This window comes from Indicator indicator, chromosome 35 (genome assembly GCF_027791375.1).
Source record: "Indicator indicator isolate 239-I01 chromosome 35, UM_Iind_1.1, whole genome shotgun sequence".
Classification (NCBI taxonomy): Eukaryota; Metazoa; Chordata; class Aves; order Piciformes; family Indicatoridae; genus Indicator; species Indicator indicator.
In genome coordinates this window covers 529,561-597,428 of record NC_072044.1, presented here as the reverse complement: position 1 = coordinate 597,428, position 67,868 = coordinate 529,561, and the positions used below count along the sequence as shown (strand labels likewise).

The window sequence follows — 67,868 nt, the reverse complement described above, 5'->3', positions numbered from 1 at the left end:
AAGGTACCGGACCCGAAGTCGATGAGCTTGAGCTCACCGGTGGCGAGGTCGACGATGATGTTCTCGTCCTTGATGTCGCGGTGCAGGACGCCGCAGTTGTTGCAGTGCCGCACGGCCTCCAGCACCTGCCGGAACAGCCCCCGGGCCAGCTCCTCGGATAGCGAGCCCCGCTCCGTGATGAAATCGAAGAGATCCTGAGATGACTCCGGACGCTCCAAGACCAGCACGAAGCTGTCGGGCAGCTCAAACCAGTCCAGGAGGTGGATGACGCCGCGGAAACTGGAGCCCACTCGGTTCAGCAGCACGATTTCCATCGGCACACGGGTGCCATTGGGCTGCGGGGAGAACCCACGGCGACGGTCAGCGTGCGCCGGGGGTCCGGGACCCCCTGCCCGGGATGCCTCCATGCTCCCTTGGTCCGAATTCACTGGCGCTTGGGCATCCTATCCCCGCCCAGGGGGTGCTGTAATGCCTCCCTCCTTAGCTCCACTGGTGCCTGGGCATCTCCCTGCCCAGGTAATGTCCCGGCACCCCCGTGCCCGATTCCACCGGTGCAAGGGCATCCCTTCGCCCAGGGAATGCCCCGATATCCCCTCTGCCTGTTTTCACGGGGCCTGGGCTTTTCTCTACCCAGGGAATACCCGGGTAAGCCCCTGCCTGGTTCCACCGGTGCCTGGGCATCCCCCACCCAGGAAATGTGCCTGTGTCCCCCCACCGGGCTCAGCCCCACCGTTGCTGGGCACGTCCCCAGCCAAGGGGAAGCTCCGGTGTCCCCCTTCTTAGGCCCGCCGCTGCTAGGCATGCCCCCGCCCGGAATGCTCCGTGTCCCCCCGTGACCCCACAGCCGCTCCCCCGCAGTGTCCCGGTTTCCACCCTCCCGGACCTCGGCTTATCCCTACCCTATGATGCCCCGGTTTCTCTCGGCGTCCCCGCTTACTCACCAGCTCGCCCCACTCGGAGATGCGTTCCCGGGCCACGTGTTTGATGGCCACCTGCAAGCCAAGAGGAGCGGCGGGGCTGAGCACGCCGCCGCCCGCCTCGCCGCCTCCCCCTCCTCCTCCTCCACCCCACAACCAGCCCCGCCACTTACCGGGGTGCTGTCTGAAAGGCGGATACCCGAATAAACCGTGCCGAAGCCGCCGCTCCCCAGCACCGGGCCCACACGGTATAGCTTCTCCAGCGGCTCCTTCTCCTTCCCTGCGGGCGAGAACCGGCGGTCAAGGCTTCGCCCAGAGCCGCAGCCGTCTCCCGAACCGACCCTGGCCGAGCCAAACCGGGCTGTACCTGGTTGTAGTTTAGGGCTGTGTAGCTCTCCACCGGTCCCGGAACGTAGATGGGCCAACGAAGAGAGCAGCATCCCGGCTCCCTCGCCCGATTTCGGGGCCGGTCCCGGCACCTCCCGAACCGGACCGGCCACCGGTGGCTCGGTTCCGGTGGTCGGGTTGCCGAGCGGCAGCGATCGGGCGGGGGAGCCCGGGGAGGAGGAGATGAGGAAGGCAGTAGCTTGCCGGCAGCTGGGCGGGGAGGGAGCGGCCGCGGCGCGGCTACTCCCCGCGCTGCTGAGCTCCCGTGTGTGGCGGCGTCGCCCGGCCGGCCCCGGGAGTAGCGGCGGCCGGGGGCGGGCCCAGGGGCGCCGGAGGGCGGAACCAGCTCGCCAGGCCCAACCGCGCCGCGCCGCCCAGCGGCACTACAGCCAATGGGGGCACAGCGGCACGGGGCAGAGCCCGCGGCGGGCCACGACGTGGCGGGAAGGAAAAGGCGCCAAAGGCAGGAGGGAGGCGGGGGGAGAGGTGCGGGGTTTCATCCCGCTGGGATTTGGGGCGAGAAAAGGGGATAACGGGGAGTGGCGAGCTGCTGGCTACCGTGCGGCCCCGCTGTCCCGTCCCGTTCCTGCCCGCAGTCCCAGCGCGTTCCCCGGTTGCTAAGGGCTCATAGAACGCGCGTTTGTTAACTGAGCGCAAGGTGGGCGCTGGGGGAGAGGCTCAGTCCTGGTCTGTCCCCCACCCCAGGATCGGATTCACTGCGATCATGGGCAATCTGCAAGCTCGTCGCGACCGGCTGGAGCATCCCCGCTGCCAGAACCGGTCCTGCACCTCCTCACCCTCGCACATCCACACCAAAATTCCCCTTAAGTTTGTTCGCTGTAGGAGTTGTTTTTGGTTTGTTTTTTTTTTCCCGCAATCTCCCAACTTCCCGGTGGTGTTCGGCATCCCCCGGATCCTGTCCTGCCCGTTCCCCCTGTTACTTCATCACGGGCAAACCGGTATCTGAACTTTTCCCTTTTCTAGTAAAAGTGGCTATTCCAGCTGCGGACTCTTGACTAACAACCCTTTTTTGTTCCTTTTTTACCCCTCCACCCCCTCTTTTCCGCAGAAGTCTTTGGCTGAGATGCCTTCCCGAGCTCCAGAGATAAGATAAATAATTTACTGGATGGAGGTCTCTGATTACTCACTCTATTAGCATTTGGAGCAAAGAGCTCCAGCCACCGGGAGCTGAATTATTCCAGACGAAGCCCATCTGGGCTCCCTCGCCCCAGTGCGACCGAGGAGTTCCCAGCATCCCACACATACTTGTGGCATGAATTGCTTGAAATCGAATGGGCTTTACTGGAAATGCTGGTGAGCTCCCGACTCTTTTAGTATTTCTTATATATATATATACCTATATAAAATAATAAACCACAATCAAAATGCCATCCCCAAATTCGGCTGCGGGGCCGCGGTTTGGCCAGGAAGGGCTCATCACCACCGTTGCCTCTTTTAGATTTACCCAGAACGTGGCACATCCTCTTTTAAGGGGCTGAAACCTACAAACTGAAAAGCTTACGCTGGGTTTTACCAGAAAGTGACATTTCTATTTGGAAGGAAAAAAAAATAAAAAGCAAAATCGTGGAGCCTTCCTCTTTTTTTTTTTTTTTTTTTTTTTTTTTTAATCTGTTATTGTTATTATTTGGGGTGATGCAAACTGCAGGTGGAGGAGAGGGGCAGGCAAGCACCTTTCTCCTGCCTTCTTTCCACCTGACGCCTGGGCATATTTGGGACAACTGGTTCTGCCAGTCCCTGCTCAGCCATGGGATGAGGTGACTCAGCATCTGGTCCCAAACTCATTATCAAATTCTTTGCCTGGATGTTGAAAGGTCCCGAAGGGGCTGCCCTGGAAACCCGGGCTCTTTATTGACAAACAAAGCTCACCCTGGGAGTGGCTGGGCTTTCCTGGGGGCTGCCTTCTCCTGACCTCCTTGGGAGGTGCTGCTTCTTCCTCACTCTGCCCAAACCTGCTAATTAACGTCAAAGGGAGCAGCAAAGTGTCTTGCAACCCCGATGATGTGGGGCCAAATCATCCTTCTGTGTAACCCTGCCCAGCTGCTAATTTCCCCGGGGGACTGAGTCAGCAGCCGCCTCTTCCTGCCTGCACTGAGGGCTTCTATCCCCTTGGGAAAAGGACCCATCTTGGAGATGATGGGGAGACATTTCTCCATGCTCTGGCCATGCAGAGCCCAGTTTTCCATCTGTGTCCATATATTTCCAGAATAACCTACCCAGACACATCCCTGTTCCCCAAAAGGCTCCAAACCAGGGCTGGGAGTCAACTTTCCCCCCACACCCATCCCACATATTCACCTTTCCCCTTGCCAGGTAAAGCCAGGCCACGGGGATGTGTCAGCCATTCAAGCTAACACGAAACAAAACCCATCCTGCCTGCTCCCTGCTTTGCCTTCATCACTACTTTTCCTCTGGGATGAAAGCCACCGAGGACGGCGCGTTCGGAAGAGCTTTTCACGCTCCTTGCACTTGCACGGGCACAGGGATGTCCAAGTGGAACTGTGGGTCCTGCCCCGGCCATGCAGCAACATCCCTGATGCAAGCTGCCCCTTTCCCACCCCTGGGTCCAACCCAGCCCTTGACATAAGCCCGCTAGGAGAAGTTTGCACCCCAGAGAAGATCACACGGGGCTTGTGAGGAGGAAAAACCCAAAGAGGGACCGTGCCTGGGGGAGAAGCAGGGTCCCAGGGTGGCCCATGGTGCTGGTGGCAGATCTGCGGGAGAAGAACTCTCAGCAGACATCAAAAGATCAGTTCTGAGCCCTGCAAACAATTCCAGCAGCTTTCGGGCTCTTCAGCGGCATTCCAGTCTAACCGGGGCTGCCTTGCATGATAATCAGGCTTAATTACTGCTTTATCGCTTGATTGCTGTGCTGGGCCCTTGGAGCTGCAGTGTTGCTTTCGCAGTTTACTTTTTGTGTTTCCTCCCCCTCGCCTTCCCCGCCAGCACAATTAGCAAATAGGTGACAATGGGGAGGGCCAGGGCTGTACCCGGGGAGGGGGAGAGGAGAGATTTGCTGCCCAGGAGTCCCTGGGGTGGAGGGGGAGTAGATTTGCAGCCCTGCGGAGGGTTAAAATTGAGGTTTCCATCGGTGCCCCGTAGAAGAAATAGCAAGGTCAATGCCAAGCCAGGAGCACATATCAGCCCCTGGAGCATCCCCTCCCTCCGGAGGGGACAGCATCCCCGGAGCGGGGAGGAGAGGGTTGTGGGGCCGGTATAGCCGTGACACAGAAAGGTTGTGGCTTTCCTACCACGAGCTTTGAGTCATTGCGTGACCTTGGCTGCGTCTGCCCGTGGCTCTGTTGCCTGCAGAACCGGCTGGCCCAGGGTGTGGGGTGAAGGGGTGGCACGGACCTGCTAGTCCTCAGGGAAAGCCTTCCCCCATCGGGACAGTGAAGATGCTCCCACCTACACCCAGTGAGCAATCCCTGGTCGTGCCAGCAAGGGTGCTGCCCTTGGCCATGCAGTGGGTGCTGAGGTTAGGACACCTCCAATGTGCCACCACCTGCTTAAAGAGAAGCTGTCCTGGTGCCTCATGGATGACTTTGGAACTGCAATAAAATGTGTGTGCGCTCCCCAGCATCTTGGTGGTGCAGGTGATGGGCATCACCGTGCAGGATGTGGCTAACCCTGGTGGGGTTTAGGGGGGTGGGCTGTGGAGGTGCTGGTCTGCTATATTGTGAATACTGGAAGCCAGCACAACCACATGGTGTGGGTTGTGGGGAAAAGCTGGGAGCTGCTTTCCCTCTCTCCTCACCCTCTGGGTGCCAGAGGTTCCCTCAGATCCAACTGAGACTCCAGTGTAGCAGGAAAGCACACAGCCCATCCTGGAGCTGAAGCCACCACCCAAGGACAGCAGGGAGCGAGGTCCTTGCTGATGTGGTGGAGCACCTCAAAACCCCTCTAAGCCAGAACCCAGTCCTGGGTCTTTGGTTGCCAATCCCCACCAGTTTAGGAAGGTGATGGGGCCTGCAAGTGAGGAAGAGAAGAGAAGGTCCTTACTGGTGTGCTGGAGCACCCTGAAACCCCTATAAAGCATCACCCAGTCCCAGGCTGTTGAGTGTTAACTCCTGACAGTTTAGGAAGGTGATAGGACTTGAATTGAGGCTTGGGAAGGGGATGAGATCTGTGAGCAGGGCAGGAGGTGAGAAAGGTCCTTGGACCTTGGCGGTATACTGGAGCACCCCAAAATCCTTCTAGGCCAGCACCCAGTCCTGGACCTTTGGGTGCCAATTCTCACCATTCTAGGAAGCTGCTGGGACCTGCAAGTGCCTCGGGAGATAAGAAAGGTCCTTGCTGGTGTGCTGAAGCACTCTGAAGCCCCTCCTGGGCCATTGGGTGCCCATTCCTGCCACCTTAGGAAGGTAATGAAATCCCTGAGCAGGGCATGGGAAGGTGATGGGACCTGTGAGCAGGGCAGAGGTTGAGAAAGGTCCTCACTGGTGTGCTGGAGCACCTCAAAACCCTGCTATGCCAGCATCCAGTCATAGGCCGTTGGGTGCCAACTCCTGCCAGTTTAAGGAGGCGATGGGATCCCTAAGCAGATCCTGGGAAGGTGATGGGACAGGCAAGGAGCTGCAGGGACTCATCCCACTTCCCAGGAAGGACAGGCATGGGGATTTCTTCTTCTTCATTTCCATTTTTCGTTGTCTGGTGGCTCGGAGCGCGGGCTGCGGGGCGAGGTGTGGCGGAGGCGGCAGCATGGCTAATCTGCCTTGTGAATGGAGCCGCACGGGGGGCGGCCGAGGGGATCGGGGAGGTGGAGGGAGCCACATATTTGGGATTCCTTCAGCTGGGTGGGCTCCTTCTCCCCAGACTCTCAGGATGTGGGAAATGGAAGATGAAAGGAGCTGCATTTCCAGCCTCTCGGGTTACAATGTCTAAAGCAGAAAAAAAAAAAAAAAAGAAAAAAAAAAAGGGGGTTGGGGAAGGGAGCCGAGGGTGGGGGGGAGGGATTGAGCTGGGATGTTACAGGGAAACCTGGGTTGGGAAATGGCCCGGCGAGGTTGGGGCAGGGAAAGGGGTGGCTGGGGCTGAGCCGCTCGTGTTTCACATCACGTCAGGGCTGAGGAATTTCCTCTGCTCTGGGGGTGCCTCGCAGAGAAAAAGGGGGAGGCTTTAAGGTTAGCTGGGGATGAAGAATAGCCAAGAGGCGAGGGATTAGAAGTGTAACCCAGGGGCGGCTGTTTACAAGCAAACCCTCTCGCAGAGCCAAGGGGAAAGAGGGAGGTGGTGGGGTGACGGTGGGGACCCCGGGCCACGTGTCACCTACATCCCATCCCCAGCGAGCAGAGGGAGGTGACTGTCCCCGTCCCTGGCTGGTTCTCTCCCTGAGAGCTCCTCTGCAGCCAAGCCTCTGCAGCAGGTCTCCTGCCCTTGTGGCGTGTCCTGGGGTGCCCAGCCTGGCTTCCCTGCCATGTCCTCCTGCGGCCCCAGGACCTTTCCCATGCTTACCGCTCCCCTGAGTTGCAGGTGCCCAGGTCATTCCCGTGCACAGGAAAATCTGCTTCTCCAACAGGGCTTGTGCCACCCATTGGGTACCCAGGAAAGGCACAGAGAGAGGAGGCAGCCAGACACGGGGCTCTGTGCGGAGAGTGTACCTGTGCCCAGGTACTGGACTTGTACCCTCATGAGTGATGGGAGCAGCCCCTGGACCTGGGCATCACCTGGCATTGTCCCACCACCTCCTGAGACAGGTTTTGTCCCCAAACACTTTATTTTCACTTCTCCTTTATCACTGTTGGGGGTGATGCAGGGTCAGGTTTGGGGAGGAGAGGAGGGAAATGCATTTCTCCTGTTATTCCCTATTGTCCTCCATCTTGGATACAACAGCTGGGAAGAGACCACTGGAGGGTGGAAGTGCAGCCCCCAGCCTGGGACAAGGAATGCTGCAGGATCCAACCTGGCTGCCCATCCTGGGCTTGGCTGGCATCACCCTGGACATATAACATATTTATACCCACAGCTCAGGGTGCCTAGGCACCCCCAGCCTGCCCTGGCATGACAGGTTCCTTTCTACAGAGCATTTGCATGAGAAAACAAAATCATCTTTTAAAGGTTATAAAAATTATTTTGGTGGCTGATGGGGGACCGGAGGGTGCCCACCTCTCCTCTTCCCTCTCCACCCTGCCAAAGCCCTGCCTATTCCCAGGTACATTCCTGGCATTGCTCTGGCCGGGAGTGCAGGGAGGGCGCTGACCCCCTGAGCATGGGAAAAATGTTTGTCTGCGTGCGGGAAAGGAGGTGCAAAGAGTGCGGGGTGAGGAGGTCAGCCGGGAAATCCCTTTCATCTTTTCCCGGGTCTTCAGCCGACACGCGGCCCGGGAGCGCCTGCAGGGAGCAGGAGAGAGGTTTTGTCTGTGCCTGGAAAAGGGGAGGCTCCTGGGGGGGGTGCTCTTGGGAGGCCGGATGCTGCTTCCAAGCTGAAAGAGGCTGAATTGCTGCGTGGGGTGAACGGTGCAGAGATGGGATGGACAGGTCACAGCAGTGACCCCCAGGGTAGATGATGGGCGATTGGGTTTGGCCTTCATCCCTTTGCATGGCTCAGTGGGATGCAGGGACCTCCCTCACCCCCACCCCAAGGTGTGCCCCATGATGTCCACAACATGCTAGTGGATCAGCCTCATTGGGGATATGGAGGTTCCTGGGGGACTCTGGGTGCTGGAGGAAGTTGGCTCAGCCTGGAGAAATCCCAATGGCAACCCAGCCTTGTTGGAAGGAGGGCAGCCTGCAGCCTGGGCTCTCCCCTTGCTGGGTGCAGAGGTTCAGTGGTGCAAAGGCTGCTGGAGCAGGTGCAGGCCTCTTGGCAAGAGCAGAATAAGACTCAGATCTCACCCTCCTTGTCTACTTAGCACAAAAGGAGATGGATGATGGAGGGGTGGTGAAAAGGAGGAGATGGGGAGAGCCCCAGGAGATGTGGGACTATTCCCTTCTCTGCCACAGCCCCCCTGCATGCCCTCATTCTGATCCCTCCATCTCTTTATCCCACCTGCACTACATTAAACCTCTTCTCATGGCTTGAACCCTGACATCTCCCTCCCAGCACCTCCGGGGAGCTCAGGGCTGTTGCTGCCATCCTCTGCCCTTGTTGGTCAAAGGAGGAGTCCCAGCACTGAGCCGGATCCAGTCTGGTTTCCAGGAATCCAGGGCTGGGGCAAACGGCCATGGGTGACAGCTGGTGCCTTGGGTGTCATCCACTTGTCCTGCTGTGCTTGGGTCCCGCTGCAGCCCTTTCCTGAGGCACCCACACCCCGATGGACCAGGGTCCTGCTGCCCTGTGAGACCCTGGCTCTCCCCAGGGGTTTCCATGGCCTGTGCCATGGGGCAAGGGCTTCTCCTGGCTTTGCAAAGCAGATGGTACAACACAGACTAACAAGATCAGAGATTAATCTGCACTTCGCTTCCAAATCACATAATCATCTAATTATTCTCAGTATCGGGGTGGAGCAGGCTCCAGGCACCAGTTCCTGCTCCTTCCTGGGCCACTCTGCACGGCAAGATGGTGGCAAGGGGTCAGCTCCTGCCCCGGTGCTGCTCCAGGATCTCATCTGTTTGGTGGCATTACCCAGTGTCCTGTCTGTTTGCCAGTCCCTGGGACTGTGTCCAGTGAGAAGTGTTGGGGTTGGACCCAGGCATGCAGGAGCAGCAGCTCCACATCACACCTCCTGCCTCGCCATATCCCAGTTCAACCTGGCACCAGCATCACCTGCCTTGTGCCAGGGCAGCCTGGCATGAAACACATCCCCAAGCACCTTCCCACACCCTCAGCATAGCCCAGGAGCAAACCCAGCCCAGTGACTCCCAGTCCTCACCAGCAAGACACACTGGGGTGGAACTGGGACGTTGCCAGCCTGTGCTCCCGCTCCATGCCCAGTACAAGAGCTGAGTGGCATCCACCTCAGCCCTGGCACCTCCACCAGCTTTTATGGGAGAGGAACCCGGGGGCAAATCTCGTGGCCCCAAACTGAGGTGGCCCCAAATTCCTGTGTGGCCGCTGGCACGGCGCCGTTATCGGCAGGCCGGTGGTGTTTGCTGGAATAGGGCGGCACAGGGCTGCCTGACCCCACACTTCCTTCCTTTCCTGGAAGCCGCCGGCTCCGAGCGTGACGCTGGTGCCCTGATAACCGCCGCTGCTTGCACAACGCGGGGCCGGGGCCGCCTTTGCTCCCTGCGCTGCCACCGCCTGGCCCTGCGGGTACCTGCTTGTCCTGACTCAGTTTCCCTCCCCCTGCCCCTCCACAGCGGTAGAAACACAGCCCCAGACTCCCCGTCGTGGAGTTTCCCTCTCTGGAGATATCCAAAACCTTTCTGGATGTGTTCCTGTGTGATCTGCCCTGGGTGACCCTGCTCTGCCAGGGGGGTTGGACTGGATGAGCTTTTGAGGTCCCTTCCAACCCCTAACATTCTGTGATTCTGTGGCACTCAGGGAATCCTGGAGTTGCCTGGCTGGAAAAGGCTTTGAGGTCTTGAGTCCAACCATAGCCTAACATCTCCCTGTACACAGCTCTCAGACCATGTCCCTAAGCTCATCCAAATGTCTCTTCCACACCTCCAGGGATGGTGACTCCACCACTTCCATGGGCAGCCTGGGCCAGTGCCCAGTGACCCTTTTGGTGAAGAAACCTTTCCTGGTCTCCAACCTACACCTGCCCTGGTGCCACTTGAGGCTCTTTCTTTTCCTCCTATCACTTGTTACCTGGAGAAGAGGCCAACCCCCACCTGGCTCCAACCTTCTTACTTGGGAGTTGTAGAGAGCCAGAAGGTCTCTCCTCAGCCTCCTTTTCTCCCAGCTGAACGATCCCAGTTCCCTCAGCCACTCCTCATGGCACCTGTGTTCAAGACCCCTTCAAACCCCTTGTGCTGGCAAGAAGAGGGAGAGCATGGATGTGTTCCACTGCAAGGTGTAATGAGGTGTGTCAGGTCTCAGCCTCGTTTCCCCCTCATCCAGCCACCTGAGTAGCAAAGGCCGTGCTGGCAGATCCCCTTCACAAAGTCTGGAGTAGGGGACTGAGAAGAAACTGTGTCCTTCATCTTCTTAGCAGCACCTAAGGGGAGGCTGGTGGGGACCAGGGACTGAACCATGGGGCTGAGCTTGTGGCCAGGCACTCCCTGATCCTCTTTTCCTGTGGGGTAGATGTAGGACCTCAGTACAAGTGGTGGGATGGGATGGGATGGGATGGGATGGGATGGGATGGGATGGGATGGGAGCAGGCTGAGGACTCTTTGGTCTCCCTCATGCCCAGAGCTGGTGGCTCCTGTTCGCATGGAGGACCTGAGCAGCCCCAGGTGTGTTTGAAGTCGTGGGCAGGGGAAGTGGCAGGCAGGGTAGTGGCCGGGCAGGTATCTGGCACGGTCACCTCCCTGTGTGGTGGCAGGTCCCTGCACGTCACAGAAGCCAGTGCTGCAGGTCAGGGAGGGACGTGTGGGGCAGGTGAGCCCTGCCAAAGGGTAAACTGAGCAATGAGGATGCCATGACCTGCCCAAACCCTGCTGCAAAGGGACCCAGCAGCCCTACCTGCTGCATGAACAGCAGTTTGCAGCTCTTGGACTGGCATTGACTGGGTTTGGCCCTGGGGACCTGGAAGGGGCAGGATGCTCACATCCCCCAAAACCCTGCTGGGTTCCCTTCTGTTGTCCACAGCACTGTCCTTTGCATGGTCCAAGGCATCCCCAGGGGATGGCCATCCCCCTGGGACATGCAGCTCAGGGTCAGTGGCAAGGCTGGGGTGCCAGGGTCCTCCCTTTGAGGCTGATGCAGGGCGAAGTGGGGCTCTTCACCTTATCTGGGCCATGCAAGGAGGAAGTTTGCAGGGTGGATTCCAGCAGGCAGGTAAACAGCAGCCAGATGGGACCCAGATACCTTCCCGGAGACAGCCGCCGAGCCGGGTTTGCACAGCCCGGACGCCTATTTGCTCTAGGGAGGGTTTTTCCCTCTGCTGGACGTCAGCAGTGGTGCTGGGACGTCACCCCAAGCAGCCTTAGCAGGTTCCTTCGTCACCCTCCTGGCCAGGTGCCTGCATCCGGGGTGCATGTGCAGACTGGGAGGTTGTGCTGCTCCCTGTGCCACCGACCTGGGTACCATGGCCTCATCTCCCATAGCCAGGGATCAGTGTGATGCCCAAGTCTCCTCCACCATGACCAAAAGGGCTTGGGGAGCCTTGAGTACCCCAGCAGAATGCACCATTCTGGCCCCACCAGACCCCTTTTCTGTGTGACAAGGTTGCTGCTGTGTCCCCCATCTTGGTTGGATTCAGTGGTCAGACAGGGCCAGGCTGCTGGCAGTGGATGCCAGGCATGCCCTGGCACATGTGTGGGTGCACCTTGCACCCAGCCCTGGTCAGCAGTGCCAGCAGGATGCTCCCAGTCCTGGTTGCAAGATCCTTTCTTGGCTCATCCCAGTTGCCTGGCTCACTCTTCTCCCTCCACGCCCCAAAAAGCCTATGCCCTTCCCTGCTCTGAGGGGGAAACTGAGGCACAGGCATGTACAGGATTGATGCAGGGAGATGGAGGGGGGCCACCAGACTCAACCCAGCACCAGGACTGCCTGCACCAAGCATCACCAAGCACCAGACCACAGCACCCTCTATCCCAGGCTGCTGCTGCTTTACCCCAAGCCCCAGGGGCTGTCTGCATCTCTCCCATCCCGTGGTGTTGCTGGGGCTTTTCTTCTCCCAGTTCTCCACTTCTGCCCCAATCCCTTCCCCATCCCCGAGCTGGGATGGCTCCAGGGCATGGTGCCCACTGCAGCATCACCCACATTTCCCTGGACTTTGCATGGTGATGAATAATGCAAAGCCCAGAGGGCTCCTCACTGCCACGAGTCAGCACTGCTGGGATGCTGCTGCCTTCTGCTGCCAGGGCACGGAGGGGAAATGCCAGGTCAGGACCCCGCCGGCTGCTCTCCGAGGGTGTTTACTGTGAAGCTGTAAATTCGTCTGCTTTAATTGGAAGCTGGTACTGTGGGTTTGCCTGAATCCACCCTCCTCCTCCTCCTCCATTAGATAACGTCTCAGTGAAACCACTTTGCAAGCTCACGGCATTCCTGCCTGCTGAGCACCGGGGCGGCCGCCGGCCGCGGTCACGGCCACGATGGCTGCTCCTGGGCTGCATGTGGGACGTTTCACTTTCACTGGCTCTGCGCCTCTGCACTCATCCTGCCCTGCTCCAGGTCCTGGTCCTGGCTGGGAAGGGATGCCTGTGACACCAACCCCAGATGACAATGAGAGAAGATGGGAGGGGGTGGTGGGATGCAGTGCAGGGTTGTGCTGGGGGGAGCACCCTGAGGGTCCCCAGCAGGGGATCCAAAGGTTTCAAGCTGAAAAGATAAAGGGAAGGGTTCTGGATGAAGGGAGACCTGAGCAGCAAAGGGGGTGAGGTGTCCTCAAAAAGAGCTGGAAAGGAGGAGCAATGGGAGTACTCTTGCATCCACACATGGAGGCATTGGAGGGCTTGGCACCACGTCCCCTTGTCCCAGCACAGGGAAACCGAGGCACAGAGTTGGGCAAGGCCTGGGGAGGGCTGAGTGCCACAGCTGCATCTGGGGTGTTCGTCGGGGGCATGTTCCTCTTTGGGGTTCTGTAGAACAGGTGGAGAAGGGAGAAACCTTCAAAGGTCCCTTCCAACCCAAAACATTCTCTGGTGCTATGAAACCCTTAGGTCTCAGAGGGGCCACTTTGCCAGCACCAATACCCACAGGGGCTCTGTCACCCATCCCCATCCTCACCCAGGGCCATCCCAGGGGGACCCTGTAGCCTCCTCTGAGCCTGACCAAGGATCCCTGGCATCTGGTGCAGAGGGAAGTTTGCTTTGCCAGTGGAGTTCAGGCAGAGGGCAGGGGCAGCCAGGGCTGTTGGGGTGTCCTGCAGCTGCTGCTGACCCACCAGGAATGTGTGAGTCACAGGCAAAGCATCCCCCAGCCACTAGCCCCTCACTGTCCTCCTGGCTGGTGACAGTGACTCAAGGCTGCCAGCCCTGCACCCTGGCTTTTGGGGTGAGCAGGGGTTCATGGTGCCCCCAGACACCCCTGTTACACCCCACAGAGCTGCCCAGGCAAGATGCAGTCCCCACCCAGGGTGTGGACCCAGTGGAGATGTGGTGCTGCGGAGGTGGCCATCACCCCAGCGTCTGGGCATGGGATGGGATGGGATGGGATGGGCAGGCCAGGCACAGTCCCCAGCTTCAGGGAAGCCAGACATGAACTCAGCCTCTCCGAGCAGAGAGCGATGACGTGATGCTGGGAGGTCACCCAGGGCTGGGAAGCTGTCCCAGCCCAGCACTTGGGGCTCTCCTGCTTGGCCACTTCCATCCCCTCTGGCCAGTGGGAGGGAAAGGGGAGTGATGCTCCCTGAGGCAGCTCCTGCTCCAGCCCTTCCCCCCGGGAAGCTGGCTGTTTGGGCCTTATCAGCTCACCACAGCTTCGTGCCCAGCTTGGAGAGAAAGGTTTTTCTCCCAGTGGTGCCTTATCGAGGTGCTGAGCCCCGGCCGCTGCTTTGTTCCAGGTTGCACTGCAAAATTGAAGAGGAAAATGGCATTTGGGGGAAGAATTGTGAATTCCTGGAAGATTATCTGAGCCTGGCAGCTGCCCCTGGCACAGGGTGGTGGGAGGTGGCATGGGGCCAGGACCCTGTTGAGAGCGAGGCATGGAGTGGGAATCCCAGGAGAGGACCAACCCCAGAGCATCCCTCCAGAGGTGAGCACCCAGAGCCTGCCCAGCCCTGCCCTCCATGGCTGGATTCATCTGGAGTGGGGCAGAACATCTTTGCAGGTATCTCAGGCCTGGGCTTCTTTGGGCCACTGGGAGGATACTGGGAGGACACTGGCTGCAGGTGGGAAGGGCTGCAGGGAGGAGCTGCAGTGCTGAGGCTCCAGCGCTGGAGAGCAGCTGCTGCTGTGATGAACGCCGGCCTTAGGGGAGGGCCAGGTGTGGGACAGCTGTTGCCACCTCCTGCATGTCCCCAGGGCCAGGGCAGGAGACCCAGGCGGTGACAGGCTGGGCAGCAGCTGGGTGTGGATGGATCCTCTAGGGATGGTGGTGGTGTCACAGGGACATGTGGTCCCACCCCAGCAGCCAGAGCTCATCTCCCCTGGACAGGGAAACTCAAATTTGCTTCAAGGTCACTTCACCATCTCATCCCTCCTGCCCCAGGCCACTGCTCATCTTCCCTGAGCAAAGACACTTGTGACACCTAATGGCAGTTACTGTTCTCTCCCAAGAAGGCTCAGCCTGCCATGGGGCTGCAGATGGAGGGATGCTTTGGTACCCAGCCTGAGTTGGTACTGCTGAGCCCAGATGGAGCTGCCAGGGGGTTTAGGAGATGGAGATACCAGCCCTGGGAAGGACAAGGCCTGGAGCTGTTTTTTCTCCCCATTCCTTATGGAAACACAGGCTGTGACTCCACTCATTGTCCACTCACCACCTCCCAGGGACTTCTGGACCTTCTGATCACCTCCAGCCCCAAACCAAGCAGTGCCTGCAGAGCTGAGAAGAACCTGGCAGGTGTACAGGCAGGAGAAACTCTGCTCTTCAGTCCTCCACCAACATGAAGGGAGAGGCAGGAGCCTGCCCACAACCACAGCAGCAGACATCAGAGAATCCACACCAAAGCACCATGGAGCAGCCCTGGCTCCCCAAATCCTGCTGCTGGGGAAACACCCTGATAAAGACAGCCCTGGCCCTGGCCCTGGCCCTGGCCCTGGCCCTGGCCCTGGCCCTGGCCAGTAGGAATGGGCCCTGCACCACCAAGGGCTCCCTGCCAGGTTACATCACCCAGGCTGGAAAAGTCTTGGATCCAGCACCAAAGGGGTCAAACTCTGTTAATACTCAGGACCATCAGCCCCAGACCCTCCAGCCTCCCATGCTGGGACACATCCCTCATTTTTTTGTTTGCCCAGATCCCAGTGGCAGGGATGAGCTCACCCCAACACATCCAGCGGCCAGACCTGTAGCCCCTTCGACCCCATTGGGGTGATGTGGGCTCTGGGACCCTCTTCCTACTGATGGCAGAACAGGATCCTCCCTGCCTGGATGCTGGAACCATCCAGCCCATCCCAGGGGCTGCAAGGCTCTTTTCACTCTTACCACCCTTCTGCCAATGTGGGGCTGTCCTGGGTGCATGGGGGGTAGGGAGGAGTGGGTGCCCTGGGTGCAAAGGGAGAGAGTGTCCTGGGTGCAAGGGGAGAGGGTGCCCTGGGTGCAAAGGGGAGAGAGTATCCTGGGTGCAAGGGGAGAGGGTGTCCTGGGTGCAAAGGGGAGAAAGGGCATGGGGGTGTGTGCCCTGGGTGCAGGCAGTGTGGGTGATGCAGGAGGAGGTGATGACTAGAACAAGTTCTTGGAATTTAGCTACCAGCTCACACACCACACCCATCACTGCTGCTGTTCCTGGGAAGAGAGGTGACAGAGGACATAGCACAGACACCAGCAGCACCCATGGGTGGCCCCTGGCAGCACTGCAGGCAGGGAGGGGGAAACTGAGGCATGGAGCAGATCCGTGGGCTGCCCACGGGGGACACCAGCCAATGTCACCACAGCTGTCTGAAGGAAACACAGGTGGCAGCCAAGCCCAGGAGCTGGGAAAGCATCCTCCAGGCTGCACCAGGCTCTGGGGGACACAGCCCCAGTGCCTCCTCACCGCTCCCTCTCCGTATTTCCATCCACCTTCAGGCCATTTTCCCTTCCTGAAGTGGCTCTTCGCAGGGTGGCTGGCAGGGGTGGGAGGGGCGGGGTGGGGGGGGCACTGTCTTTAAGTGTATTTGATGGATAATTCCTCATTACTTTAATGCATTTGCAAGCTGGGATAATTGATGGATGTTTAACAGGATGCGTTTCCGACAGTCGGCTGGAGAAATGGACTCCCATTACCCCACAAACGTTTCTTTTTACCATTGAACTCCTTTGTTTCGATTGATCCTCAGCCTTTCCCATCACTGCCTGCTCATTAATAATCCCCAAAGCAGCTGCTTTCCACCACCCCCCTCCCACCCCCGCCCCTTCCCAGCTCCTCCCGGCCTTGCCGCCTCGACCTGCCGTGCTGGAGGCTTTTGCAGGGGTTTGCAAACAGCTCTGGGCATGGCTGCAGGTCTCTGCTTTAGACTAAAGAAGGATTTTTGTCTTCCCCCCCTGCTCCACAGTGTGGCCAAACCTGGCTAAGAGCGGAGGAAGGCTGTGCCTGGGGTATCACTTGGGTCAATCAGAGCCACACAAGCTGCTTATCCAGGGTGTGGGGGGGAATGTTGAGGTGAAGGGGGGAGGTGGCTGCTTCACCAGCTTGGGCTGAGCCCAAGGGAGAGGTCACCTTTTGGGAGCAGTATCAGCCCAAGCCAGGCCTGGAGCTGAGCCCTGCTCTGCCCGCAGTGCTTTTATCTGCAGGTCCCTCTGCTCGGGAAGGGCAGCCAGAGGGTTATCAGCTGCCGGGGGTTTATCAGCCTTGCCTGTCCCTTGGCAAGGCCCCAGTGCCCCCCACAGTGAGGGGTCCCTGTGTCCCCACCCTGCTGAGCCCTCTCAGGGGGTCTGGGATGGAGGGGAGCACCTGGGGCTCTCCCACTCACTGTGCTGCTGGTCAGGAGTGATCTGGCATTTAATTCCCCCTTGGCACAGCTGCAGCAAACAGGGCTCTGTCCTTGGCCAGGAGCTGGGGAAGCCTGAAGCCCTTGTGCCCTTTTCCAGGCTGCCAAGAGGCACCAGCAATTCTGGAGCGTCCCAAGAGGCTGTTTGCCCCACGATGCTGAGCTCTTTCCATTCCCCAATGGGAATCCCAAACTGAGCTGCTCCCTTAATGCTCCCCACTGCAGTCCCATCCTTGGCCTCTCTCTCCCCCAGACCTGCCCTGGGAGCTCACACTTTCCCCTCCTTTCCCCAGCAGACCTCAGGTCCTGCCTTACCGTTGCTCACATCCTCACTTCTCCTTTCCAGTTCCCTCCCTGAGTTGCAGACAAACCTGCAGCCTCTTCATAAGCTTTTCTGATCCCCTCCCAGCTACACACCTCACTGGGGCAAGAGCTTCCACTGCTGTCCACATTTACCCACCCTGATCAGACCCTACCCTGCAGCATGTCCCTGATCCTTTCTTCCCTTTTCCCATCCACTGCTCAGCCAGGAAGAAGCAGGAGAGCCTTGGCACAGGAGACAAGCAGTCACAGGCCTGGTTATGGCAGAACTAGGAAGGAAAAAGCAATACCCAGAGAAGGGAAAAGCAGCAGGAGCTGCTCAGGGCTTATATAGCCCCGGGAGGGTTGGGTGGGGGGAACTGGATCAAATCCAGGTGGGGAGATGGGAGGGGGCAGGGCTGTGAGACCCACAGCAGAGATGGATGTGGCTTGGGTGGAGAATAGGGGGCCTGAAGGAGATGTTCTCACCCTGGGGTGCATTTGGTGGGCGCAAGGGGCCAGGTCCCAGAGCGTGGAGCACCCTGGTGGACCCCACAATGCTGGGCTGTATCAGCAAGAGCAGCAAAATCTCAGTCCCAGATGCATTGTTGCTGTAGCTGAAGCATAGGATTGAGCTCCAGGTACTGCCCAAAACGTAGACTGCACCCTGTGCTTCAGAGCAAGTGGGTCTGGGGGATGTGACTGGTCCCCCCAGATCCCTGTGCTGTGAAACAGCAGGCTGCAAACCCCCTATGTCCATTTGCACAGCTCCTGGGGGGTCAATAACCTGCTTTGGGGGGCTCTGCCTGTTGGGATTTAAACCCAAGAGGACCTGGGGGCAATAGAGGGCTCCCCCAACCCCTATCTACCCTCCCCTGTAGGGTTAATGTACTCACTGATGGCAAATGACCCTCTGTGAGGAGCTGAGATCCACTGGCAGAGCTGGGTGAGACCCTTCCTGCTGCAGATGAGGTGCTGAGCAGGAGGGGCACGAAGGGGATAGGAGAGTCCAGGGCTTGTCACCACTCCCATAAGACACATCCCAGGGCAGCTCTCTAGACCCATGCTCATGCCCCACAGATGCCCCCTCGTGCCCCTGTAGCTGCCCCACAAACACCCATGGTTGGTAGGTGCCCGTGGGGCGTTTCCAAGCCAGGACCAGGCTGCACCCTGGACAAACCTGGGGGGTCCCACTGAGCTGCCAAGCGCAGCTCCGGTCCCCTCCTGAACTGCTGAACTGGTGCTAAATCATCGCGGGCAGGCTGGTAAAAGCCTTGGTGCCTTCAAGCATGAAACACAAAGCACTCACCACCCCTTTCAGCCTCTTCCCCGAGTGCCCGGCTCGCTGCGTGAAGCCTTTTGTATCCCCCCCCCCGCCCCCGATTTCCCCGCCAGCCCCTCCGCCAGCGGCACCATCCCAAATCGCTCCCTGCCTTCAGTGTTTGATGACAGAAAAGAAAATAAAGGAGGAAAAGCAAGGCTGCGATTTCCTTTCTCACCTCTGAAATGGCTTAGGGGGGTGAGGAGGAGGAGGAGGAGGAGAAGGAGGAGGGATGGGAGGCTAATCCACTCCATCCCCAATGTTCATCCCAACCCCAAAGGGTTTGATTTTAATGGGAAGGGCTCAGGCAGGGCAAGGAGGGAGGGAGGTGTGCGGTGGGGATGTGGAAACAGCCCCCGTGGCTTCGTCGCTGGATCAGCCCCTGGCAGAGCTGGTACCCACCAGGCACAGGGGAAGGGGTTGGTGGATCCCAGCCGTGCTTCACCCCAGCAGCATCAGGATGCAGAGAGCCCCCCGCCCATGGTCCCATGGGGATGAAGGCGCTGCAGGGTGCTGAGGAGCATCATCCCCACGTCCCAGCGGTGGGGACAGCTCCGTGGGGTGGTGGCACCGCGGGCAGATGGGGCTGCAGGAGGCGAGCGGAGCGGGGCTGGCCCCGGGCGCCGCGGGAGGATGCAGATGGCGCGGGGTGGGATTCTGTCGCGCTGCCATCAATCAGCGGAGGCTCTGCCGACTGCGGCAGCGTCTCCAGGGTGTAAATCAGACCTGAACGCGGCTGAGATTGCTCGGCGAGATCTTGCCTCGCCGCTGACATTTGCTCCGGTGACAGCGTCGCGACAGGGAGAGCTCCCAGCCCTGCCAGCCCTGCAAAGGGTGCGTGAGGACATCTGGGTGAGGATGCTGAGCATGCCAGCACTCTGCTACTGAGGGCAAACGGCCAAGGGAGCCTGGATGGCAGCTCCCAGCACTCGGAGCCTCTTTAGTGTCTTCTCTATTTCCATCCTCCCATGTCCTGCTGATGGAGTCCCAGCCAAGCAGAAATCTACCCTCTCACCTTGCCCTGTGGGTCTTTGGAGGGAACAATGAGGCACCTGTGGGTCTTTTCAGGGAGCAATGAGGCACCTGTGGGTCTTTTCAGGGAGCAATGAGGCACATATGGTTTGTGCACTGCACCCAGTCCCTTCCCAGACCCCAGGGTTTACCTCAGCCACACCAGAATTTGCTCCCAGGCTGCCCCAAAGAGTCACTGGTATGGGGCCAGGGACTCTCTGGGGATCCCTTGAGTGGCCAGAGGCAGGTTGGTCTCTGCAGGTGGCCCGTCCCTTCTCCCTATCCTGGACAGAGGACATGCTAGGGGGGTTCATTCCCTACTCCCCATTTTCCTCAGCATCCTTTCAGTGCAGCTTAGCCCCACAGAGTCCCCATCCTCGTGACAGTGAGGACAAACCCAGGGAGCTGCTTTCCTGCCTTAAATGCATCCTTTGGCTGCTGAGACAGAGGCCATTTCCATTTCTCCCCACATTTCTCCAGCTGCAAGAATTTAAGGAGTCAGTTTTGGCCACCCAGAGCCAGCCCTGCTCCAAGCTTGCTGCTGTTCATGCCCAAGCTTTTCCTTCCCTTTCCCACTGTTGTAGGTGTTCCACGAGGTTGATGATGCTGGACTGCTTCATCTCTTTCCAAACATTGCCTGCCTGGAATCCAGCCCAGCCCTTGAACTGTGCCACACAGACCTCCCTGTGCCATGCCATGCCCAGTCTGAGCTTTGCTGCCCTTTGCCATCACGGTTTGCTTTGCAGGGTGTCACCTTTCTTCCCCTTGTTCACTTGCCCATCCTCCCACAGGTTTCCCCAATGCTCCCTCCTGCCCATCCTTCAGGTGCTGCCCCAAAGCTGGGGCATTTCCCTGCTCCTGAGGGCAGGTGGCTGGATCTGCTTATTCCCTGCTGCAGGGGTGGCTGGGGCAGAGCCCTCTGCAGGGGGAGAGCGGGTGAGAGCTCCTGGCCTCAGCTCATGTGAGCATCTTTCATCCCTGCTCAAACGTGCTCCCAGGGAAGGCGTCGTTAGGGCCTGACTCAGTTGTTTTGGCAAACACCCAACAGCTCCCTCCCTGCGCTCCCCGATTCCTCCTGCACCCATCCCACCCCCCCACCCCCTGGGGATGCAAGCTCAGGACACCCCCACCAGCATCAGCTTTCGGGTTGGATTTGGAGGGGAAGCAGGATGGGGGACGCAGAGCATCGCATCCCTCACGAGATGTTCAACCCCTGGGGACAGGGATGCTGGCAAAGAGGCTGTGGTCCAGCATCTGCTGGATGCTTCCCGGGTCGGGGCTGGCAGTGAGCGCCCGGGAGCAAGGGGAGGGCTGGGCGGCTGTGATTATTCAATCTGGAGCAGCCCTGACCTGCTGACAAAGGCAGAGTTATTTTTAAAAAGCAGCCACTCAGCGAAATTCTCCTCCACCGCCTGTCCTGCTGCCGCTGCCCGCCGCCAGCCAGGAACCCGGCCCGGGAAGCGCCGAGCTTGGATGCTGACATGGGAAGCAGGAGCATGGTCCCTGCTCTGCACCCTCCCAGCCCCTGCCCCTGGGCTCTGATGGCTTTTGGCGACGCTGAAACCTCAGAGGGACAATGGGAGCATCGGAAGCTCCTTCCCAGCGCTATTTATAGCTCGTGGCACCTTGAGCCCAGAGCTCCCAGCGTGCCAGAGGGAAGGGCACCCTGATGCATCCCACCCAGGGCTCCCCAGACCATTGCCCTGCTCCCTCCACAAACAGCAGGACAGATCCTGCTCAGCCTTTTTAATTGCAGGATGATGCTCGATGTGGTGCTGGACCAGCATGGCAGCAAGATCCCCTTGTCTTGGCCCTTGTGTGGGGTGTGAGTGTGGGGATCCCCCCATCCTCACTCCCCACTGCTTGCTTTATGGGTCAGGAGCAGCCCTGGTCTCTGCCTGTGCTGAGGGTTGTCCTCTCCATGCCCAGGCTGATTAGCATCGGGTAGGGATGCAGCCAGAGGACAGTTTGGCCTTTGCAGGGGAAGAGCTGGACCCACTCCAGATTTTCAGTGTGAGGAAGTCACCCCAAGCCATGCTCCAACTCCAAGCAAATGCTCAACTGGAGGGGCTGGCAATGCTTCAGCCAGACGAGACCTTGGTGCTCCCACCTTGCAGCCCTCCATTTTCCATCCCAAAACACTCACAGTGGGTTTGATTCCTAGTTAAACGGGATCCACTCCAAGCTTTCCTGGCCACTGCCTGGCGGAGGATGCACTCCCAGCCCTGCTCGCCCTTTCTCCCCGAGGCTACCCAGGAGCCCTCCTTCCCTTTTATTGCCGCGATGTGAATTAATCCCCATTTCCTGAAGCTTTTATGGTTTCCTCCCAAATGGCTCCTACAGCAGGGGCTGTTGGGTTACAGCGAACGCCACCAGCTCAGGCTCTGCCCGCTCCTAAACCCCACCCCGGTGCATGTGGGCACTGCCACCCCTGCTCCTGCACCCCCCGACTGTCCCTCCCCCGGAACTGGATGGATGCTCCCAGCAGCGAAGGACCCCACTGGGCTGGTGGGAAACACTAAGGACTCTCTCGAACCTCTGCAAGGGGAGAGTGGGGCTGGCTGAGCCCCCGGGGTGTGGGGATCTGGGGGTGGCCCCCGGTTTCGGGGCGGTTTCGGGGCGCCTGGTTTGGCTGCCAGGGCTCCTGGCTCCGTCTTGCTGTGAGTGCACACACACCTCTCGGGCTGGTTACTGTAGAAACGAAATTAGCACAGGGAGGGAATGCAATCCCAGAGCTAATTAAGGTAATTACAGCTTCACACCAGCTGCTCACGAGGTCCAAGGACCTTCTGTAACTTGTGGAGGGGATCAGCCACTCGGGGGGACTTTGAACTTCAGCTCCCAAGGTCCACACTTCTCCAGTGGCACTTGGGATGGGCTGTGGCATTTGCCACCAAGGGTGACACCCAGCCAGGGGTCATGCAGTGCCCCAGATGTGCCTCCCAGATGCGCTGGCTCCATTACAGCAGTGAGATCCAGGTTGCATTTGGCGTCCAGGGTGGGTCTGGGGTCCTTGGGGAGCTGCTTTAGAGGAGGGTTGGTGCTGAAGGGGGTGGGAGCAGCTGGTCCCCAAGACCAGGGCATCCTGCCAAGGGTTGCACAGTACAGATGTGTCACTGTGGCTCTTCAGCTGGGGACACAGTGACCTGGTGGGGAGGGAAACCACATCTGGGTCAAGGTCCTTCTCCATCCCACAGGGACCAGCTGAGTGAGGCCAAAAGGTGCAAGGATGAGCACAGGCAGAAGCCCCTGGTGCTGGTGGGTGTCAGGAATGTTTAGGGGTGGATGTGGGGCTAGAAAATGGGACATCTGTCCCTGGGTTGGGTGAACCCACTGGGACCAGTTAGGCACACAGGGAAGGGGTGACCATGGGGTCCAATACCCAGGGGGAGGGCAGGAGCATCCCCGGCTCTCCCACAGCTTCCCATCAGCTGGCAAAACCTCCCTGCCTAGCGGCTGCCTTCCCACAGAACAAGATTTTTGGAGCAGATTCCCGACACCGGCCTGGGGCGGGAGCCAGGGGAATGTGGCCAAACATGTTTGTGCCGTGGCCGAAACCGGCCGGCGTGGCCTGGCTGCGGCGCGGGGCTGGGGCTGGCGGAGGCTTAGCTGGCTGGGGAGCCAAGGGGGAGCCAGGGCCGGGGACAGAAGCAGCGTGTGCCATGCGACGTGTCTGCGGCGCTGATTCACCGCTTCCCAGCACGCTGATGTTTATTACCCAGCTTGGTTACAGGGCCGACAGGAGATGTGCTGCAGGGCCGAGGGGCGGGGGGGGGACCCACACGACATAAATCCAGCGCCGGTGCGGGGGCCGGCAGCAGCATCTCCCGTGAAAGCTGCTGGGTTTCCCCAGCCTCCCCACTCTCCCCTCCCCGCTCCGGCTGGTGGATTTTGATGGAGGAAAATAAACGCTCACCAAAAAGAAAAAAAAAAAAAATACTCTCTTTTCTCTCTCTCTCTCTCCCGGCTTGTCCCCGTTTGCCCTGCGCTTTGGCAGCGCCGCCGGGGTGGGTGGGACGTGGCGAGAACGGGAGTGAGGAGGGAGGGATGGCGGGAGGGGGCTCCCCTGGGATGCTAGGGCCCAGCAGGGATGTGGGGCTAAACTGGGACCCTCCTCTTGCACAGGACCCCTGCTCCTGCAGCCTGTTCCCTGTGGCCTGGAGGAAGAAAGGAACAGAGATGGAGAGAGGGGAGAAGGGGCACAGATCCCCCCTAGCTGGTCCTCAGAACTCATCCCCCACCCCAAGGAGGGTGGTGTGGGAAAAGGGAGGCTGTCTGGGGCGGGATCTGATGGAGGGGGATGGATCCAAAGCAGCAGCATGGATCCAGAGCAGCAGTATGGATCCAAGGTAGCAGGATGGAGCTGGGTGAGAAGGGAAGGAGCCAAGCAGCAGGATGGGTCCAAGGCAGCAGGATGAATCTGGTGCAACGGGAAGGAGCCAAGCAGCAGGATGGAGCTGTGTGGAGGGGTGGCTCCAGCACTGAGGGATGGCTTGGATACGGGAGGCTGGTTCTGCTGCAGGGGGCTGGAGCTGCTGCGAAGGGCCGGCTCTGGTGCAGAGGGATGGCTCTGAGGCAGGCGGCTGTGACTCAGTGACACGAGCACAAGGGTTTGTGTGACACCCCCCCCTCCTGCTCCAGCTCTGCCATCAGCATGGGCTTGATCTCCTTTCCTCCGGCACTGGGGACAAATGTGTGTATCACCTCCCCTCACCCCCTCCCAGCAGAGCCCCCACCACCACCTGTGCCTCAGTTTCCCCAGGTGGCCAAGGGGCAAAGGCTGCTCCATCCCCATTTATCCATCTGTCCATCCACCCCTCCAGCACCACGGCAGGGCTGGGGGCTCTGACCTCCTCCTGCAGCAGTCAGGAAGGGCTGGAATGATGTGGGGTCAGCGTGAGCAGCCCCTCCGGGTTATTTATAACCCCCTCCAGTGCCGGTGTGCGGCGGCAGCTCCTGGGGATATTTTTAGCCCGCTGCAGGGAATCACGGCAGCGGCGAGCACTCAGGAGCGGCAGGAGGGAGGGAGGGAGGGCGGGTGAGGTGCTGCAGCACGAAGTGCTGCCAGCATCCCTGCTCCAACCCCCCCTAACCAGAGCACTCCCCCCGCCTCCCTTTCCACGGAGAAACAACTCCACACCCTGGGATGTCTGCTGGTCCATGCTGACCTCGGTGCCATCGCAGCCCTCAGTGGCCTGCCAGGACCAAAGGGACCACGTAGATGATCTCCAGAGGTCCCTTCCAACCCCTGCCATTCTATGATTCTATGTCCACCCATCACCTCCTCTCCCCAAAAAGCTGGAGATGGTGGGGGCAGGGCTGCACCCTGGCACGGAGCACCTGCCGAGGTGTGGGGTGCTGTGGGGGCGCTGGTGGCTGCCAGGCTGCTGCTGTCTCCTGCCGCCAGCAGACACGAGGCGCGCAGCGCTGTCTGCATCTCTAATGGCCCTCGCCTGCGCCCCCGCCCTGCGCCGCTGCGGAGGCTGCGGGAAACCACCCGGGCGAGGGCACCCCGGGCACGTGGCGCCGCTCTCCTGCCATGGCTGCTGCCACCTGCGCTGCTGCCACCTGCTCTGCTGCCATGGCCACCCCCGCCCTGGCTGCCTGCCGGGTGGGTGCTCCACACCCTGCGCAGACAGCGCGGCGCTGGCACACGCGTGTGCACACGGCTGCCCGCAGCTGCACACGTGTGTGCACGGCTGGCACAGCAAGCAGGGAGCACCCATCCTGAGCTCGGGGCACAGAGGTACCACCCCGGCCCTGCTCCGCAGGGAGGGAACCCCTGTGCCAGCCCCACCCTGCCCGTGCACAAAGATGCTGAATGTGCTGCAGCTTCACCTGCTGCCACCCCTCTGCAACCACTCATGGCGACGCCCATCCCAAATTTTCCAACCCTAAAGCCCACTGCAGGCTGTGGGAGCTGCAGAGTACCCGGTATCGGCTCCCTGGGCACCCCAGGACCAGAGATCTGGGTACTCAGGACCAGGGCAGGGCATCCAAGGGCACAGGGCTGGCTACCCAGTACCAGAGCTGGGCATCTAGGACCAGAGCTGGGCACAGTGGGGTGTAGGACTGAGTACTCAGCACTAGGGACATCCACCCATCCCTGGCAGTGCCAGAGGTGCATGGGGCCAAGGTGTGAAGTGCCACCCTCCTGTTCCAGGCTGTTTCCCAGTTCATTTTCTCCCTTATTAGATTCCAGCTGGCAGGACAGTGCCTATAAGGCACTACAGGGCTCATTTCCATGGCGGCTTATTGGGGAGCAAATTCTGCAGCTGCCTGGCAGCCAGCTGGGTGCAGTGGGCAAGGGCCATGCCTGAAACTGGCTGTGCCTCAGTTTCCCCAGCTGCTAATCAGGGCTGGAGAGGGAAAGGCTTTCCCCACGTTTTTGAAGCTCTATTCCTGGAAAGCCCAGGCTGTTATTAGCAGGGCTATTTATAGCTCCCTAAATGGGTTATTAATATGATTATTCGCAGCGTGGCGATGGGTAATTGCCCTGGGTGGGGACGACACCCAACGTGTGTGTGAGGTGCTGCTTGGGGACGGTTTCAGCCCCAACCTGCCTCCACCCAGTGGAAAAAAACTCACTCCAGAACTCCAGTGGGGCACCAGGCTGTGCCCAGTGGGTGATGGGGTCCTGTGTAGAGCTAGGGCCTGATGGCTGGTCAGGGGGTTTGGTGCTGCTGTGCCCCCTGCGCTGGACTCCGTCCGGCTCTTGTTTCGATCATGGTGATTAGCTGAGTCACAGCTGGGGTGCTGCTAATTAAATGTATTTCTTAATTAACAAGATCACAGCCAGGCCTGCCAGCCCAGCTTGCCTTTCAATCACAGCTGACACAGGCAGCTGCGACCACCAAGGCCTGAGGTGTGATGAGTGTCCCAGTGCTCAGCTCTGCCCCATGCTTCTCCCACCCCAGCAGCCCATTTCCCTGTGGAGCAGTGGTGTGAGGATGAGGAGGGCTCGTGCCTGGCATCATCCATCCCTGGGGGGTGAGATGAGCAGGGCAGCATCAGCTCCTGGCTGTTGTTTGTGGAGCTGGGGTGCAGTGAGTGTGTCAGGGCTCAGCGCAGGGCTGGGCCACCCTCTGCTCCTGCCCCATGACTCAGGGCTGCTCCACGTCTGCCCCCTTGTCCCTCCCCACCACCTGAGCCCTGACCCAGCCTGGTTATTAATATTATTAACTCCCCCCCCAGCTATTCATCCACCTCAAAGCACAACCTGAAGTAACCCCAGTTCCTGGATGGGCAATTGGCCACTTCCCACCGGATGGGGAAACTGAGGCACGGGAATTGGGCCAGGAGCAGTGCCGGGAGCGGTGCCAGAAGCTTTCCTTGCTCCCCTGTAGGGTTCAGGCTGGAACATGGGGCAGCAAAAACCGAGGGTACCCACAGCCTGCTGGCAACCCGTGGGTGAGCTGCTGTGGGTGGGGAAGGTTCTCCTGGCTGGGGAGAGAAAAAAGAGAATAAATCGATAGGAATAAATAATTAATGAATAAATAGAACAAAAAACCCCAACCCAAACCAAACCCCAAGCCTAAATAAAATCAAGAAAAAAGAAATTAAAAATAAATACAAATAAATAGGAGAGCCATTCCAGCCCCCAGCCTGGGCTCTGCCCCATGGCACCGGTGCCAATATTCCTGTGGGAAGCAGTGGGGGGGTGGCCTGAGCTTTCCAGCGGGGGGCGGGGGTTGGTGTGCGGTGGTCTGTGGGCGCGGGCCGGCGGCGGCGCTGGGGTTTGTGCCCAGCTTTGGCAGTCTGGTCATGTCCTGCCGGGGCGAGCAGCAGGACTGAGTCACGTTCCAGAGGCAGCAGTGACTCACGGCCGCCCCAGCCTCCCGGGGAGCAGCCGGCACATTGCAGAGATTCCTGGATGGAGGCAGGAAAATAAAATTAAATAATAACAACTGCCAATCCACACCCCCCCTCCCCGCTCCACCCCCCCCCCCTTCCCTCTTCCTTCCTTCCTTCCCCCAGCTCCTGCAACACAGGCGCAAAACAGCAAATTCCTGCGCCACCGGGAAACACCTCCTGCCTCACCATCACCCACATGCGACCTGCTGCTCACTGCACCCCAATGGGCCCCCCCAAAAAGGAGCTAGAAGCTGCACACCACACACCCCCCCACCGCCAAAGCTCCCCTGAGCCTGGGGATACTCCAGCAGCGAGGTCCTGCCAGTGCAATGCAAAGCAGGGGTGCAGCTGTTGGGGGTGGAGGTGCAGGGGTATCCCCTCTCTTTGCATTGCTTCCTGTGGATTTTGGGGGGAGCAGAGCAGGATGGGGGGTACCCAGCACTAAGGCTGCACAACCTTGGTTGGAGGGGGGTATCTGGGGGGGGAGCATCACAGATATTTAGCATCACAGATATTTAGTGTCATTTAGCATCATCTCCTATCATTAAACCCTCTGCCCAGGGGGATGTGCCCAGCCTCGGGGGAGATGGGGTCCCAGTGTCCCTGCAGCCCTGCAGTGGGGGATGTGCTGGGGCAAGGTCTTGTTGCTGCCTTCAGTCTCCCTAGATCCATTCTCCAAAGCAGTGGAAGCTTCCCGTGAACTGCAGAGGCTGTGCAGGGAGAGGCCACAGTGCTGCAGCCCCAGCACCTTGCTGCCATGCCCAAGGCTGCAGGACAGTCCTGTGGGCTGCACCCTGTGGGGCACAGTCCCTATAGGGCACAAGTCCCTGTAGACTACAGGCCCCTATGGATCACAGCTCCTATAGGGCAGGAGGCACAGTGGTGGAACCTGATACCTATAGAGCCCAGCACCTAGAGAGCAAGAGCCCCTGCTGGGGAGGCCTGGCCCCCATGCAGCATCCCCAGCTCCTGCACAGCCCGGCCCTGGGCATTATAGAGCAGGAGCTGCTGCCTCTGTGGTGCAGTCCCCTATGGACCAGCTGGCCCCCATGGAGCACCCCCAGCTCCTTGCACAACCCAGCCCTGCGTGTTACAGAGCAGGATCTGCTGCCCCAGAGATGCAGTCACCTGTAGAGCAGGACCCTCCACCTCACACAGCCCCAGTGGGGCCCTGCAAGGAGCCAGCAAGAGAGGACACTGGACAGAGCAGTCCCTCCAGGGGGGCAATGCCCATCCTGCAGAGAGACCCCCTGCAGAGCCTGCCTCTATAGAGCGAGAGCTCCCACCCCACAGAGCAGCTCCAAGCAGAGCAGCCCTGCAGGCTGGGGGTGTAGGGGTGTATAGGGCCCATATGGCCCCAGTCCTGTCCCATGTCGGGGGGGAGGGCACATTGGGAAAGCAACCCCAGGACCCTCTGAGCTCCTTTCTGGGGATCAGGAGGGACTGCACTGCACAGAACCCTGCAGCAGGGTACCCCAAAGCATCCCCCACTTCTCCACGTCCCTGGCAGCCACCTCTGCGTGCACTCAAACAGAGGTTTCCCACAGCATGGCAACCCATACCCGGGATTCAGGATGAGGCCGGGATAACGGAGCCTCCCCGCAGCAGCGGCTGCACCGGCGCCCGGTGCCTGCGGGCTGCCTTTTCTCAATGAGGGGCGGCCCAGCGCTGCCGTAGCTGAGGGTTTCACAAGGTATTTTGGTCACTGCTTACAAGAAGCGGCCCTGGGGAGGGCTGTGGCCGCGGGGGGGATTCCAGTAAGCGGCCTCTGAGCCTTCCTCATTCCGGAGAATAGGAAACTGCAACTTCTCCAGAGGGTTTCACTTTCTGCATACAGAGGTGAGAGGCCAAACTGCTTCTCTTGACCACCGCTCTGAAGGGCACTTGCTGCAAGTCTTGGCTGCAAAAAAAACTCCTTTTTTTTTTTTTTTTTCTTCTAGGGAAGCAGAAATCATGAACCCCACCATGAGTTTGGTCCCCCACCAACAGCCTGTTCCAGGGATGCTCAGGGCAGCTGAGCGATGCTTTCATCTATGGGGGCAGCACGCTGCCAAGGTGCTGGCAGTAACCTGCCCTGGTGCCCTGTCACCCCCTCCATCCCTTGGCCACCTCTCTTGCCCAGCAGCGCTTTTTCTGGTGGCATCCAAGGGTGCTGCAGCAGGGCACGGGTCCCTGAGGGCAGCTAGGGACCAGGAGCAGGGTGAGGAGGAGCCGGTAAAAATAGCACCCAGGTGCCCTGTGCCCCAGCAGCAGTTTTTTTGCTGGGTAAACAGGAAATCTATTCTTAGGCCCATTCATGAGCCGCGGGCTGCCGGCAGCTCCCCCCTCGCTCCGGGCTTGTTTTGTTCCCGGCTGACACAGGGGTGACGCCGCGGCGGAAGGGCCACCGCGCAGAACCTTCCAGCCCCGCGGGCTTCCCCTCGCTGCCTCTCTCCCCTTCCAGCAGCAGGCTCCCGGCCTCGGCCTTGCCAGGGGGGCTGGGGCTTCCCCTTCACACCAAAACAGTGGTGGTGGGAGGCCAGGGTGGTTTTGGGGTGTCTCTGGAAACCCCTGTGCTGTTTGCTTCTGGGGTTGGCTCTGTGCTGAGTGGCACCCCCAGGGGTGATTATTTTGGCAGAGCTTTCCATCCCCCCCTGTCTAGCTCCTCTCCACTTTCCTTGATGGTATCTTTGAAGGTGGAGGAGAGAAAGTTTGCCCTTTCCTGGGATGGGCTGAAGGAAGGGTGATGTTCACAGTTTGTTGGCTCCCTAAACCCCTCCAGAGTGCTGGCAGCTGTGGTTCATCTTTGCTCCCCCCGCTCTCCCCAAGTGCTCTCCCCACTTGCAGTATCAGGCTCCAAACCACTTTCCATGGATCCGTTTATCCTATGATCCTTGGGCTGGAGCTACTGCATGCTCCAGCAATCCCAGCCTGCCAGGGACACTGAGCTCCCCAGCTCCCTGCAGCCCATTTCAGCCCCTGGCAGGCTTGGAAGTGACAACTTCTGCCTGAGCAACATTTTTGAGGGAACTAAAGAGGATGTGGAGAGAAACATTCTTGCTTGGGGAGACCTTCTGGTGGCCTTTCAGGACGTAAAGAAGGCTATGAGAAAGCTGGGGACAGACTTTTGAGCAGGCCCTATTGTGACAGGACAAGGGGTGATGGTTTGGAACTAGAAGAGGCAGATTCAGAGTAGAGAGAAGGAAGAATTTTTTTCTACACTGAGGGTGGTGAGACCCTGGGTCACATTGCCCAGAGAGGTGGGAGCTGGCCCATGCCTGGCACCATTGCAGATCAGGTTGTAGCTCTAGCTGCAGATGTCCCTGGTGAGTGCAGGGGGTTGGACTGGATGAGCTTGAAAGGTCCCTTCCCACCCAAACCAGTCTCTAACTCTATGATTAAAAACATGGGGCTCCAGCCTGCAGTGCTGTGACACAACCAGGGCTGTTTGTTCTGCTGCTGTCAGGGGGGAGGGGGTCCTCTGTGTCTCCCCAGCATCACTGCCCTGCACCAGTGTGGCAGCCCCTGTGTGGACCCAGCCTCATCCCAAAGCGGCCCCCAGGAAATAGGTGACTGGGAGGGGTCCGAAGGTGGAAGGTGCCTGTGGGCAGGGAAAGTCTGGGATGGACAACACAGGTTGGCTCAGCGGGTAAGGGTACCCCCACACCATGGGACTGCAACGGGGGGAGGCCAGGAGCAGTGACAGGCTGGGAGAGGGACATCCCAAATGCACGGTGTGACAGCAGGGTGACTACAGATGAAGTCTTGGAGGGCTCCAGTGACAACCCCAGGGGCCGCTTCGGAAAATACACTCCCAAAAAAGGCTCCTTGGACCGCACAAGGGGGGTGAGGCCAGGGTTTATCAGAGCAGCACAGAGGCTGTCATACAACCGCGCACCGGCACCGCCGGAGCAAGGCTGAGGCGTTGCTGCCCTCTGGTGGCAGCCGGTGGCACAGCGCAGCCGCCCAGGGCCAGGCTGGCGGCAGGGGGGCAGGCTCCCCAAACCCCCTGTCTGGCTCTCCCTCCTCCTCAGCTCGGTACCTCCATCATCTCTGCCCAGTGCAGAGGGCAAGGAGGGAAGCGAAGGGGGACTCAGCTTGCCCATACAGTGGCAAAAGTGCCACCAACTTGTCCATTTTGTGATGAAAACCCAAAGTATAGGGAGTTGGAAGATCTGCTCGAACCCGCTGGGAGCAGGATGGGCAAGGGGAAGCCTGACCCACGGGGCTGTCCCGGAGGTGGACGTGGCCTCATTCTGCTTCATCACAGGAGTCCACATCTTCCTCCTGTGGGTGTGTGATGCCTGCAGCAGAGCGAGCCATGGCCCTCATCCAGCGCTGCTTCAGCTCCTCGCTGTCAGCCATGAAGGTGAGAACCTGCCCCGACTGCACCAGCTGGAAGAGGTGGCGGGAGGGGCCCTGCCGCAGCTCCCTCACCTGGTAGCCCAGCAGTGGGATGGAGGTGTGGGCTCGCACGTCCTGCCAAGAGCAAAGAGAGTGGTGGGAGATAGAGGATGGGCAGAGCAGGATGTCCCTTGTCCCTCAGGGGCTGAGCCTGGCCTTACCTGGGGGGCTGCATAGATGTACAGCACCAGGGGATCATCCTGAGGGATCACAAACCAGCCCCCCGTGCTCCCCTTGCCGCTCTTGTCCAGCAGCTGCAGAGAGCTGCAGAGCAAGCTCCTGCCTGAGACCTCTGCAGCTCCCTTCTGTGAAAAACCCAACAAACAAAGCCCTGAATATCCCCTGCAGGAGGCAGAAAGGGCACCCAGCCATGGGCACTGCCTGCTCCACAAACCCCCCAGAGCGGGGGCAGGGGAGGGGTGGTGCCATCTGTGAAGGTCCTGCTGAGGGGTCCTGTGGTGGAGGGAGCCCCAGGTGCCTTTTCCCGAGGTTCAGAGCAGGAGGGAGCTCAGCACTTCACAGGCACCTGACTCCCAGCTCTCCTGATGCAGGTGCACAGCCAGGCTGGGACAGCAGAGCTGGGGACCAGGGTGGGTAGCTCAGAGGAAGAGGGACAGAGGAGGAGTTCTCTTTAATGTCCTTATCAATGATCTGGAAGAGGGATCAAGGCACCTGCAGATGGCACCAAGTTGGGTGGCAGTGTTGATTGCTGGAGGGTAGGAGGCTCTGCAGAGGGATCTGGACAGGCTGGACCCATGGGATGAGGTTCAACAAGGTCAAGGGCTGGGTCCTGAGCTTGGGTTACAACAACCCCAGGCTTGGAGCAGACTGGCTGGAAACTGCCCAATGGTAAAGGACCTGGAGGTGTTAAGTCAACAGCTAGCCTGTGCCCAGGTGGGCAAGAAGGTCACCAGCATCCTGTCTTGGATCAGCAAGTGTGCAGCCAGCAGGGGAGAACTCCTGGCTCTCTACAACTCCGGGTCAAAGGAGGTTGGAGCCAGGTGGGGGTTGGTCTCTTCCCCCAAGGAACAAGCAACAGGACAAGAGGAAATGGGCTCAGGTTGCACCAGGGCAGGTTTAAGGTGGCCATGAGGAACAATTTCTTCCCCTTGAGGTTTGTCAAGGCCCAGCCCAGGCTGCCCAGGGCAGCAGTGGAGTCCCCATCCCTGGAGGGGTTTCAAAGCCATGAAGGTGCTGAGGGTTTAGTGGTTACCTGGCAGTGCTGGGTTAAGGCTTGGCCTTGATCTTAAAGGTCTCTTCCAACCAAAAGAATTCTCTGATGGGCAGAGCTCACCTCCAGGATACCTCTGTGCTTCCTGTCCTGGTCCTCCGGCACCACCTGGCCAGTCAGGAAGACGTAGCAGTGCTGGCAGACGCGGTTCAGGCGATTGCCATCGTACTGCAGCTCAGCCCTGTAGTCAGAGCAGCGAGCACACACCACCTGCAAGCAGCAGACAGGGAGGCTGGCGAGGCCGGGGCAGGGCTGGCGGGGGCTGGGGCAGAGCTGACGGGGGCTGGGGCAGAGCTGGCGGGGCCGGGGCAGGGCTGGTGGGTGCCGGGGCAGAGCTGGCGGGGCCGGGGCAGGGCGGGGCTGGGCTGGGGCAGGGCTGGCGGGGCCGGGGCAGGGCTGGCGGGGCCGGGGCAGAGCTGGGGCAGAGCTGGCGGGGCCGGGGCAGGGCTGGTGGGTGCCGGGGCAGAGCTGGCGGGGCCGGGGCAGGGCGGGGCTGGGCTGGGGCAGGGCTGGCGGGGCCGGGGCAGGGCTGGCGGGGCCGGGGCAGAGCTGACGGGGGCTGGGGCAGAGCTGGGGCAGAGCTGGCGGGGCCGGGGCAGGGCTGGCGGGGGCTGGGGCAGAGCTGGGGCAGAGCTGGCGGGGCCGGGGCAGGGCTGGTGGGTGCCGGGGCAGAGCTGGCGGGGCCGGGGCAGGGCGGGGCTGGGCTGGGGCAGGGCTGGCGGGGCCGGGGCAGGGCTGGCGGGGGCTGGGGCAGAGCTGGGGCAGAGCTGGCGGGGCCGGGGCAGGGCTGGTGGGTGCCGGGGCAGAGCTGGCGGGGCCGGGGCAGGGCGGGGCTGGGCTGGGGCAGGGCTGGCGGGGCCGGGGCAGGGCTGGCCGGTGCTGGGGGCACTCACATATCCGCAGGCTCGGCAGTGGTGCCTGCGGCGCACGATGGCAGAGAAGGGCTGCTGGCAGCGCATGCACATGGACACCAGCCTGTCCCGCACCCACTGCGGGGCTCGGCGCCCCAGCTCCTCTGCCTGGGGGTGGAGATGGCACAACTGGGGCTGCCTAGCCATGGGCTGGCTGGTGCCAGCCCCTCTGCTCTCCCCCTCCTCCTCCTCAGCTTTTATTCCCCACTATAGCCTCCCCCCAGCTGTGTTTCACGGCATGGGGAGGGCAGGAGAGTTACTTTCAGAGCAGGGGTGCCTGCCTCCAGCCCTTGTACTGCTGTCTTGAAGGTCTCACTCCTCTTCTCCTTCCTGTCAATGGCATCTTGGAAGGCCTAGAGGGGAAGACAGGGCTGGAGGGGCCATTGGGGGCTGCTCCACACAGGGCATCCAGCTGGGCTGAGAGCTGGCAGAAGCCTCTCCCAGCACTTGGTGGTACCTTGATCCAGGCGTTCATCTCCTCCTCAGACCTGGGTACAAGAAGGGAGATGGATGAGCCACAGTCCCTCCCTCCCTCCCTGAGGGCCTGCAGGCCCAGCACTGCTGCCCTCACCTGGCCTGCAGCTCCAGCGTCCGCTGCCTTCCCGACACCAGGAAGGTGTTTGGGACCTGTGCATCCTTCAGCACCCGCACCTGAGGGGTGAACAAAGGAGCAGCTGAGGCCACCTCCAGCACACAGGGACCTTCCTCCAGGATGTGGGGGACGGTGGCCTCCCTTCAGCCCCACAGATCCTGTAAGGTTTCACTGCTGTCTCACAGGGTCAGAGTGTATCAACCTCTTCTCTTCACCCACAAAGGGCCCTCTGGCTCCAGCCCCTCCCTGCTTTCCCAGGAAGCACAGGGCAGCAGCCACTCCACCCCAGGGCAAGGTGCCTCAAGGGGCAGCCAGGGTCTGGGGGAGCACACTGTGCCCATCTGACCTTCATGCCATCCACGTTGATGCGGAGATGGACCTGGAACTCAGCACCCACCTGGATGACCTTGGGCACGCAGTAGAGCAGCATGTTGTTGAACTGGGGAGGAGGAGGAGGAGGAGAGGGTGGGTTGGAGCCCAGAACCTGCCTGCTCAGAGCTGGGGGCTTCCCTGGAATCTGGGGTCCTTCACCCCTGGGGCTGAAGTGGTCCCTGGGAAGAATCCAATCTAAAAAGTGACAGAGTTACTCTGTACTCAGCACTGGGGAGGCCACACCTCAAACATTGGGTTCAGTTTTGGGCCCCTCACTCCAAGGACACTGAGAGGCTGCAGCAGGTCCAGAGAAGGGCAACAAAGCTGGGGAAGGGTCTGGAGAACAGGGCTGGTGAACTGCAGCTGAGGGACCTGGGGATGTTTAGTCTGGAGAAGAGGAGGCTGAGGGAGACCTCATTGCTCTCTATAGCTCTCTGAAAGGAGGCTGAAGCCAGCTGGGGTTTGGTCTCTTCTCCCATGGAATAAGCAACAGGACAAGAGGAAATGGCCTCAAGTTGCACCAGGGGAGGATTAGGTTGGCCATGAGGAACAATTTCCTCCATTTGAGGGTTGTCAAGGCCTGGCCCAGGCTGCCCAGGGCAGTGGTGGAGTCCCCATCCCTGGAGGGGTTTCGAAGCTGTGGAGATGTGGTGCTGAGGGCCATGGTTCAGTTGTGTCCTGGCAGTGCTAGGTTAAGGGATGGACTGGATGATCTTAAAGGTCTTCTCCAACCAGAACAATTCAATGCTTCTGTCCCACCTTGCAAAAGTGAAGTGCTCTGGGAGCATGACCCAAAGGCTGAGCAGCAGGTTCCCAAGCATGCCCTGTACAGGGTACCCTGCTCTGGAGTGGAGTCAAACCCCCAGCTCTGAATTCAGCCCCTTGTGTAGAGATGACTCAGCAACACCCCAGCCAGGCTGTGCTGCCCTCTCCCCTTTCCCATCTGCTCCCTGCCCCTTGCCCTGGGCATCCCAGCTCCCACCAGGAACAGGTACTTCTCCGAAGTGCTGTTGTTGCGGGTGGAGATCTTTTGGACTGGGCCCTCCTTGATCAGCTCGTTGGAGGGATCCACGATGCCATCCTCGAGGCCCAGCCGCTGATAGACCACCCAGAGGTCCTGCAGCCGCTCCTGGGGGAGGCAGAGGGGCTGCTCTGTGCAGGCAGCTGAGCAACTGCAAATGTGCCACCCCTGGCTCCCCTCCAGCAGGGTCTAACCCCACCTCTGCTGAACCCACAGTGCTCCTGCCCCACTCGGGGCATGGCTGAGCACCACTGAGTCCCGCCAGCAATGAGGCCAGGAGGAAATGTGGCAAATCTCCCTGCTGTGAGCCACAAAGTGCTGCCAGCTAGGCCAGGCACTCACCATCTCAGCAATAGCTGCGTTTGAGTGCTTGGCCACCATAAAAATCATCTCTAGGGCCTCTGCAACGAGAAGAGAAAGAGAAGTTAAACACTTGCTGGGGAGCTGTGGGAGAAAGCTCCTGGGGCTGTCCCTCACGGAGGGCAGAGGGATGAGTGGAGGCTGCTGCCCTCTGCTGGACACAACCAGAACGGCCCCAAAAGACTGAGAAGGAAGTGGTGGAGAGTCCAATGGAGGTTACAAAGATGATCAAGAGCCTGTGAGGAGGAAAGGCTGAGAGCCCTGGGGCTGTCGGGCCTGAAGAGCAGCCCCAGAGGGGATCTGCTCAATGCTCAGCAAGAGCTAAAGGGTGAGGGGCAAGAGGCTGCGGCCAGACTCTTGTCAGTGGTACCCAGGGACAGGACAAGGGGCAATGGGCACAAACTAGAATCCAGGAGGTTCCACCTGAACAGGAGGAAAAACTTCTTTGGTGTGAGAGTGCTGGAGGCCTGGAGCAAGCTGCCCAGAGAGGCTGTGGAGTCTCCTTCTCTGGAGAGCTTCCAAACCCAGCTGGACAGCGTGATGCTGGGCAAGCTGCTGTGGGTGCCCCGCTGGAGCTGGCGGGTTGGACTGGATGACGTCCAGAGGTCCCTTCCAGTCCCCACCACGCTGGCATTCTGTGTTTATGCAAGGGCACGGGGCAGCTGGTGAGAGAATCCTGATGACCCCTGTAAGCCCTCCCTGCCCATGCCCACAGCAGGGGCAGCCACACAAGGCCCTTACTCTCTGCACCCTCCCGGTCTGGGGAGGCAGGTGGCAGCTTCCGGATGTACTCCTGCAGCAGCAGCTCGTAGCGTGGTATCCTCTGCACAGGCTCCAGCATGTGGTGCTGCAGCGTCAGGTTGGCACAGACCTTCCTCTTCTGGGGACAGACAGCAGGCACCCAGAGAGGAGCAGTGAGCTCCCAGCTCCCAGCCTCCAACGCTTCCCCTTGCAGGCAGATCCCGGGGAGCACTGCTGCGGTTCCCCAGCCTGCCAGGGGCCATCACCTGGATGTCAGCGATGAGCTCCTGGAAGGGAGGGGACTTCTCTGACCAGGCAGTGAGCAGCTCCACAGCCTTGTCAAAGTTCTTCACATATTCTCCATACATCTTGAGGAAGGGTGCAAGCTTCTGGATCACGTCCCCGATCCGTGGGTTGCAGCTCCTGCAGGAGGGAAGTGCAGAGCAGCAGCTGCCTCAGAGCACAAACGGCAAAATGAAGCTCCCTGGTGAAGGACAGAGGTTTGACTGCTGTGACCTGCCACATCCCCATACAAGTTTGCAGATGACACCAAGTTGGGTGGATGTGTTGATCTGCTGGAGGGCAGGAAGGCTCTGCAGAGATGTGGCCAGGCTGGCTGGCTGGGCTGAGGCCAACATGAGATTGACCAAGGTCAAGTACTGCACCTGGGCCGCAACCCAGTGCTCCAGGCTTTGAGGCAGAGTGGCTGGAGAGCTGCTCAGTGGAGAAGGACCTGGGGGTGTTGATCGATGGCTGAACATCAGCCAGCAGTGTGCTCAGGTGGCCAAGAAGCTCAATGGCATCCTGGTTTGGATCTGGAATAGTGTGGCCAGCAGGTCTAGGGATGTGACTGTTCCCCTCTGCTCAGTGCTGGTGAGACAAAACCATGAATCCTGGGTTCAGTTCTGGGCTCCTTGCTACAAGAAGGACATTGAGGGGCTGGAATGTGTCCAGAGAAGAGCAATCAAGCTGGTGAAGGGCACTGAACACAAGCCCTGTGAAGAACTGCTGAGGGAACTGGGGCTGTTTAATCTTCAGAAGAGAAGGCTGGGGTCTCACTCCAACCTCCTTTGAGGTAGCTATAAGGGAGGATGAGGTCTCCCCTTATTCTCCTCTACAACTGCCTCAAAGGAGGAGCCAGGTGGGGGTTGGTCTCTTCTCATGTGCAACAAGTGACAGGACAAGAGGGAATAGCCCCAAGTTGTGCCAGGGGAGGTTCAGGTTGGATATTAGGAATCATTTCTTCCCAGCAAGGGTTCTCAGGCACTGGAGCAGGCTGCCCAGGGAGGTGGTGGAGTCACCATCCCTGGAGGGGTTTGAAAGAGGTGTGGATGTGGTGATGAGGGATGTGGTTCAGTGGTAGTAGATCAGCAGTAGTGGTAGGATTGTGAGCTCTAAGTGTGTGGTTGGACTTGATCTCCAAGGTCTCTTCCAACCTCCACAGTTCTGTGGGTCTATGATTCCAGCTTCCTGCTCTCCAGAACAGGAACATCCCCAGCTTGCAGCCAGCTGGGGCTGTCCATGCTTGTGCAAAGCCCTAAACCACCTGAGATGTCACTTCTCAGATCTGGCCTGGACTGTTTTAAGGAATTGTTTTGTAGCACAAAAGACCTTTGGAGCAAACCAGGCTGAGCTCTGGTGCTGCTCCCCCATTCTGGCTTCTGCCCTCCCCTCCTGCAGCTCACCAATCCTCCATCCGCTTCTGCAGCTCTGGCAGGAAGAACTTGGCATGGAACTGGTAAATGGAGGAGATGTTGGAGAAGATCATTTTCACCACTTCCTCCGGGACTGTCTTCCTGGTTTTGGCCTCTTTCATCAGCTCAGCATAGAATACCTGGAAGAAAGAAGGGATGAATAAAAAAAGGGTCAGGAAGAGGTTTAAGGATCCCATTCCCTGGCACATCACCCACTGAAAAGGCCTGAATGTGCAGGAGGAAATCCCATATTCCAAGAGAGAAGCAGGGGTGTTGGAAAGCTTTGCCGGGACAAAGCTGCTCCCTGGAGATGTGGGGTGGAAGAAAAGGAGAGACCAGACCCATTCTCCAACCATGAAAGCCAGCAGCCCAGCATGGCTCTGATCTCTACAGCTTCTTCCTCTCCAAAGCCTCCAGGAACAGTCCCTGGCCTGAGCATGTCCTGAACTGAGCCAGGGCACTGCCACAGGGCCCAAAGCCCTGCTGAGCAGCACAGGAAAATGGGTGAGGGGGGAGCTGTGCCATGGTCCTGCCCAGTTTGTCACCACGGAGTGGCTGAGCAGTGCTGGTGGGGACAGACAGCAGCAGGGCTTTCACCTCCCAGAGCTGTGAGGCCCCTCTGGCCCCCAGCTCACCTGGTCGAGCAGGTGCAGGCGGCTGACGTAGGCCTGCTCGGTCTCCAGCAGCTCCAGGGCGATTTTCTTTTCCTCTGGTTCCTGTGTGGGGAGAAGAGCTCAATCCTGTGGGCACAGACACAACCCCCAGACTCCCCACCAGCCTCACCTGAGCCTCCTCCAGGGCTCACCTTGCTGCTGGGTTCAGGGCCTGGGTCCTGCTGCCTCCTCCAGTTGTCCTCACTGATCTTGTGTCGGAAGGACCGGAGGCATTTGAAGCTAAGCCCTCGCTGACCCTGCTGCTGCTCCTCCTCCTCCTCGTTCTCTTGGTGCCTGGCAGCCACCTGGGAGAGGCTCTGGCTGGTGGGGGATGCTGAGAGCTGCTGGGGCTGCCTGGCTGCAGGAGTATCTTGGCCTTGTGGAGCCTGTGTGTTACTCCAGGCAAATTTGCTGGCCCTGCTACGGAGGAATCAGCATCATCAGCTCACTTGATCCCCCAGCACGGTGTGGCCCACCCAGCTCCCAGGTTAAAGCCACTGTGCTCAAGTGCAGGCTGCAACACACAGCAGCACCCCAGCACCCCTCCTATAACCCTGACACAACCTGGGGTCTGAAAGCCCACACACAGAATCAGAGAATTGTTTGAGTTGGAAGAGACCTTCGAGTTCTTTGAGTCCAAGCCTTCCCCCAGCACTGCCAGGGCAGCACCAAACCATGGCCTCAGCACCACAGCTCCAGGGCTTTGAAACCCCTCCAGGGATGGGGACTCCACCACTGCCCTGGGCAGCCTGGGCCAGGCCTTGACAACCCTCAGGGGGAAGAATTTGTTCCTCATGGCCAACCTGAACCTCCCCTGGGGCAACTTTGAGCCATTTCCTCTGGTCCTTGGGAGAAGAGACCAATCCCCACCTGGCTTCAATCTCCTTTCAGGTTGCTGCAGAGAAGTAGGGCAGGATCCAATTCCTCTTCTCCCAGTGCCTCCTGCTGCTGTGGTCAGTCTCCATCTGCTCTAGATCCCACCCTTTATCCCACCCACAGCCACAGATTTCCCAAAGCACAGCCCTGGCCTTCTGCCTGCAGCCACCACAGAGCCAGCAACCTTGGACATGAGGCTCCAGAAGCCAAACAGGTGCCAGCTACAAGGGCCTGTGTGGGTGGTTTGGCAGGGGGTTAGATTTTTGGTGGTTTTCTCTCTTCCCTTTTCTGGCAAAGACAAGGAAACCAGATGCAGAGCAGCCAGTGGGGAGAAACCTCACAGAGCACAGGCCTTGAAGATGACAACAGCGAGCTGTCTGTCATCCAAGGACTGGTTCCTGTGGCAAATTGCTCTGGGCAGAAACTAGAAAGCCATTCAGTGGTGGCCTGCAGACAGGAGTGGGATGAAGAGAAAGCAAAAACAGAAATGAAAACAGACATAAAACCTCAAAGTTGAGCATAGAAGATGACTTCAGCAGCAGAGACTCAGCTGCAGAGGATGAGAGGTCCATCCCCATGCTGGTGAGCTCAGGGTGAATCCACAGCCATGCACAAATCCCTCCTGTCCATGGGGGCTGGCAGAACCCTTCACATGACAGAGGCTTTATCAGTCCCTCCTGGTGCCTCCCAGACCTGAGGCAGCCTAAACTCACTGCTGGAACTTCTCTCTCTCTGTTTGCACTAACCTATTTTCTGTTCCAGAAAACTTGTTTCCAGGTTCCTCAGCTTCCTCCAAAAGTTGTAAGTTACTTTTATTTCCTCTAAACCAACCTCACACTTCACAATAAAGAACAAACCAACTGCAGCAGTCAAATGGAGGCTGATCAAATGCTGTGAATTGTTCCAACAAACCATCATCACAGGCCAGGTTTGCACAACCTCAGTGTCCTGGAGCCACCTGGAGCACAAAACCCAGGGCAGATCACACAGTGGAGGTGCAGGTGAAATTCCCAGAAGGAAATGTGTGCCTGAGCATCTTTAGGAAGTGCTGCAGAACTCATCTGCAGAACCACCCAACATCCCTGAGGCTGAGAGCACCTCCTGGCACACACTGTCTGGGGGTCCCTGCTCAGACTCCAAGTGCAGGAGCTGTTTCACAGAGCTGCCATGCAGCCCACAAGGAGCTTGCTCTCCTCCTTCACACAAAGCTTTCTCTTCCCTCTCCTAGGAGCCACATCACTGCACACAGCTGGATAGTCTCAGGCTGGTGCCTGAGCTTTGTGTCCTCCCAGCTGCTCTCAGTGAATTCCCAGTGAAGACCCCTGCCCCACTGGCAAACCAAAATCCTCCTGGTCCAGCAGCAGAGGGAAAGCATTCAGCAAAGGTGCTGAGCAGGGAGTTAATCAGCATGCCACAACCTAGCCCAGAGCCAGGCAGAGAAACCTCAGTCCCATCCCACTGAGGTTTTCAGACCTCTATCCGTGACCCACAGCAGGAGGAAGACACCAGGGCAGACCTGTGGGCTGCAGAACAGCAAATCATCTACTCAGCTTCCCCACAGCCCCACACCACCTCCCTGGTGGTTTTCCTCCTTCCAAAACCCACACTACCTGGAGCCTGAATGCACCCACAGCACCCAGGACCCTCCCTCCTTACCAGTGCTCTTCAAACTCAGCCACCAGGTTCCACACATCCCGGGGGTGATTGGCCTCTCCCTCCATGGCACTGGCTGGGAGCAAGTCCTGGGTGTAAAGGAGCTGCAGGGGTGGGTGGTGATGGCTTCTCTCCCTCTCTCTGCTTGAAGGTGTTTCTGGGATGTTGTTTGGGGACCAGGATTTGCCCAAAGCAAAGATCCTCTGCTGTCCTCCTTTCTGTGGCAAGAGAGCTTGTCTCTGCTTTGCCTCAAAAGGAAAGAGGAAGCACAGCAGGTTGCAAGCAGGAGAAATGCTGAGCAAACATGGGAATTTGTTCAGTTTTGGGGGAGGAATCTTGCCATGTGGGCCGAAGCTGGGGCATTGTGCTGGTTTGAGGCCAGACAGATCCTCTCTTGCCCCGAAAGGGACAAAAGAATGACACACACAAATGGATTGGAGAGTGATGGAGAGTTTAAATGGAAAAGCAATTGGTGAAACTACAGAAAACTACAAAGCATAGTGGCAAAGAACATCCTAAAGCATAGAGAGTCCCTTACACAATTCCCAGAGGCTTCCAATCCTTCCCTTCTCCCACCTGAGGGTATACCCAAACCCCCCAGGGCTCCTTCTTCCCCCTCCCACTGCTAGGCAAGTCTCAGGCTGGCCAGGTCTGAGACTGCCCCCCCTCCATTCTCCTCCTGGCATTAGGCCTAGACAGGCCTATGGGACCTTGAGGACACTCCCCCGGCATTACCCAATAAGAGAGGACATCTCCCATGGGAGCAGAGAGGGAAGAAAGAGGAAGAGAATGACTCTGCAGATGGCCTTATAGGGCGCAGGATTTCTGGGTAGAAATACGCCATTTCCTGTGTCCACCCCTAATGGGTAGGCACCCAGGACACCAGAGGTGTATCTCATGCAGCAGTGGCAGGGGGCACCCAGCCTAAACTGCCACAGGCATTACCAAGCCCAGAGCAGCAGCATAGGTTTTGTATAAGGGTACAAACAGGCATGTGTCCATCTGCTGGGAGTCCCCAGTAACAGGGTGACCTATGTCCCATCCCAAGTTGGAGCCTGGGGGTGCCCTTCGTGGGCTGCGAGTCACAGAATCCTCTAGGTTTAAAAAGACCTTCCAAACTGAGTGCAGCCATCAACCCAGCACCGCCAGGTCACCACTAACTCGTGTTCCTCAGCACCACATCTCCTTGGCTTGGGATGGGAACCCCACCACTGCCCTGGGCAGCCCGGGCCAGGCCTTTGGAGAAAACAAACCTGTTCCTCATGGCCAACCTAAACCTCTCTTGGTGCAACTTGAGGCCATTTCCTCTTGTCCTACTGCTTATTCCTTGGGAGAGAAGACCAACCCCCAGCTGGCTCCAGCCTCCTTTCAGGGAGCTGTAGAGAGCCAAAAGATCTCCCTCCCCTCAGCCTCCTTTTCTCCAGGCTGAACAACCCCAATTCCCTCAGCCACTCCTCCCAGGACTTGTGCTTAGACCCTTCGGCTCTGCTGCCCTGCTTTGGACAGACTCCAGCCTGAACACCTCCGCTGCCAGAAGAGCCCTGAAGCGCTGGAAGCGGCCGGCAGTGTGGGACGCGGTCAGAGTCCCAGGCCCGCAGCTCTGCAGGCCCCACGGCCAAGCCCCTCCTGTGCGTGCCCTGCAGCAGCCGACCCCAAGGAGCTCCCCTCATGAGAACAGCCCTCGGGGAAGCAGCTCACAAAGCACAGCTCCACCACGCCACATTCTTCCCTGTGCCCCACGGCCTCACTGCCTCCTCCTTTCCCCGTCACGGCCCTTGCTCGCCGCTGCCCCACGCCTGTCCCTGCCACGGCCGCCCCGTCCCTGCCTCCCTCCCACCGCGACTCCCGCCCATGGTTCCGTCCGCATCGCCCCCCGCGGCTCCCGCAATGGTCCCGCCCGCCCGTCCCCTCCATGCTGACGTATGACGCAATGACGCAATAGCGCCCCAGGGGCGGTGCAGGCGCAGGCGCAGTGGCGGCGGCGGTGGGGCCATGGCGGTGGCGGCGCCGCTGCCCCCGGCGACGCGAGCGCCCCCTGGCGGTGCCGCGGGGCGACCGGAGGCGATGGGTCCAGGCCCGGGGGGGGCAGCGGCGCAGGCAGGACCGGGGGGAGATGTCCGGGCCGAGGGCGCCGAGGGGCTGTTCGTGGTGCTCGGAGCCGGGCTCGCCGCCGCCAGCCACCCATTGCTCTACGTCAAGCTGCTCGTCCAGGTCCGGGGTCGCCGGGGGGGCGAAGAAGGGCGGATGGGGACCCCCGCGTATGACAAGGGATCGGGACCCCAATATAACGAAGGCAGGGGAACCCCTATATATATATATATATAGGCCCTCCACACCGTATGCTGAGGACCACTGTATACCTGCCCCCCTCTTTTATAATAGGGGACAGAATGGGGACACCTATAGATTGAGGGGGAATGGGACGTCCCTATATAAGGGACCCCCCTCTATAACAGGGTGAGATCACCCTCTGTTGGGGTCCCTTTGTCACTGGGGAAGGAGGGCAGCTCTGTAATGATGGCTCCTGCACGGTAGGAGCATGAGGATACCTCCCCTAATGGGAACCCCAGATGTAATGGAATGGGAACCCCGGTATGATAAATAGGAAGCCCTATGTAACGGAGGGGTGAGGACCCCCATGCAGTGGGGGCTCCTTCATAGCAGGGACATCAGGATCCCCTCATGTGACAGGAGCTGGGGACACCCTGTGGCATGGGGACCCATGTAAAATAGGGGGGGGGCTCCCTGTGCTGCAGTGGGGGCTCCTGTGTAAGGAGGGGTAGGGAACCCCTAGATAATGTATTTCCTGTAAGGGCTCTTCATGGGATCTCCGTGGGTCTGAGTGTGATGGGGGCAGCTCATGGACACTGGGGTCGAGGCAATCTGGCCTGGGAGCTTTGGGAACGCTGGGACAGGGGTAGGATCATGCTCATGGGGGGTTCTCTTGGCAGGTTGGGCATGAGCCACTACCTCCAATTGTTGGAAGAAATGTGCTGGGGAGGAAGGTCCTGTACCTGCCTGGCTTCTTCACCTACGGTGAGCAAGCCTCCCTCCCTGCCAGCACAGACTCCTGCCCCAGAATGGGGTGGGAGCTGCCAGGTCAGCTGAGCTGAGCCTTCCCACATCCCCTTGGGATCATCCTGAGGCTGCAGTGAGACATAAACCACTACAACTGGTTGCAAGGCCATCACATCTACCTACCTCTTGTTGAAGACAAGGCAGTGCTGGCCCTGACACTGCTGCTGCATCTCCTTCCCGTGGCGCATTGCTCTGGGTTTACACCATCACAGAGGGGGTTGTGGGGGTTTAAGTGGAGGGATTTGGGTGTGCTCAAGGCAGCCAAGCACCCCTCTGTGCTACCAACCAGCCCTGCATTAACTTGTGCCCCTGCCCTGCTCATTTGTGTTGTAGGTGGAGCCCTAAAGGGACAGAAATGTCAGGAAAGGGGAAAGCAAAGTGTTTAGAAGGGAATAAAAAGGGAGATGTTTTATCTCTGTGTGGGTGGAGCAGGGTGGGTGAATGCTCTGTGACCATGGGGAAGGGAGGTGCAGGGTCCTGACAGCAGAGCTGGGCAGATGCCCAAATCAGACAGCAGTAGTCATGGGGTTGGAAAGGGACCCAAGACAAGCAGCATGACAAGAGCACTTCAGACCCATCCTGAGGCACCTGGGGCTGGGTACTCTCTGGGGCTGCCCTTTGGAAGATGCATTTCCCAAATGGGTTTCCAGCGTTGGGTGATGGAGATGTGCAGAACATCCCTGGTGTTGCATGGGACAGAGGATGCAGGGCAGGAGCAGTTAGAGAGTCATAGAATGCTTTGGGTTGGAAAGGACCTTTGAAGGTCATCCAGTCCAACCCCCCTGCAGTCACAGGGGCTTCTGCAGCTACAGGAGTTGGTACCCACAGGCACCTAGTAGGTTGTTCTCCACCTTGTTGTATCAGGGATAAATTGGATCTGTTGGCTTTTTTTTTTATTGGCTGGAGCCCTGAGGAGCTTTGCCTGGAAGAAGGTGGTGGGGCAGGGACTGAACCTGGGTGTGTGAGATCTGTATTAACCCTGAGTCTGACCCCCTGGAGCAGAGGGAGGAGGTGACACCACACAACACATGAGATGATCCCTCCCTCCCTCCCCAGGTCAGTCCAAATCACCTTGTAGCCCTTCCAGGTGAGCAAGACCAGAAGTAGCCCCAAAGACTGGAGCTATCCTTCCAGACTGGACAGATGTGGCAGGGAATACTTCTGGATTCTTTGCATCCTGTAGGAAATGTCTTCAGGAATAAATCACTCTGGGTGGGACTGCAGAGCAGCTGCTGCGCCGTGCCGAGCTCCGGGGCGGTTTCGGCTGAGGCTGGAGGCGTTTGGGGTGCTCCTCACGAGTTGGCCAGTTCCCAACTGACAGCAGCCTGGTGTTTTCTTACCCAGCCAGACACATTGTGGAAGTGGATGGGAAAAGAGGCCTCTTCCGTGGTCTTACTCCTCGCCTCATCTCAAGCACTTTATCAACCATCACCAGGGGGAGCGTGAAGAAGGTAAAGGTCGAGGTCGGCTTCTCTCACCATCAATCAGCTTCCTGCTGCTACTGCAGGGCAGCCAGGGAGCCTGCCTGGGCCTGCACTCAGCCACCACTTCTTGGGGAGGAATAAAACACCCATCCCTCCAGAACAGAACACCATGAGGAGGAGTAAAGAACTCATTCCTCTCCATCTCTCAAGGGCTCAGGTCCTCCAGAACAGAAGAACATGAGGAGAAATAAAGCACTCATCCCTCTCCATCTCCCTAGGGCTTAGGATGGTCCTCCAGAACAAGAGGAGAACATTGTCCAGTTCTGGGCCCCTCAGTTTAGGAAAGATGTTGACTTGCTGGAGCATGTCCAGAGAAGGGCAACGAGGCTGGGGAGAGGCCTTGAGCACAAGCCCTATGAGGAGAGGCTGAGGGAGCTGGGACTGTTCAGCCTGGAGAAGAGGAGGCTCAGGGGTGACCTCATTGCTGTCTACAACTACCTGAAGGGAGGTTGTAGCCAGGAGGGGGTTGGTCTCTTCTCCCAGGCAACCAGCACCAGAACAAGAGGACACAGTCTCAAGCTGCACCAGGGGAGGTTTAGGCTGGAGGTGAGGAGAAAGTTCTTCACAGAGAGAGTGGTTGGCCATTGGAATGTGCTGCCCAGGGAGGTGGTGGAGTCACCATCCCTGGAGGTGTTCAAGAGGGGATTGGACATGGCACTTGGTGCCATGGTTTAGATAGTCATGAGGTGTAGGGTGACAGGTTGGACTCAATGATCTTTGAGGTCTTTTCCAGCATTCTTGATTCTATGATTCTATGATTCTATGAGGAGAAATAAAGCACCCATCCCTCTCCATCTCCCTAGGGCTTAGGATGGTCCTCTAGAACAAGAGGAGAACATGAGGAGGAGTAAAGAACCCATCCCTCTCCATCTCTCAAGGGCTCAGGTCCTCTAGAACAGGAGATCATGAGGAGGAGCAAAGGACCTATCCCTGTCTGGCTCCTAAGAGCAGCACAGGAAGAGAGCAGTGTCCATACCCCAAAACCTCATTTCATTTGAACAGCCACTTGCCTTTTATCCATGGACAGCAGTTTTTCTCTTCCCCTGTTTTTCTTTCCATCCTCCCTTCTCCTGTGTTCCTCCTTGCTTGGTTTTCTTCTCCTCCTGTCCTCAGACCTTGAGGGTTTGTTGCTCAGTATCTCCATCAGTTCTGACCTGATGCTGCTTCTCTTTCTTCCAGGCCTTTCCTCTGGAGGACATGGAGCACGTTTCTAACAAGGATGATGTGAAGACCTCCCTTAGGAAAGTGGTGAAAGAGGTGAGAAGTGGATATTGCACATTAAGGAGTGACTGGGGAGCCACTGGGGATGGGAATGCTTCATCCCTGGAGGTGTTCAAGGCCAGGCAGGATGGGGCCTTGAGCAACCTGGGCTGGTGGAATAGGTCCCTGTCCATGGCAGGGGGCTTGGACTAGATGATCTTGAAGGTCCCTTCCAATCCAAACCAGTTTGTGATTCTATGACAGGATGCTTCTGTGTGCCTGGAGAGCAAAGGAAGCTTCAGCTGTGGGTTGTGGCTGAAATTTGAGCAGCTCTGGGTGAAAAGGTTGTGGTATTTAGTAGCCACTCTGTGTCCAGCTATGAAGTCTTTTATAGGAACAGAAGTTTGCCCTGAACAACAGCCTTCAGGAGGGACCCAGAATGGGTTTCACTGCCCTGAGGAAAGGGCCTGGTCCATGCAGGTGCAGCAGGGCAGCTTTTCATGCCAGTGTGGTTTTTTTTCTCCCCAGACATCTCATGAGATGATGATGCAGTGCATGTCCAGGGTTGTCTCACACCCACTGCACGGTGAGTCCTGTCCCTCTGCTTGGCAGCCCTCTCTGGGCTGAGGATCTCCCTCAGAACTCCTTACCTGAGGTGCTTCTGTCAGAAATGGCTTCCCATGAAACCACTGAACCTGTGAAGGCAGCAGAGCAGATGTGGTCTGAGTGTTGCTCGGGGAGGCTGACACTTGGGGTGACCATCAAGGTCTAACCCAGCTGAGTGGAACAGGTTGCCCAGGGAAGCCTCATCCCTGGAGGTTTTTAAGGCCAGGCTGGATGTAGCTCTGGGCAACCTGATCTCAGTGTGAGGTGTCCCTGCCCATGGCAGTGGGGGTGGAACTGGGTGATCCTTGGGGTCCCTCCCAACCCTGACAATTCTGTGATTCTGTGGGTGGTAAGGTGCTCTCTCTCCCCATTCATCCAAGAGCTGAGAGATGCCCTTGGGGTTATGGTCAGAAATCCTCCCTATGACTTCCAGCACAGGGGAGGGCACTGGTTTCTAACAAGTCTTGCAGTGATGAGGAGCTCTGGGAGGGTCTGCAGGTGATGAGAGCTGAGGAAGGGAGGGCAGAAGGGTCAGGTCTCATTTTCTTTTGCATCCCTTCTGCCCAGACTGGCTTTGTCTCTTTGTCAGCCCTGTGTTTCTTTCCTCCTAGTGATCTCCATGCGCTGCATGGTGCAGTTTGTGGGCCGGGAAGTCAAATACAGGTGAGTGGCTGCAGCCCTGCAGGGCTTGGGCACAAGGAAGGATGAGAGCCAGCTGCCCAGGTGCAGTGGGGGAAATGGCAACCCAGGAGGTCTGGCAGAGTGAAAAATGGATCTGAGCTGTGGTTGGAGGCTGGATGACTGCAGGGTGAAGGGGTGTGGGGAGGTTGGGCTCTGTCCTGTTGTGCCCCTGGTGGCTCTGGTGGCTCTGGCACTCCTAGCTGATCACACAGTGAGTCTGCTGCCTCTTTGCTTTGGGTCTTCCTAGGAAGGGAGGTCACCAGAGGAGGGAATATGAAGGGCTGCTGCAGCTCTGCTATTCTGTCCAAGCCTTTTCCAGTAATCCCTGCCCCTCTGCAGGGCAGAACTGCACTGGAAGGCGTGCTAGAGCTGATGGCAGCTAACCCACCACTGCCAGCAGGAGCTCCCAGGGTTGTTGGGCTCAGAACCAGGCTCATCAAAGCACAGTGACACGTGTGACACGTGCACCCACTCACACAGAGTCAAGCACAGCTCTCCTGGCTTCAGCATTTGCACTGCTGTCAGCAAGCTGTGTTGCTCCAGGTGTACTTGCAGGCTGGCAGAGTGCAGGCATAGAATCATAGAATCAAGATTCATAGAATCATAGAATCAAGAAGGTTGGAAGAGACCTCAAAGATCATCGAGTCCAACCTGTCACCCTAAACCTCATGACTATGTATAATTGAATTGCTTTGGTTGGAAAAGGCCTCTGAGATCATTGAGCCCAACCATCACCTGAGGAACTGGGATGAACCTCCAAGAGATGGCTCCATGTAGAGCTGGGACTGCACACAAGGTTTCAAGGGCCAGGTTTCCAACCTTTCTAGGCCAGCTTGAAGGAAGCCTTGAGCAACCAAGTCCAGCTGAGAGGTGCCCCTGCCCATGGCAGGGGGGTTGGGGTAGATGATCTCTAAGGGCCCTTCCAACCTAAGCCATTCTATGAGTGAGAGTGGAGAGGGGATGTGAGTGTGGGACCTGTCTGGCAGAGGAGAAATCAGTGAAACCAGTCAGATGTCAGCAGTGCTGGAGCTCCAGGGGATGAAGTGATGGAGTGGCTTCACCTCTGGTGGTATCTGCAAAGCCAACAGGCAGACATCAGCCAGGGAAGGGAGGTGAAGAGGGAGGAAATAACACAGGGCACACTGGGACCATCACCCCTCTGATCCCTCCTCAAAGCAGCCTCCAGCAACCTAAATCACATGGAGATGGTGAACATCATGGAATGGTTTTGTGTTGGAAAAGCCCCATCTGGATGTGTTCCTGTGTGACCTGTGCTGGATTCTATGGTCCTGCTCTGGCAGGGGGGTTGGACTGGATGATCTTTGAAGGTCCCTTCCAACCCCTAACATTCTGTGATGATCCTAAGACCTTTAAGGTCCTGCAGATAAGATCTTACTCTGTGGGTTTGGGAGAAGCAGAGCAGAGGTGCCCATGGCATTGCTGGCATGCTGGCTGGGGGCTGCAGAGGGCTTGTGAAGCTGCTTGGGGCAGAGCTGGAGCAGCCCCTGCAGGCTTACAGCTGATTTCCTCTCTTGGCAGCGGAGTGTTCAGTGCCATCGGCAGGATCTTTAAGGAAGAAGGGATCCTGGGATTCTTTGTGTGAGTGAGTTGTTGTTCTCCCACCTTCTCCCACAGCCTGAGGGCCCTGGGGGGCTCCTGGCCACTCTTCCAACCTCGGAGTGGTGCTGAGCTCCCTCTCCTTGAGATCTTGCCTGACAGCAGGGCTCTCACATCACTCCCTTGGGCTCAGATGAAATCTGTGCCTTTGACAGAGCTCCAGGCTCACCATTAAGTTTGCCCTAGATCTTATCTTCAATCAAACCTTTAGAGCCCAGAGGAAACCCTGCAGCTTTTCTTACCTTTTTCTTTTTCCCCTGGGTGCTTCTTTGTCTTTCAGTGAGAGGCCATTTAAAGCATTTGTTTGTGCAACAAGCCCCAAGATCAAGTGCAACAATGAGCCCCCTTGTTGAAACCAAAGCCAGGGCCTGGATGAGGAGCACATTCCTCTGGAGAGCACTGTGGGGGCTTGTAACGAGCAGGTGGCTCCTGCTGGCAGCAGGTTTGCTGGTTGGCAGGAGTGTGGTGCTGCCCTGCCCTCCCTGCCTGCACCAGGAGGAGCTGAAAGGAGCCTCCAGGCACTTGCAGAGCAGGGAGAATGGATGGTGGAAGTCTAGTGGACACCTTTTTGCTGAAAACCTGAATTAACACTTCTTGCCTTTTTTCCCCACCTGTCTGTCTAAAAGCAGCACCACCTGCAGCCCCTGCTCCCTGTGGGGAGGTGACTGACTTGATGGTCTTGATGGTAGTAAAGGCAGCTCTGAGGTTTGAGGAGGTGTCTTCAGGCCTGATGCCTTTGGCTCTGCAGTCACAAAATCCAGGCCTCCAGATGAAAGAGAGAATCATCAAATTGTTTAGGTTGGAAAAGGCCTTTGAGATCATCCAGTCCAAGCCTTACCCCAGCACTGCCAGGGCACCACTGAACCATGGCCCTCAGCACCACAGCTCCAGGGCTTTGGAACCCCTCCAGGGTTGGGGACTCCACCACTGCCCTGGGCAGCCTGGGCCAGGCCTTGACAACCTTTAGGGGGAAGAAATTGTTCCTCATGGCCAACCTGAACCTCCCCTGGGACAGCTTGAGGCTGTTTCCTCTTGTTCTATCACTTGCTCTTTAGGAGAAGAACCAAATCCCCACCTGGCTCCAACCTCCTTTCAGGGAGCTGTAGAGAGCCAGAAGGCCTCTCCTGAGCTTCCTTCTCTCCAGGCTAAACACCTCCAGCTCCTCAGCCACTCATGAGTGCTGCTGTAGGCCTTTCTCCAGCTTCGTTACCCTTCTTCTGCACATGAACACATCAGGAAGCAATCACAGGGAGTCTCACCCTCTCCTTCCCCAGGGGGAAAGGGCCAGGGCTCTGCAGGGACCCCATCAATCAAGTGTCACTGCCTCTTCCTCTTGCAGCCCACAGCCCTTCTGCAGCTCCAAACCTGCCCAGGTTCCTCTGGGATGCTCCTGGTGTGTGGGGCATGGCTGGAGCATGCTGCCCAGCAGCTGTCCCTCTCCTCCACCTCCTGAGGAAACAGTGGGAAAGGAGCTGCCACATTCCCTTCCTCCACTTTAAATAAACCCCGTTGGTAGCCTAATTAAACTGAAAATTCACAGGGAAGGCTTTCACACAGCCCAGAGTGTCTCAGGAGGACTCTACAACCCCTCCAGGAAATCACTCTGCCATGGGGAGGACACAAACTGCATCTGTGGGACCAAAGTGCTGCTCTTCTGCCCTCAGCCCTCCTCCAAACACATCCACTGTGGAGCCCTCACCTCTCCTGGCCTCACAACCCCTGTGCAGCAGCAGCCCTGGCATGCTCTGGGGGTCTGCCTAACCCTCCCCCCTTCAGTTCCTCCCACAGGAAAGATGCATTTTGGGGCTGGGGAGGTTCCTCTACACTGAGCACCTTGGAAGGTGGCACTGGGAGCCTTCTGCACCTCATGCCCTTCTGTTTTGCCCTTGCAGGGGTTTAGTCCCTCACATCCTGGGGGATGTCATCTTCCTCTGGTGCTGCAACCTCTTGGCTCACTTCATCAACACCTACGCTGTGGATGATAATGTGAGTGGGGGGTCCTGCTGGGGGGCTTGGGAGACCTGTACCAAGCACCTGCAGTTGTGAGGGGTTCAGGGCAGGTTGATGCCTAATTTAACAAAAAGCAGATGCTGGGCTTTGGGTAGGACACTGCAAAGGTGCTGAGGATGCTCTGGCTGCTCAGGGTTGTGGTTCAGCTGCAGTTTGGGCTACCAGGTTTGCTGGCAAATGCCTTCCCTCATTCTCAGCTGGGCTGCAGTGTGGTTATTGCTGCTTCCTGCCTTCATCTGGGGCTCAGAGGGATGTCTTGCAGTGGCAGTGGCAGCCTGGTGTTGTCCACCTCCTCCACAATCCCTTTGGTTTCTCTTTGCAGTTCAGCCAGGCATCGGTGATCCGGAGCTACACGAAATTCGTGATGGGGGTACGTAGAGAGCTGCCCTCTCATTTCTCCTCTTCCTGCCATCTGTGGGGTGAGAGCTCCTGCTCTCAGGGTAAAGCCTGCTCTGTAATTTACCTCCAGAGACAAGGAGAACTTTACTGACAGGCAAAAGCTGGGAATAGCTGTTTTGATGTGCTGGGCACAGAGGGGCTGTTGGTGTTCTGTGCTTTCAGATCGCTGTGAGCATGCTGACCTACCCATTCCTTCTTGTGGGAGATCTCATGGCAGTGAACAACTGTGGGTATGTCCCTCACACCGAGATCTAAGGCTTTCCCTCCCTTTCTTCCAGCCCCTTGTTGTCTGAATCCTCTGCTAAGGGTCGTAAAGCTTTCATACAGAACCATAAACTATCTGGCACCTTGTGGAGCTGCCTCGTTTCCTGTCCCAGGTTGCTTATAATTTTAGATCAGAGGGCACAGACAGCAGCAGTGGTAAAGCTCAGGTGGAGAGAAATAAGGAGAATCGTGGTGGTGTGGTCTGACAGGAGCTAGACTGGAGGCAGAAGGGATCAAAGGGACCATGCTGTCTCTGGGGAGCAACATGAGGGAAAGCAAAGCTCTTAGTCGTAGAGCCATGGGATAGTTTTGGTTGGAAAAGCCCTCTAAGATCATTCAGTCCAACCACCAACCCAACACCACCATGGCCACTAACCCATGTCCCAGAGTGTTATGTCTACCTGGTTTTTAAACACCTCCAGGGATGGTGACTCCACCACCTCCCTGGGGAGCCTGTTCCAAATTGTTTCTAATGTCCAAACTAACCCTCCCTTGGCACAATTTCAGGCTGTTTCTCCTTGTCCTATCACTTAATACTAGGGAGAAGAGACCAACCCCCACCTCACTCCAACCTCCTTTCAGGGAGTAGTAGAGAGCCAGAAGATCTCCCTTCAGCCTCCTCTTCTCCAGACCAAACATCCCCAGCGGGTGGCAGTGGATGCAGACAGGAGCAGGGCCAGACTTGCTTTCCCAGTCCCACTCCTGCAAGAAGTCTTTTGCATTCATATTTATGGGCTGGGGGCTGGATGTAAGCCACTGGTGTGGTTTTTTCTCAGTATCTGCTGGCTCTTGAAGGTGTAGCACTGCCCATGGAGCAGGACCCCTGGTGTGTCCCAGTGCCTCTCCGAGTCTGGATGCTGCAGGGCTCATTAGATTCCATGATCTGCTGCACTGTAAATACTGAGCTGGGCATTTGGCTGTCAGCCCAGGGTGGACACCGTTTCTGTGTCCTCACTTACTCTTCCTGCTGCTCTTGTGTTACCTGTCTGGGTAGGGTGACATCTGCACAGGACCATCTCAGCTCTTTCCTGTTGTCATGCAGGTTGCGTGCAGGCCTCCCTCCGTACGCTCCTGTGTTCACATCCTGGATCCATTGCTGGAGGTATCTCAGTGCACAGGTGAGGGAGCAAGGCTCACACACAGGGCTTTGGGCTCCTGCTGCTTCTTCCAGGTGCCACCTCCTTGATGTGCTCTGTAACCTGTTTCCATCCCTGCAGTTCTGCCACTGGTACTGCTCTGCCTGTTACATGCCCAGAGCTTGCAGCCTGCAGACTTTCAGCCAATGCATTGCATGCAGCAAAGCAAAGTGGATCTGCAAGTCAGTTAGCTCCATGTTGAGCAGTATCAAAAGCATGTCTGGAGGCAGCACAAGGTGCTTCCACATTCCGCATATGAAGCCCACAGATGTATGTGCACATCCCTTCCTCACACAGAAAAGTTAGGAAAGGAAAGAACTTAATCTTCATAGAGTCCTTTGGGCTGGAAGGGACCTTAACCCATCCACTTCCAAGCCCCTGTCATGGGCAAGGATACCTCCTACTAGACCAGGTGCTCAAGGCCTCATCCAGCCTGTCTTTGAATACTTCCAGGCTTGGAGTCTCCACAACTTCTCTGGAAGGTGGCTCTGCCCCTCTCCATCAGTCCTTCAGAGGGAAATGCCTGCCCAGTGCCCGTGGGGCTGAAACCCCACGTTCTGCTCTGCTGCAACCCAGTGTGCTCAGGCCTTGCAGTGGGCACGAGTCAGGCTCAGCTAAACCAGCTGCAGTTGCCCAGCCAGCTCTTGGCAGGGCTGCCCTGACCCTCTGCTCTCTCCTCCCCAGGGGCAGCTGTTCCGTGGCTCCAGCCTGCTGTTCCGCAGGGCACCGATGCCAGCCGGCTGCTTCCCCACCGACTGACCCAGCAGGGAGAGGAGAGGACCTTGGACTCCTCCAGAACTCCTCAGCTTGTTTCAATCTATGTCTGTTTTTTTCTTTCCAATCCAAAGCCCTTGGTGCCAGAAGAAGACATCTCATCTCCAGCAAGGCCAGCAACAAGTTGGCTTCTGGACATCTGGCTTCAGGCTCCAGCTGGACCAAAGATCCATCCTCGTGGTTGTCTCAACCAGGAGGTGTAGCAGAGAGAGCAGAAGGCTCTTGTCTTGTCTCTTTGGTCCAGGCTGTAGCTCTGGAGACACTGGAGAAGTCCAGGAAACCAGAAGCTGCCCAGGTACTAAAGGAGCTAGCCTTGAGGTGCAGGGACAGAAGACTGCTTCGTTCTGCCTCAGCTGAGAAGCAGCAAGAGATCCGAGGTGACCTCGCTGGGACGGCTGTGCCAGCTGGCCAGCCTCCCACCTCACCTCTTTTGGAGAGGGCACACATTGTGTGGCAGGGCAGGATCAGCCCTGTGACCCATAGCTAAGGTTTTGAGGGTCCCTGAACACTGGGGAGCACTCTGCCTTCCCTGGGCATGAAAGCATCAGAACAGAAAAGGGAAGCAAGGTCCCACCACAGAGAGCTGTCCCACAGGGGCAGGTATGGCTCAGCTCCAGGGAGTGCTGGGACTTGGACATGGAGAGAGCACGTGGGGAGGGATGTACAATGCAGATGGCAGCTGCTTTGGGCAGGAGTTTTGCAGCAGACCAGGCTGTATTTAGGTGCTGGGTGTGCCCTTGGCATGCAGGTGGGTCCTAGGCTGGACTGGGGACACTCCTGTGGTGCAATTGTGCCAGCAGCAGGATCATGCCCCCCAGCAGGCTGCTGCTGAACCCCAGCATCACCCCTTTGCTGATGGACATGGAGCCACATGTTGTGGTGCTGAGGTGCTGCGTGGGTGCTCCTTGCAGCAGAACACTCAGCCCATTGCCATCTGGCATAAAGGAAGAAAACCTGAGCTGGCCACAGGCTTGCAAGGTGTCAGGGTCAAGGGCTCCTTGTGCACATGGGAGCATGGCTGGGTCTTGAGTAGCAGAGCTCATGGTGGCAGCAGGGCTGGTTTTAAACTCAGCTCCTCAGACAAGAAGTTATTTTGCACCAGTCTGTGCGGGCAGGGCATCCAGGCAGGGTTCCCCCATTTTTGTCCCCCCACGAAGCAGTCTTTTGCACAGAGCTATTGCTGCACTCCCTGGAGAGAGGTTTTTGGGATCCTTGAGCAGGTTTCTCGTGTGTTGCTGCAGCAGCAACTGAGGTCACATCTCCTCCTGGTCCCCTGAGGCCCCCAACCTGCCATCTCACAGAGGTCCTCCTCCATCAGGTTTGATCCACACCTCCCAGCCAGGGCTTGCAGGACAGTGCTGGTACATACTGGGACCGACAGCCCCCACCCAGCTCCCTTTGGTGTCGTGAAGTGGGTCCTGTCTGTCCTCCCTTCCTCCCTCCAGTTTATGTTACAGTAACAGAAGTTAAATAATGCATGGCCCTGTTCCCTAACACCAGAGATTATCTCAAAGAGGATTTAACTATGCTCCAAAATACAGCTATAAAACAACAGCTCCGGGGTCTTTCTTCTTTTCAAAAGTGTTGTGTTTTTTTCTTCCTGCATAATAGGAAGGTTTCAGTTTAAAACAGGCACTCCTTTGGTTTCTCTCCAAAGCAGGAGCTAATCCAGTGGCTGCAAACCCAGGTTCCCTCTGGTTTTCCTCCCCCCACCGTGGAAAGTCAGCAGGTTTAGGCTGAGCAAACTGCTCTGGGTGCACCTGGAGTCAGGGTGGAGGCAGCTGTGGGCTTGGCTGCTTGAAACAATCCACACCAAAGTAGGGATTTACAGTTAACATCGACCCTGAGCTCCTCTGGAAGGGATGGTGGAGACCTTTCACTGCTGTCAGATCCATCAAGTGAACTCAGCCACTCCATTTTCCCCCTGCACAGGATCCTTAGCCACCAGCTTTTTATGGCATTAGCTGGTTTCTCACCTACCCCAACACCAGGCATTGCATTTCCCAGCTCACCCAACACCTGCTCAGGAACATCTGTCTTTAACCCTCAAAAGGAAGGCCACTTTCTGCTGGTCACATGCCTGTAAAACCTCCCACAGCCTGCACACAGCCTGGCTGGGAGCAGAAGTGCTATTTCCTTTCCTTTGAGGAATTCACCAAAGGAATTTACCTCAACCTGCCCCAGAGCAATCATCCTGCCAGCAATTACTGCCCACCTCTCTGGGACTTTGCTGGAAAACACAACACTTGCAATATAATTTTTTGGTCAATTTAAATGAAAAGCAGGTTTCCAAGGTTTCGGGGCACTGCCTAACCTCAGAGCAGGGGCTGCCAGTCAGGATGATGAAATGTTTCCATATCTCCTTTTGTTTCTAACCCCTCTTCTTGCCCCATGCTTCATCTGAGGTGTCCCCTCCATGGGGACAGCACCTGCAGCAGGAGCAGGCAAGGAGACAGCCAAACCCTGCCTGGGCACCCCCCTCCCTTAAATGCCTGCCCCATTAGCAGGTGCTTGTGTGGCACAGCCGGTGGAAACAGGCCCTGCTCCCGCAGGAGAGGGGATGCAGGGTGAAACCTGCTGTTGGGAGAACAAATGAAGAGGTGGAGGAGGAGGTTTGAGTCCAGCACCTGGGATGGAGCCAGGCATTTCTCCCCCACACAGTGCACTGCTATCTATCTGCCCAGGAAACAAACGTGGGTTTAAATATTGACTTTCTCCTGCACAGCCCCGGGATGGGTGGAGGTGGCAGCCGTTCCCTGCCCTCACCCTTTATCAGCTCTCCCTGGAAAATGGAGAGTGCCAGGACTTTGGCCTCATCTGCTCCCAGCTGCCGGGGGGCAGAAGGGAGGCAGCGACTGCAGTCGGGAGAGGGGAATTCAGGTCAAGGCTGCCCTGAGTCTCCGCAGGGTGCAGACACTTGGATCTGGCAGGATTTGAGAAAGGAGGTGCTGGTGAAGCCCTTGTGCCCAGAGAAAGTGCAGCTGAGCTGGGATCAGTTCCATCATCCTTCCCTTTCTCCTTGCAGAGCCCATCCTGCTGTAATCCCTTCAGTTAAAACCAACCCCCCGCCCAGCCCTGCTGCTTCCCCGTGGCTGAGCCAGGAGGAAAGCAGCCAGGCAGACCTCTCCAAAGGCTGCAGGGTGCCTGTCAGCCTGGTGTCTGGGCAGGGGGAAGGCCAAGGGCTGCTGGTCCCCCCTTGGCAGCCCCAGCAGCGATGGAGGGGCCTCGTCTTGGGGCTGCACACGAGGAAGTGGCCCTGCGGCGCGGCAGCCCTCGATAAGGCTGTTTGTGCTGCTCCCCCGCAGTGCCCGGCAGCACGTAGGCAAATAGTTCTTTAATATATATATATATATATATATAAAATAATAACCCTGGTGCAGGAGATCCTGCTGCTGGGGAGCTGCCGGGAAATGTGCAGGGTGGGGACTTGGAGCAGACCCAGGCGCCAGGGGTGCGGTTGCCCCCGACCTATCCCTTGTCTTTGCCCTGTCCTTGCTGGGAGCAAGGTGGCCTTGTCCCTTGGCATGGCCTTCACTTGAAGAGGTAGGTTAGGGAAGAGCCAGGTCCTGCCGGATTCACCCTGTCTTGGACACGAAAAATCCTGTCTGGAAACAAGGAGGAAAGGTCACAAAGGTCATGGCAGGAAAGCTCAGTGCGGTGGCCTGACTGCCACACTGGCAGTGGTGGCCTTGTCCATTGCTGCTGGCTTGTAGGAGGGAAAGAGTGGCTTTTAGGACTCTCCCTTGCCTGCTGTGATCCCTTTTTTGGGGCAGAACTCCCTCAAACCCTCCCAAGCTGAGCCACCCTGTCTCCTCCCCGGATGGCAGCACTCTTGGGGGTCGCCAGTGCTGTTTTGTCCCACCCCAAGGAGACCTCAGGTCTGGGGAAAGAGGCAGCAGAGGCCAGCCAGGGTCAGCTGGATGCCTCCCCCCGTGGCTGCTCTGGGCCCCCCATCCTGAGGAAGAAGCAGGAGGCCCAGCCAGCTGCGAAAGGGAGGGGAAAGTCACCCCAGCTTTCGCTCTGGCTTCTCTCCCTGTGCTGCAAGCCGAGGGCCAGGCCGGTGTGGTGAGGGTCGGCAGGGCTGCCGCGGCAGCCGTTGTGCGAGGCTCCATCCGTGCCCCGGCTGGAAGCAGCGTTAGTTCTGCGGTGGGGAGGGATGGAGCTGCTCCCTTACAAGCCGCCTGCGCCGTGCAGCCGTGCAGCCGGGCAGCACAGCTCTTGTCAGGCTGCCAGAAGAGGCTGGAGCAGCGTCACATGCTGCAAAGTTTTACAAGGCGAGCGAGCGACTGGGGAGAGGGACAGGAGAGGGGACAGCCACTTGGACTCACACGCAGAGAAACCTCCTCTGGGCTCCCTCCGGCTCCTGATCATCAACCTTTATTATGGTTTTTTTGTTTTTTGTTTGTTTGTTTTATTTTTTCCTTCCCTCTCTTTTTAATTCCTTTTGGAAGAACAAAGACTTTGGGGTGGGTTGGCACGTTTGTTTTTCCGGGGTTGGTGTCGGTGTCTGACGGGGAGGGGGGGAAGGAGACTCGGGGGGAGCTGGTGGCTCGAATGCAAGAAAGTCTCAAATTTGCTTGGCTGAGTTGCTGAGGTCTAGGTAAAACTTGGAGGAGGAAAGATGAAGGGAGGTGGGAAGAGGAGAGGGGGGGAAATAATTAAAGAATAAAATATGATGACGTCACTTGGAGCAGGGGTGCCTTCCCTGCTGCCTGTCAGATGCGCCTGAAAAGAACAGGGCAATAAAACAACAGCCGCCTCTGTCTCCCTCGTTAAACACGGCACTAATTGGATGTTAATTTCTTCTTGCTCTTCTCGCTGCTCGATTGTGAAGGGCTCTGCCTGGCTCTCCCTCTCTCTCTCTCTCTTTCTTTCTTTCTTTCCTGTTGCAATGCTCTTGGCAGCTCTGAGGGACTCCGGACTGTTCGTTCCCCTCCCGCTCCTGGACTGGAATAATTCAGGAGCTGGGAGAATTAAAAAAGACGAGGACGTGGGAGAGAAGGGTTCAGAAACGGGGTGGGAGAGATGGATTTGGAGAGCTACCTTAATCTCCCTGTTTCCCGTGCATTGTCCTGCTGACTTGGAGCTATTCTCTTCCTATTTGATTTCTCTTCCCTCCTCCTTTCCCTTCGTGTTGGGTTTGGGCTGCTGGGGAAAAAAAAAAAACAACAAAAAAAATGTGACAAAACCCCAAAAAGGGCAGTAAAAAAAAAGGAAAAAAGAGGGGAGGGGGGTAAAGGAAAAAAGGGAAAAAAGGATGAAAGGGGGGAGAGGAAGGAAAAAAAAATAAAAAAGAAAAAAAAGGAAAAATAAGGAAAAAAAGGGGAAAAAAGGCCAAAAAAAAGAGGAAAAAAGCCATAAAAAGAGGGAAAAAAGGCAATAAATACAGGAAAATATAAAAAAGAAAAGGAAAAAGGCCAAAAAAAAAAAAAGGGCAAAAAAAAAAAAGGCAAAAGAAGAGACAAAAATAAAAAGCAAGCATGGTTCAATGACGACAAACCCCCAAACCTCCTCCCAGCTCCCCCCATCTCGCCGCGCCGCCTAACCCCTGCGTGGAAAGAGGCGTTTTAGGGAGCCGGAGCAGGAAGTTGTTGTTCTCTGTCTTGCCCAGGTCATCCTTAAAGGGTATGTGTGGAAAAGCGGCTGGCGCGTGGGGCTCGGTGGGCAGCCAGCACTGCTTGGCCTCCCCTCATGGTGGTTGCCCCCCAGCCAACGAGGCAGGCGTGAGGTGGAGAGGGTTTTGGGGGCTGGATGGTGTTTTGGGGGGGATGCAAGAGGGGCCCAAGGGACAGGATGGGTGGGGGAGCAGAGGGGAGGGAGCGGGAGGCGGAGGTTGGGGGGGAGAGAGAGCGAGAGCCGGGGAGTAAAGTCCTACCTGGGATCGGTGCCAACTTCCTGCAAAGGGTTACAGACCCGCGGCTTTGAGAGCCCACCAGAGGCGAGTGTGCTCTTGTCACGGTTCCAAGGCGAGATGAAGGCAGCAGGAACAGGTACAGCAGATGCCGAGTGGCCTCGTTTGCCCACCGAGCAGGGCTTGGGCTCCATTTAAACCTCGCCGACAGGAAGGCTTCGCTTCTCCCGCCGGTGGGGGCCTCGCCATCCCTGCACGAGGCCAGTGGGGCCGTCGGGTGCCAAGGGTGGGGTGCATGGGTTGGTGGCAAGGGGTGGGGGGTGTGTGTGTATGTGCATGGCAAGGGGGGGCTCTGGCGCCCGTCCTCCTCCTCGCTGTTTGGATTAACATGCGGAAGATGCGCCTGTCACTTTGCTTACTGTCAGCGGCGGCTCGGGGATGGGTGATGGCTTTGTTCAGCACAGCCGGGGGAGCTGTGCCAACTCGGACTTGGCAGGCGAAGCTGGGTGGGCAGGGAGAAGGGGGCCGAGGGAGCGGCTGCTGGGGCAGCTGTGGAGGGACGTGGCCGCAGGCCCGCGTCTGAGCGCGGCGGCTGGCTGGCTGGCGCGCGCCTCCCTCTCCCTCTCCCTCTCTCCCGCTCTCGCCTGCGCCCAGGCTGGTGCAGACAAAATGAAAACGTGTTTTGTTTTGTATTTTTGGCATCTCCCCAGCAGCATTACCAACCCTGGCTGCACCCCCCCCCCATCCCCGCCTCGCTCTCTCTGGTCCCTTCCACAACCCGTCGTGACTCTCCCTTTTTACAATCGACGCAACCCAGGTGCTAGGAGCAGCAGAAAGAAAAGGCCAGAAATGCTCCCTGGCACCCAAACCACCCCCAATCTGCCCCCTTGGCAGCAACTGCTACCAACCTCCCTCCATGGCGGGCGGTTTGTTGTTTGTATATATGTATATATGGGGATTTTTTTGTTCTTTATTTCCCTCCCCCCCCATTGGAACCCTCTCGTCTTGGGGGGGGGTGTTGCTATTCAAGGAGCCGTCACCTCCTGTCCTGTGAAAACCAGGAAGGAGGGAGCCCAGGGCTCAGTTCTGCCTGGACACTGGGGCGGCGGGCGAGAGAGCCAGCAATGGAGGGCGCAAGGAGGGAGGAGAAGGATGGGCAGGCAGGAAAAGAGCCCAGGGGGGGCAGGAAAATTAATCCACCTCCCTAGGCCTTTTGTTTAACCTGTGTCGATGCAAAGGAAGATCTTGGTTTGGTGGTTTGTTTTTTTTTTATTCCTCTCCTTACCCTTTTATTTGCCCCCCTGTGCTTGAGCCTGGCGGGGCGTTTCCCAAGCCAACAGGGCAACTTTGCGGAGCGGGCGGCGTCGGAGGTTGGTTTTTTGGGAGGCGGCGGGAGCTCATCCCGCGGGCGCGCGGCTCCGAGTGCAGGAATTCCTGCCAGCTCGCCTTTGTGCCAGCCTCCCTTGGCCTTGGGTGTCTCGTTCAGATGGAGCCTGGCATCCAGGCACCGCCCATTTCTTGGCGTTGAGCTGCGAGGAGAAGGAAAGGGGAGAGAGAGCGAGCGAGAGAAGGGGAAAAAAAAAAAAGCTGTCTCACTCAAACTGGCCTTTCTCGGAAAAGGATCCTTCCCTGATGATTGTCCGGATAAAGCGGAGCTAAATCCAGCCACCACTCCACCACAAACCCACTCTCTTCCACGGTGCGTCTCTCTTGCTGCCTTGGTACGAAATCGAACCTCACTCTTAATTTTGGTTGGTTGTTTGGTTTGTTGGTTTTTTTTTTTTTGGTTTGGTTTGGTTTTGGTTTTGCTTTTTGTCCGTGTGGTTGGGGTTTTTGGTTTGGTCTGGGGTTTTTTTTTGTTTGTTTGTTTGTTTGTTTGTTTTTTGGGTTTTCTTGCCTTTGATTTGAAGTAACCTTTTGTTCCTCCAGTTGCTCCGGCGCTTTCTTCTAGCTGTAAGCTGCCTTCTTCTCCCCAAAAAAAACCAACCCCCTTCCCGCCACCTCCATCTGGCTCTTGGTGCTAAACCACCCGACTTTAAAATGGGGCTCCTGGAGAGAGAGGGCTGTGTGGCAGATAGGCAGGTCCCTACCTGCAGTGTTTAGAGCAGGGCTGGAGGGTGATTCCTCTCCCTGCCCTCACCCCACCACCCGGGACGTCCCCGAGAGCTACCCAGGGCTGGGTGCCTGTCGCCTGGGTCCTTCTTTGGTTCCCTGCTGGGCACCACTGAGGGGGAAAGAAAAAAAAAAATCTGTTGAATCATGTCGGATTTGCAATTCAACATGGCAGCCGCAGCTAACGTGGTGGCAGCTCCTGGTGCCGAGCGGAGCAACGGGCACGCGTGCTCCCGGCCCGCCCTGCCAGCGCAGGCTGGGGGCATGGGAAGGGTGGGAGAGGAGGGAGAGGGAGGACGCCTGGGCGAGGTCAGAGGAGGAGGACGATCGTTTGGTTTCATTTTTTTGGAAGGGTGAATTGCACCAGGAAGGACTGGGGAAGGAGGGAACTCATGCGGGCTGGTTTTGTCAGCGTTAACTGTTTAGAAGCTGGCTTGTGTTTCAAGGCTGGCACCGGGTGCCAGGGCGGGCAGCAGGGCCGGGGAGATGCCCAGCGGCGCGGCAGGAGGATGAAGCCGGCCGAGGGAAGGCTCTGGAAGCAGCTTTTCCAGAGCGATAGAGGCCTTTAGGCTTTGGAGCCGGCCTGGGCTGGGCGTTCCTGGGAGGCAGCTGCCTTGCCCAGGCCTTGGGATGCTTTACAGGGCTGCTGGCGGCCGCCCGGCACCTCCTGCCTCGTGCGGGTTCGCGGCTCTGCCCTCACACCTGGCCGAGACTCGGCACCGCCGCGCCGAAGCTCTGCGGGGGCTGCCCGGCTGCAACCCGGCGGGGCCCTGGCCCTAGCGCCTGCGGATCTGCCCTCCTTCTGTCAAACTCCATTTGGGCCCCGTTGGGGATGCAACAAAAGCAGCTTGTTCGCAGGGCAGGGTCCTCCCGCCCAGCCACCCTGCGCTTTGCAGGCACGCGGGAGCCACCCCTCTCCTTCACCAAATTTTTCCCTCCTCCTTCCCTGTGGCCTGGCTTTCCCCCCGCCCCTCCTCCTCCTCCTCCTCCTCCCTCTTTCAGTGAGTGACACATGGCCCTGCAGTAAAGCCTTGGAACTGGCCACAATGCACCCAAACGCCCTGGCCCAGCCGAGAATTGCTTCCCCTATCCCTTGCCTCCCAGAGATGCTGTCCTGGTGTGGATCCTCCTGGTCCCACAGTGAGCTGCCTGGGCTGGTGCACCCAGGTTTGGCAGCCAGGACACTCCCTGGTGGCCATAGGTAGGTTTTCACAGTCCCTCGTGGTTGGTTTGGAAGCTGAAAGTCCCAGTCAGTCATTTATGGGGTCTGAGATGTGCTGGGCTGCCTCTTCATGGGACTGTGCTTAGACACTGGTTAACATCCAGACCCTTCATGCACACAGAAGGCAGCACAAATATTTTGCTCAGCAGTGCAGCTTTCTCCTTACAGATTCTTGATACAAATAAGAGCTGGGGTGAACCCAGACTTTTCCCACGTTGCTCCCAATCCCTGTCACTTCCCCCGGAAAAGCTGGTGGAGGGTGGATATAAAAACTAAAGCTCCAGCGGGCTCTGCAGTGGGCAGCCCGAGAGAGAGAGAGAAAAAAAGCCTGGGCTCAAGGCAAGAGACACTTCTGACGTGTCCTAAGCAAAACATCTGGCACCCCTGGAAGAGCCATCCAGCCAAGGGACGCAGCTGTTTTATTCCACACAGCTCACAGCAAAATAGGGCTTGGGCTCTTGGGCTCCAGAACATGGCTCAGCAAAAAAAAAAAAAAAAAAAAAAGGATGAATTCTTGAAACTGGGAGTTGGATCTTTCTGCTTTGAATCCCAAGGCTGCTCTCAGGCTGCTCTGGTGCTCTGTTCCATCTCCAGGCAGGAGACCAGGAGCCTCGCTCGGCTGCTCTAACCCCCAGCAGCCAGCAGAGCCACTCTGGATTCACACTGACATTCCTGAGAGCAGGATCAGGCCTCCAGGTTTGTCAAGGGTGGCTCTGGGAAATTTCCTTTCCTTAAAAGGGCCAGGTTTGGCCAAGGCAGGGTTTGGATTGTGATTTCCTTTTTACTTTTGCAAAAAAACCCCAAAACCCAAAACATCCTACTCGCCCCCCCAAAAAACCCCAACCCAAACTCAGAGCAAAACTTTCCCTGCTGAAAATGCCCTGACTTAGAGTGGCAGGAAGTGCTGTGCTCTGTGTCTGCCCAGGCCACCAGACCCCAAGGGATCTGTTTCCTCCAACCTGGACCAGCCATGTCATCAGCTTCAGCACTCCAGTGATGGTTTCTGGTGGGGAAAGAGGGGGTAAAAGGGCAAAGAGGCTGAATTTGGCCTTTGTGGGCTCTGTCCTCAGCCTTTCCACCAATTGGTCCAATGGATCTGGGTGCAGTTTAATGGGATCCTTGTAGAAGCACATCCAAGGAGGAGCTGATGCTAGCAGCTTCATGTACCACAGGGAACAAGCAGTGTCCAGAAGTACCTAGATTTCATTCACCCTCCACACCACCCCACAGCTGCTCCTCAGAATCAATCTACTTCATTTTCCTTCCTGCAGTTTGGTTTATTCCCTCTGTCTCTCTCCACCTCTTTCATGCGCCGTGTTCCCTCCACTCTTTCCTGTTTGCTGTTGTGGAGGTGCTCATGGCTACTGTTTATCTTTGATGGCACTTGGCTGCTGAGAAAGGTGAGGTCTGGGAGGACAAAGTGAGAGGTTTGTTGTTCTAGGGTTGCTCCCTGGCTGTGCTCTCTGGCTTTGTGGTTGGAAAGCCCAGGAGATAGGCAGGGCTGATGCACACTGGGGCTGCCAAGCTAAGGTGGCTCATGGCATAGTCCTGGCCACACAAAGTGTAAGAGAAGAAGCAGCCCAGTGAAGAGCACCACCAACACGCTGCATAAAGGGAGGGCTGTGGAGTCCAAGAGAGGAGTATTGCATTGTTGTGATGATGACAACCAAATATCATCCTGCTCATAGCACCCTGTGGCTGTAGGAGGCTGTAGCCAGGCTTTGCGAGCACCTCTCCTGCTCCCATCTGTGCTGTTCTGACCTGTGCCTGCTGCCAGCATATCAGTGTCACCATCCTGCTGGGCCTGTGGGGCTGAGGACCAGCCCAAGGGAGATGGCTCTGCACCCTAGGGCAGCCCTGGCCCATGTAGGACTTGGCAGGAGGTGTCTCTTCACCTGCAAGACCATGACAAGTGTTGTGCTTCTTTCTCCTTCCCTCCCAGCTTGAGGGCTCTGTGGCCACCTCTGATTTGGCTGGTTGTGCAGTTAGGACCTTCAGGGCCTGGTGTGAACTTGCAGCATGGCCCCTGCTGATGCTTTAGTGCCAGGCATAGTGACCTGAAGCAGCTTTGGCTGGGCAGGGAGGTTCTGGGACCAAGAATTCAGGGACCGGTTCTCCTCTCCTTCAGTCTTGGCTTTTTCAGTGCTGGGCACTGGCTCTGCTGAGGGGAAGGGAGGTCACAGGACAGCACGTGGTATCCTGGTGTGTGGAGCCAGGATGGCTTGGGGGCAGGCAGCAGGATGGGAGCAGGCAGCAGCATGGGAGAAGGCAGCAGGATGGGGGCAGGCAGCAGGATGGGAGAAGGCAGCAGGATGGGAGAAGGCAGCAGGATGGGAGAAGGCAGCAGGATGGGAACAGGCAGCAGGATGGGAACAGGCAGCAGGATGGGAACAGGCAGCAGGATAGGGGCAGGCAGCAGGATAGGGGCAGGCAGCAGGATAGGGGCAGGCAGCAGGATGGGAGCAGGCAGCAGGATGGGGGCAGGCAGCAGGATGGGGGCAGGCAGCAGGATGGGAGCAGGCAGCAGGATGGGAGCAGGCAGCAGGATAGGGGCAGGCAGCAGGATGGGAGCAGGCAGCAGGATGGGGGCAGGCAGCAGGATGGGAGCAGGCAGCAGGAGGGGGGCAGGCAGCAGGATGGGAGCAGGCAGCAGGAGGGGAGCAGGCAGCAGGCTGGGAGCAGGCAGCAGGATGGGAGCAGGCTAATCTGCCTGCACTGAGTCTGACAACAGAAACATGAAGGCTAGGAGTGGAGGCACCCTGGGCATGCAAGGAAAGAGGGTCCCGAACAGCCTGACTTGGAGCAACAGCTTGGGTGCTAACATTTTTCAAGCAGGCTGTGTTCCTCTTATGGAACTCCACCAAAAGTCAGGGTGGTGCTGATACCAACATGATCAACAGCTTGAATTTCTGCATAGCTGCTCCAGGACTCCTGGTTGTGGGAGAAAGATTGGGCTAAGAGCCTGGGAGCCAAGCAGCTCCACAGGGAGGATGCCTGGGATCATCCCTCCAGCAGCACTGCCTTGGGAGCTGATCACTGTGGCCGGAGAGAGCTGCAGGGGAACATGGATAGAATCACAGAGTTGCAGAACTGTTTAGGTTGGAACAGGCCTTTAAGACCGTTGAGGCCAGGAGGGTTTTGCTCCTTTCTCCAATCTGGCACTGCACAAAAGCTAAGCAGGTGCTGAAACCTGACTACTCAACAGCTTGGAGTCTCCCAGGAGTAAGAGTACAGATGAGGTCCAACATCACCTCCCAGTTAAGTCTGGGCAGCCTCTGCTGGAGCTCTGCTGAAGCTCCTTCACTCACTGGCTGTGTCAGCCATGTGCTGTTCAACACACACCGGACTCCACCCCAGAAGCAGCTGCATCTCAGCAGAGACATGGAGACACAGAGTGTGCTGAACCCCAGCATGGTCTTTGTTGCACAACTTGCTCTGCTTGGTTCTGGAATCTTCCTGGCCATTCAGAGAGGCAGCAGCAAAGGAAGAGCCTGGCAACAAGCTCGAGAGTAGGGAAATGAGAGTTGGTGGAACCTGGCTGTGCTGGAGCTGACAACCAGGACAGGCCCCTGACCTGG

General features: G+C 57.9%; 3 protein-coding genes across 3 annotated transcripts in view; 1 reads left to right on the top strand and 2 right to left on the bottom strand.

The window, feature by feature from the left end:
• The window catches only part of PIM1 (Pim-1 proto-oncogene, serine/threonine kinase), a 3,621-nt gene extending 2,236 nt beyond the window's left edge, over positions 1 to 1,385 (bottom strand). The window contains exons 1-4 of the mRNA XM_054395801.1: positions 1,285 to 1,385; positions 1,091 to 1,197; positions 942 to 992; positions 1 to 335 (exon numbers count right to left, since the gene is read on the bottom strand). The exon at positions 1 to 335 is cut by the window's left edge and continues 32 nt beyond it. Of these exons, the coding sequence (XP_054251776.1) occupies positions 1 to 335; positions 942 to 992; positions 1,091 to 1,197; positions 1,285 to 1,357 (566 nt within the window). The 5' untranslated portion in view covers positions 1,358 to 1,385. The remainder of the gene's footprint in view (positions 336 to 941; positions 993 to 1,090; positions 1,198 to 1,284) is intronic.
• Positions 1,386 to 31,599: 30,214 nt separating this feature from the next.
• Positions 31,600 to 41,924, bottom strand: FGD2 (FYVE, RhoGEF and PH domain containing 2). The gene is made up of 16 exons (XM_054395766.1): positions 41,860 to 41,924; positions 39,480 to 39,744; positions 39,310 to 39,390; positions 38,666 to 38,814; positions 37,247 to 37,403; positions 36,981 to 37,119; positions 36,222 to 36,280; positions 35,841 to 35,987; positions 34,833 to 34,925; positions 34,466 to 34,545; positions 34,352 to 34,382; positions 34,155 to 34,247; positions 33,877 to 34,002; positions 33,047 to 33,193; positions 31,914 to 32,057; positions 31,600 to 31,827 (listed from the first exon to the last, which is right to left on the bottom strand). Exons 1-16 carry the CDS (start codon positions 41,922 to 41,924, stop codon positions 31,600 to 31,602), a joined length of 2,004 nt encoding a protein of 667 aa, XP_054251741.1.
• Positions 41,925 to 42,718: 794 nt separating this feature from the next.
• On the top strand, positions 42,719 to 55,090 carry MTCH1 (mitochondrial carrier 1). The gene is made up of 13 exons (XM_054395765.1): positions 42,719 to 42,722; positions 43,799 to 44,067; positions 44,808 to 44,892; positions 46,279 to 46,385; positions 47,598 to 47,675; positions 48,147 to 48,204; positions 48,836 to 48,887; positions 50,445 to 50,504; positions 52,415 to 52,508; positions 52,855 to 52,902; positions 53,094 to 53,161; positions 54,238 to 54,313; positions 55,016 to 55,090. Exons 1-13 carry the CDS (start codon positions 42,719 to 42,721, stop codon positions 55,088 to 55,090), a joined length of 1,074 nt encoding a protein of 357 aa, XP_054251740.1.
• Positions 55,091 to 67,868: the final 12,778 nt, after the last annotated feature.

Excerpts from the sequence above, each read along its gene's own strand:
- FGD2 (XM_054395766.1), bottom strand. The coding sequence starts at position 41,924 with ATGGAGGGAGAGGCCAATCACCCCCGGGATGTGTGGAACCTGGTGGCT. Across the intron at positions 35,988-36,221 it reads ACGCAGCTATTGCTGAGATG|GAGCGGCTGCAGGACCTCTG; the intron begins GTGAGTGCCTGG and ends TGCCTCCCCCAG. Across the intron at positions 31,828-31,913 it reads ACATCTATGCAGCCCCCCAG|GACGTGCGAGCCCACACCTC; the intron begins GTAAGGCCAGGC and ends TGCTCTTGGCAG.
- MTCH1 (XM_054395765.1), top strand. Across the intron at positions 44,893-46,278 it reads GCCTGGCTTCTTCACCTACG|CCAGACACATTGTGGAAGTG; the intron begins GTGAGCAAGCCT and ends TTTCTTACCCAG. Across the intron at positions 48,888-50,444 it reads GGCCGGGAAGTCAAATACAG|CGGAGTGTTCAGTGCCATCG; the intron begins GTGAGTGGCTGC and ends CTCTCTTGGCAG.